Raw genomic sequence first — 72089 nt, forward strand, 5'->3', positions numbered from 1 at the left:
TTTCCTGTATTAATAATATTTCTTCAGGAAAGATTCCCAGAAGTTAATTAACATGTCAAAGGTTAAAACATTTTTCTATTGATGTGTAAGCCAAAAATATTTTCAAAAGGTTTTTGTCAATGTAAAATGCCATGAACGATGTCAGAGAGTTCTAGTTGTGCCATATCCTAGACAACAGAGAATATCATATTGTTCATTAAGTGTTAATTTAATGGATAAAAATTGGAAGCTCATTTTGATTTTCAAAGGGTTTTTACATTATAAAACCACATGTGATTAAAATATGCCATCACTTGATTAAATAGAAGATACTATCTTTTTTTTACTGAGTACTTTTGTTCTTCTTGGACTAAGTCTACACTGGTAAGGTTGTGGAGATCCGCATTTATGTAATTCTGCAGTTTAGAGGAGTAGTAGAAGAACCAGGTTCCACTGCTTTTATTTATTTACATTCTATTGTATATATAAAGTTTTGGAGCTTTGTTGTCGTCATTGTCATTGTTTTTAATCTGGTTGTAGTAGTCTGAACACTGGCCCCCCAACTATATTAGGTCCCAATATCTGGAACCTGTAAATATTAATACCTTATAGGGAAAAAGGGTGTTTGCAGATGTGATTAATCCAGATTATCCTAGATTATCTGGGTAAACTCTAAATCCAATCACAGCATCCTTATGAAGCAGAGGCAGATTTGACACATACATAAGAAGGGAAGATAATGTCATCAGGGTAATGTGAGGCAGAGATCAGAGTGATGTAGCCACAAGGCATATAATACCAGCTTCCTAAAGAGGCAAGGAAAGAATTTTCGCCCAAACCTCCACAGGGAGCACAGACTAGCCAACGCCTTGATTTTGGCTCAGTGAAAATGATTTGGGACTTCTGATTTCCAAAACTGTGAGAGAGTAAAATTGTGTTGTTTTAAGCCAGCAATTTTGTGATATGTGTTATATTAATAATAGCCACAAGAAACTAATACAGTAGTTGTAGTCAGTAATAAATTTGGGGGCACATTTAAGTTGATCTACCATTTCTTGTTTTAAAATTTGAATCCAGAAGATGTTACATTTGTTCCTTAATACAGTTTCTCACATTCACCTTTTGATAAAATATTGAGGGAAGTAGGTTAATATCCTTTGAATGTTTGTCCCCTCCAAAACTCATGCTGAAATGAAATTGCCATGGTAACAGTATTAAGAGGTGGGCCCCTTAAGTGATTATGCCATGAGGTCTCTACCCTTGAGGGTGGTATTGGTGCCACTATTAAAGACAAGTTTAGTCTTCTTTTGTCTTCTCTTGTCCTCCTGCCTCTGCCATAGGATGACAGTGCAAGAAGCCCTAACCAGAAGCTGCCCCCTCAATCTTGTACTTCCCAGCCTCCAGAATTGTAAGCCAATAAATTTCTGTTCATTATAAATTACCCAGTCTCAGGTACTTTTTTGTAGGAACAAAAATGAACTAAAACATAGATCTTGTCCTAATGCTCTGGGAAAAATCACTGAAGGCTTAGGATCTAAAATTATACATCAGTGAGGCAAGACAAACACAGAATTGCTCACCCTGCATTAATGGGGGAAAAAAGCGTATCCAATTTCCCAAAGCAATTTCAAAATGAAAAAAATATAACACTTCAGCATAAATGTGTTAATGTACTTCTAATCTGATGAGATTTTTAAATTCTATATCAAGCATTTAAAAATGTTTGTTTTCTAAACATATACATTTAACTAGTAAATATGCAATTTATGAAGCTTATGTACATTGTTTCATGTCACATTGTTCACATTTTATATAATCTATTAAATCCATTTGTAATAAAAAAGAAAATTTATATTTTTTCTACTTCTAGTAATTAGGATAATTTTTAATGAGGACAAAAGCTGCTATACACAGAAATGATAACCTCATAATTTTCACAAATTAAAAGAATGCATTTGTTTATATTCAAGTGTCTTCCCTTTGAGAAATTTATTTTGTTGAACGCTATAAAATACGTCTATAGCAAAGTTTGGCAAAAAGAATGTTACACAAAGTATGTGACAACCTGCGTTTCTAGCTTTCATTTGATGCTTGCTCTTTACATGCAAACACGCAGCCTAAATCTTTTGGAATCTCCATTTAAGATACATGAAAAGCAGATACCACTTTATCTACTTGCAGGACTAATATAAAGATGGAGTATGTAAGATCACTTTGAAAACTAGAATAGATTCTACAAAAATAAATATTATTTTGATAGAATACTAATATACCTGTATACTTGAATAATCATCTGTCAATTATTTATTATATAGGATGATGATCATATGACATTTTGACTGAAACAACACATTACAGCATATTTTAAAAATAGATCTTTTTTGTTTGCATGGTGGTAGTGATATTTTTGTGAGGAAATGTAACCTGCCATTCTCTAATAACTTTCTCAGAATTATGCTGACTGGAATAGTTTTCTAAAACTTTACCTTTTGACATATAAATACATTATACTGATATATTAGAGCATAAAGTTTAAATCTAGTAATAAAATATTATTTAAATGCATTATAAAATCTTTGTACATAATAAATGAAATTATGTTATATCAAATGCTTTTATTAATTCAATGAAGAAGTCATTTCTAGTTTTCTGGATCTGATGTGATAACAGACCCTTACCCAGCAATTACTACTGGGTATAAACACTTTCCCTTCTGCTGGGAATAATCTTTCCCTAGATAATATCATGGTGCACTCTTTCACCCCCTTCAGGTCTTGAAACCTTTGCCTCAAGCCGAGTTAAGACTTGCCTTCCCTCTTATCTAAATTAAATATTAACACTTTATTCCTGACACTGACATCATTTTTTATTGCTTTATTTTTTTTCTTGTTGCCAGCTAACATACTCTATATTTTGCTTCTTCATCTGATTGTGCTTTGTCTGTATTCTCCTAGTAGAATGCAATATCCACAAAGACAACTTTAAGAAATATTTGTGTTTTTTGCTATATCTCAGCACCCAGTACCTACAACCTACAATGCTGTTGGCACCCAACTATCTTGAATAAATGAATGAATTAATAAATTCATGAATAATTAATAAGTGAAGGAAGACAGTAGAAAGTTTCAAATTTAATATAAATTTCTTTGGCTAATAACGATCTCAAAGGTGAGTCAACTATACTTACTTAACTCGACGTAGGATGATATAAGGATAAGAATAATATAAAGATAAGAGTGATAAAAGAAATACTGATTCTCTTTTGGGATGCTTGGAATAACTTCTTCTCTTCACTTCCTTACATATGCAAGGTGATGCAGACAGCAGTTTTTTTCTAAAATAAAGAAAAAACCAGAGATGTAAATTGCAAGGAAAATAGAATTGATCAAATGTGATAAAATATACTAAAAGCAATTTTTTTGTTTTAAATAAAATACATTGATATTTTGTTAAAAATAAATGTACATATTGAAATCCTCATTAGATCTCTAACAAAAGAAATGTAAATAACCAAGTCTATTGCAAATAGAAGAGGATCTATGAAGATAACTTTCCAGAAATTTTTTATTTTTGTGTGTGCTTTATTATTGCAATTTTACCTTTATTTGTTTGTAAACTATGAACTCTATTTCTACCCCTTCAGTAGTTACCTGTAAATTGAATAATTCATTTTTAACTTATAAAAATCTACTGCATATTTTAGCCTCATCCTTGACACTCCAAGGAACTTTTATAACAGTAAAAAAAAAACTCATGTTACTGCCTTTCCAACTTATATAATATTGGTGTCATATATTTTAATACCATCTATTTAAGACCTCTTGAGATATTATTGTAGTAATATTTTATATATTCTAAATAGATATGGATTATTCTCTTTTGGGGCATTTGCCTTTGTTTTTGCTTACAATGTGTTGAGTAGTAAGCCTACAAAATGAATTAACAAGATAATTTGCCTTCTGCCTAACAATGTTTTTGTTTTGCTTTTTGTCTAAAAAGTATCTTTATTCAGCCCTCTTACCTAGTATATTTTGGTGGGTATAGAAATCTACATGACAGATAATTTTTCACCATATTGATTTGATACTATTCTTTGGCTTCTAATTTCCATCATTGATATAGAAAAGTCAACTGGATTTGAATTAAATCTGTATTCGTTTTTCTCTAGATGTTTTTAAGGTATTTCTCTCTATCTTCTTTATTTGTAATTTGACAATGATATTTCTGGTTGTGATTTTCTTTCTTCTTAGAATTCTTGGCCATCTTGGATGCATAAATTGATATCTTTCAAAAATCTTAAAATTCTCAAACTTAACTCTTGAAATAGTTTTTCTTTTTGCTCCATTTTCTCTTTCTTTAAGAGAAAAAAAAATAAAATATATTTAATTGACTTGATTGATTTAAATGATTTATTTGATTTCACCTCCGTGGATGGTTGATCACATAGGACCCTTCCATTATGGGGGGGTCAGCAACTTGTCTTCATTGAAATCAGAATTTTTCACTGAGTATTCTGTTTTCCTTAATTGTACTTCTATACTTTTTATTTTGCACTAGCTTCAGGCTGCATTCTACATAATTCTCACTGACCTGTTATTCAGTTCCCTGTTTCTTTTCTTAGTTATTTCTAATTGGGGGTGACATCAATCCATTGAGTTTATGACTACTGCATTTTACTTCTCATTACTAGAATTCCTATTTGGTTCCTTTTGAAACCTGCTCTACATGTTCCCTGAAAAATATTTTTTAAGATTTTTATTTTTTAACAGTAGAAATTACAGTTGTATTATAGTCTCTGTTTGAAACATTCAATATATATATATATATATGTGTGTGTATTTTTAAATTTTTTCATTATTTGTATTTGCGATGTCTCACTCATAATGTTTTGTTTCCACACAAGCCTGGTTACCTTTACCTTTTAGATGATTATTTATTTTAAAATATATTGTAGGAGTAAAATAAAGTTAACATAATTTACTTCTCCTTCAGGGAAGATAATCTTTTGTTTTTATTAGGGAACTGAAAATGCTACCTGTCTCTCTTTAATCCATACTCAAGGCTTAAGACTTCCTTCACCCCCTCAAGTGATGCAAAGGTGATAGTGAATTCAAGGCTGATTCACTTCAGGTATTTCTTTAAAGGTTTATCCCTCTGAGGCTGCAGTTTAATGTCCCAGTTTAATTTACTAAGTAAATTAAAATAATTACATTTTGTAAACGTATTATTGTATAAATAAGTTATACTATAAATTTATTTCTCTTATAAAGTTTTAACTTTCATAAAACTAGAGCTTTGTTTTTTACTTTCCAGTCAATGATGTTGCTAAAATTATATTTCAACTTCACAGCTTTTTCTTACTGATTGGCAAATGCCTTTAAAGTACAAACAATTTTGTGTGCTCTCATTTTCACCCATATTTGGCCTGGAAATTGCTCAATATCTTGCCAATTCTTCAAAGCTTTTAAACTGATATATAAATGATTTCACCCAGCTCTTTTAGTTTTGTTCAGCAGGAGTGTTGGCCTTGATCATTTGGCCCATCATTACCAGAAACTGAACTTGTTTTATAGAAAGACCACTTGATACCAACATATTCACATGCTCCAATATATGTTATAGATAAATCAATTGACAGATGTGGATGTATATACACATACACACACAGAATGAATGCATACATAAAAGGAACATAAATATAAATGAAAACTTTTATTTAAATCAATTTATATCTTCAATATTTACATGGTTTAAGAATGTGGAAGTGATTCAGCTCAAATTCTAACCCAGCAAGCAAGAAATCCAATATACCATTCAAGAAGTTATTGTATTGATTTATATCTGCTAAATATAATATCTTTAATATTTTTCTTTCACATTTTACCTAAAGTGAGTGGTAGATTTCTCTGCAAAATAAAGAAGTCAAATATTTTCACTAATTTCATGTATTTACTAGAAATATTTATTGAGTGTCTTAATAACACCTTCCTTGACATCAGACTTCTTAAGTGCTTCCTGCTTGTGCTTCCAAAGACCTTTATTTATGCATTTATTGACATTTTTCACATTATTTTAATTGTTTGCCTGTATGTCTCCTTTCAAAAGAAACACTTTCGACACATTAAATTTAGCCGAGCTTACTTGAACAAAGAACAATTTATGAATGAGGCAGTACACTGAACTAGGAAAGGTTCAGAGAGCTCTTCTCAGCAATGTGACCAGGCAAGGCAGTATTTATAGACAGAAGAAGGAATTGACCTACAGCCCAACTTGATTGGTTATACCTTGGTATTTGCCTTATTTGGACATGGAGTGATAAGTCATTTATATGGACATGGTCTGGTCAGTTGGCTGGCTGTGATTGGCAGGTGCTGGGGTGCTATGATTAGCTGAGACTCAGCTATGTGTTACAAGAATATATGCTGAGTTAGGTTGCAGTTTGTTTATATATTCACTACTTAGAGACACAGCTTTAAGCCAAATTTAATTTAATTTAACCTATCTAGAATGTAAGACCCTGTGTGTTGGAATGTCTTTTAATTCCTTACTAATAAACTAATTTTACCTCAAGAGAAGTAAGGCAATGCAAAGATACTCAGAGAACACTCTAGTAATGCTACTTATTCCAGTGTCCCAAAGCAGCTGGGGTTATAAAATGGTAAAATGGGCTGTGGGTCAGTCAGACATATCTTTGGAGAAGAGAAATCACACTAATAACTTAGTGTGTTGTTGTTATTAATGATGTGGTACATGCTCTGAATCAGCAACCAATGTGTGCTGCCATTTCTCCCACAAATTGAATATATGGGAGAGCAAACAAGTAGAAATGAGAGGAGAGTAGAGTTTCTCACTCTGACACCTAAAAGATAGGTATTTAATCAATAAGAATCTTGAATACCAAACAAGGTAGTTTGAAATGCATCCTGCAGGCAAAGACAAACTATCAGAAGTTAAGAATATTGTGAGTGACCTAGATTACTGGAGTGTGGGGTGGAGGGGACAGTATATGGAGATGAGTTAGAAAGCCAATGCAATGGTCAAATGCAAGCTGCTAGTGGCTTAGACTCAAACCATGGCATTGAAAGGGGTAAAGAGTGGATAACTTCATAAAGATTAAATCATCTAGGTTTATTACTGTTAAAAACACGTTGAAAGAAAGAAAAAAGTTAAAGATGATGCTAGATCTTTGTATATTTAGGCTATTAAGTATGAAATGTTCGATTTCCTTAAGTATTAATACTAATTTTGGTGCCTCTGACATTTCACTTTGACACCTCTTATTTTATTTCTATTGTGAAGGTTCATCCTCAGTCTTTCAAATGCCCATTTTGCCCTGTAATTATCTTTCAAATTGGTTTTTAGACCAACTTTTGTGAAATCATGTATAAGTCAAAAATTCATGTTATCTTCAAATATAAGTTTCGTCCTGGAACCAATGCAGCACAGCCAGCTCGAAATATCAATGAAATGTTTGGGAAGAATGTGGCTAACGAACACACAGTATACCAATGGTTTGAGAAATTTCATTCTGGTGATTTTAATCTTGAAAATGAACCACTTGAGTGACCTGTGACCAAGGTGGATAGTGATAAACTGAAAGCTGTAGTGGAAGCTAATCCATCTCAACCTAAGCATGAATTAGCAGCAAGTTTTGACATTACTATTCCAACAATATTGGACAATTTGAAACAAATGGACAAGATAAAGAAGCTGGATAGATGGGTTTGACATGAATTAAATGAGCATCAGAAGAGAAATTGTCTGGAAGCTTGCCTTTCTTTGCTGTCACAACATAAGGGCAAACCATTTCTACATCATATTGTTCGTTACGTATGATGAGAAATGGATTCTTTTTGACAACCCCAAGCCTTCCACACAATCGTTAGATAAAGATGAAGTGAGAAAACAGAGTCCAAAATTGAATATCCATCAAAAAAAGTTAGTGGCATCCATTTGGTGGTCCAGCGTTGGTATTATCTACTACAGCTTCATGAAACCTGGGCGATAGATTACCGCAGATGTCTATTGCAATCAATTGGACAAAATGATGAGGATGTTTGTGATTAAGCAGCTGAGATTGGTCAATAGAGAGATCAACCAATCCTGCAAGACAATGCTTGACCACATGTCTCACAAACAATGCTGCTCAAACTACAGTAGCTGGACTTGGAAACTCTTTGTCATTCACCATATTCACCAGACTTTGCACTAAGTGACTTCTACTTCTTCCAGACTTTGGACCACTTCTTGCAAGGAAAAATAATCAATTCTCAACAACTTGTGAAAAACTCCTTTCAAGATTTCATCACTACTTCTTCTCCAGACATCTTCGTTGCTGGCATAAACAAGTCTCTGTTAAGATGGCACAATTGTGTCAATAGTTTAGGCACATACTTTTATTAATTGTACTGCTTCTTGTTGGAGATATAATAAAATAAACTTCTGATTCAGAATCGGACATTTCAAATTTAATGACCTAAAACTACTATCTAGGTTCTAGATTTAAGAGTGTCAGGCTTGCTGATAACATTTTTAGTTAGTGTTTCTGCAAGATATGTAAATTTTCAGATGTTTGGCAAATGGTATTAAATATCATGAAGTAGCTGAAAGGGCAAACTGCAGTTACACGCAACATCACTGCGTCTTAGAAACAACTCAGTGTGGAGTGAAAAATATGAGACCCTCAAGACCACATCCAGTATGATATCATCATTAAAAATCTAAAGATATTGATATTTTATTTAGGAATACCTAAGTAGATTTCATTTTTTCAAGTGGCTTGGTAATGATAAATGCAATATCTAGGGTAATGGTTATTTTCCAGTGGGAAAGTAGGAGGGCTTTATTGGAGAAAAGCACAGCTTCAAACCATTGGGTAATACGTCTTAGGAGAGAGCATGGTTTTGTGGACATTTGTTTTATTATTATGACTAATAATAATTTATGTCTACCACATAAGTATTATATGTTTAAATATTACATGATAATACAAATTATCAAAATATTTCATCAGATTTAAAAGAATGTAGGATAGAGACAAAATAATTTGGAGGTTTTAGCATGAGAGATGATACACATGGAGAACATAAAGTTTTCTTTAGAGAGCACAAAGAAGGAGATGAAGATAATGCACACAATAGCCTAGAAATACCAACTGGTAATGGGTGAAGAGAGGAATCCATAGGTGAAGAAGTCAAGGAGAAAGCTGGAAAACAGAAAGTAAATTATATCCTGAAATGAAATGAAATGAAATGAAATACAAGGGTCATTGACCATGCAAAATGAATTAGAGACATCAAAGTTTGGAAATAAGACATTAGATTTATCAACTAATAGATATGTTTGGCATACTGGCTGCATTACAGTTGGAGGAATGTGGTAAATAATTGGAACAACTCATGTAGATATTGATAAAGAATTCCACATTTATGATCATATTAGTTTGCTAGGGCCTCCATGAGAGCAGAATACTACAGATTGGGTGATTTAAGCAACAGAAGTACATTTTTCACAGTTCTGGGAACCAGAAGTCGAGAAAAAGGTATTGGCAAGGGTGGTTTCTTCTGAAGGCCTCTCTCTTTGTTTTATGGATGGTTGCTTCTCAGAGGGGCTTCACTTCACTTGTTCTTTCCTCTGTGTGCTGCATCTTGAAGTTTCCCTGTGTGCACATACCCCTGGTATCGCTCTGTGTGTCCTATCTCCTCTTCTTAAGGACACAATCGGATTGGATTAGGGCCCATATCAGTAGCTTCATTTTAACTTAATTAGCTCTTTAAAGGTTTTATCTCCAAAAACAGTCACATTCTAAGGTACTAGAGATTAAGGCTTCAAAATAGATCTTTAGGGGCACACAATTCCATCCATAACAATGACCTACCTTATTTTGGGTATGCCCAGATATCCTAGAGAACTTGTACTCAGCTGATTATTCATTAGTTCCTTCTATCAATTAAAAATTTTCAACTCTTGAGCCCAATTCTTGTTCTGGACCATAATAAAGTATAACAGTTACCCATTTCCTACCACTATAAAATTAGATTAATAGAGAATGAATGAACTCTTAAGTGATTTGTGAGGAAGTAACCTGTATCTAACGCATTTCACAAGATAACCAACTTATCATGACACTTGAAGAGGGTACACAGTAATTGTCATACTTATTTTTCTTCTTTCCAGGACAGACTGGTGACTCCTCTCCTATGCCATGAACATTTTTTTCCCTTAAGTTAGAATGTTATCTTCTATGGATGTTTGTGTTGAGGGTGGGGTATGCAAATTAAGCATCCTTGACAGGTGCCTGGAGATATGCAGAGGATTCCTCAGTGGTTCAGTATGTTGAAGCAAAGGAGAAATTGTACATCATTATGTTGTAAGTTCAGAGCCTAAAAGCACATCATAACTGAGTCAAATTAATTTCCCATTGCCATGTAAAGCATGGTATAATGACAGTCAAATAAACTCTTAATGGGAAGACTGTGTTATATCAGTGTGGCTTGGATTATATAAAAATTTAATTTTAGGTTCAGAGGTTGGACAGGAAAATTAATGTAATTAGAAATTAATGTCATTCTGCTGGTAACATTCCCATAGAGGAAGTGATCTAGAAAGGCATGCTCAAAAGTCGGAGAATACACAATAATCAGTGTGTATTTGGATCTACAGGTTTTAGCCTGAGAAGCCTCTTTACCTAAATAGCTTTGACTTTCTGAAGGTCAGAGATTTGGGCTTACTTCATGTCCTGCATTCCATATGGTGTCATACACTAGTTGTTGAAATGAGAAATAAAAATGTCTGCAGAGCAGGTCTGGCCAAAAAGCGGAGGGAGGAGAGATATGCGAGGAGGTGGCGCATTAGCACGTGAACAGTCCCCAGGGAGAAAACCAGACACACAGAGTGGTATTTTTAGATGCATTACGTGTTAAAATTATGTTAATTTGTTGTGAAGCCACCCTCAAGGATTTTATTATTCAGAGAAGAATAATTTCTCCTCCTTTTTCAGTGGAAGTGTTGTTCTAATCCCGGAGCTAATGCTGAGCAGCTGACAAGGTGGAACTCATAGTCTAGTCCTCTATTCTTTTCAATAATTCTTCTCTGTTGTTTTTCTCTCTTTTTCTCTACTATTTTTCAGTGTGATCTTAGGCAGTTTACTTAATTTTCTTCAACTGGTCCCTCCACATCCTAATTTATTTTATGTGTGAAGTATGTGAAAACAATTATTAACTGAATAAATATATTTCATTCTTGTTTAAAAGTTTATATTCAAAAAGAGAAAAAAATACAGATTTAGAAGCATATTTAGAGAGTCTTCCAACAAAAAATGCTGAGCAGAAAAGAATTTTTGCCCAATTCCAAAAGAATGTTTTTGTTATGTTGTTTTGTTGGTTTTCTTGAGATCTTGCTGTGTGTCATACACTGTGGTGACATTTTCTACTATAACATGCAGAACAATCATGCAAGGAAAGTATTATTATTTTCATTTTATAAATGAGAGACCAAATTCTAGAAAGTTTAACTTGGCTAAGCTCACATGGTCAAAATTGCTATAACTGGTGGGGGAAAAAACACGTTCAGTAACCTGCTTCCTATTGCGTAGGTTAGATTTTACAGCTCTAATTACTTATTTGACATGTGCTAGAATTGTATTAAATCAAGTATTTGGGACCAGTTCAAACAATTTAAAGAACTAGATTCTACTTTTTTAGTCTTTTAAAATGATTGTGAATTGATAGAGATGAATTGATATAAACCCACCCACAGTTTGCACCTTTAACAATCCTATCCCTCAAAAATAAATCCCCTCTCTGCCTTTATACTCAATTTGCACGGCACAAAAAAAAAAAAAAAGAAGAAGAAAAGAAAACACAGTATTTTAGGATAAAATGTATTTGTTATACTGTGTGTATCTTACAAGAGTTTTACAGGCAATTAAAAAACACATAAATAAAGTGATAGTTTTGTGTTCCCAGTGCCTGACAAGGTGTTGTAGATTCACAGTAACATTTCTTGGATTGAATCAATGACAGAAAGTTAAAAGAAGATGATAAGGAGGAGGAGGGCAAATAATAAGTGGAGGAAGATAAACTTATCTACATAAGATAATTTCTAAGAACTGTAAATACTATGCAGAAAGCTGTTATGCTAAATGCAAAACAATGCTAATCACACCATCACCGCCACCACCATTTCTTGTTTTCAACTCAGCCAAGCAGCTTTCAAAGACAAGAACAGCTTTGCAGTTCCTAGGAATGAAGCGTGGAGCCAAACCTTCCTAGCACAATGGTCTAATTACACTGAGCATCTGACAAACAGCAGAGTATTCCTTGCAGTAACCAAGCAGTAGTCTATAAATCCAAAGGGGGAAAGGCAAGGATGCAGAGAGTGGGAGCAAAAAATGAAAATAGCCCTGATCTCTATGAAAGCCCCAGGGCTCTGTTGTTGTTGCTCCAGCATACCGTAGAATTCAGATTGCTCCTTCTTCTTGCCTTATATAGGCATGGCACAGTTTCAAAAATAGCCTGTGCTTTTTTAGACCTTTAAAGACATCATCAATCATTGTCTTCTATGGTAATGCTTCAATTACCCAAGAGGAAAAAAAAAAATACAGTAGCCATGGAAGTGACGTCCTGATGTGCTGAAAATCCCAACTAAAAAAGGGCAGTGTTTGCATATTAGCAATGTAAGCTGTGCAAGAACTGTGATGAACCATTAATAAGCCTCTCTCATGCTTTCTAAGTATTCAGGAAATGTGCCGCCTGACAGGCCAGATCTTTATAGGATTAGCTTAATGGTTTGTCACTTTCTGCATTGATTGCTGCCCTTCTGCCTTTTTTATGCTGAACAATATTGTACGAAGCATTCTGTGTGGCCGAACAAGCTCACTGTTCCTCCATGATAAGCACCCCCAATTTTAGGCACTTACAGTTCATCCATGTTAAATGACATCCGGCCAAAAGAAGCACTAGAGCCATCACCTCCTGTACAAAACACGTCCATTTCTTTCTTACTGCCAGGGTGGTTTCAAATTGGCCACTCCCAAGTGATCACCCAGAATAATGAATACCTAGGGGTGCTGTGCCCCCCACTCCACGCCATTCGTGTCTCTGGGAAACGAACACATGCCACGCCGGCCTAGAGAGGCACACAGGTACGGCGTGTTTGAATGCAGCTTGTGTCAGGCTCCCATACGGTAGCCGAGGAGTCCCCACGTGTGTCACCAAAAAGAAAAAGCCATGGGACAGACACAATTTTGATCACATTCAGGTGCTTGTGTGACCCACTTCTGCAACAAAGAAATGTATGAGTGTTTATCATGGAAATAAACAATTTTTCTCCAGTTCCCTATGTGAACAAAACATGTTCAGTGTCTATGGTAAAAAATTTTACAGCTTTGTCTATGGTAATTGTGATTTTTGAATAGATAGAGAATATGAAATATTAAGAGAACAGGCCCCACCTATTGATATTTGTATTGATACATTTGAGCATGCTGACTAAATATATACTGGTGCCATTATTTTCAATATGAAAGATTTCACACTGCAATAAGCCTGTAATTAGAGTTTTGAGATTATCATCTGTGACTGCTTTATGATAAGTACACCAATTCCCTTGAAACGTGTGAGGTGCCTCCTGCCTGTACCACTGATTTTATGAAGGTTCATAATCTGTGAATACCATCAACTTTAAACTTGCGTTATATGACAAGCAAACACCTAATACACACCACCACAAAATCACGTTTGATCCTTACTCCTAAACACACAGACACACATTATTTATAGCACTTCAGGGTTACTTTCAAAATTGTTTTAATTCATCTCAAGGGATTGATAATGGGATAAAGAGCTTTTTACTACTTAATCATATTAAGAACCTAGTTTGGGTCTGTAATGAGTACTGATGTTTAGTTTGAAAATATTGTCTTCAGTCCACTTTTTCTTTGGATTGCCTATGTTTTAAATAACACGTATTTTGAATATTATGAGATTTTTTTTCATGCTAATAACTTTTTGAATTAGTGACTGGCTGGAAACATATATAGAGATGATTTATTTTATTTTAGACTTCAATGATCTATCTTTTTTAAATTGTAAAATTAGAATAAGGAATAATTAACCCACACCGTATATGCATATATATCTTTAAGATTATTTGACTAGACAAAGTTGACTAAAGTTTAGTGTCTATCTCAACACTCATGCTATAAACAGGCACATTTCTCTACTAAAAACTAAAATGCTAAAAGTCTCCACTAGATACGAAAGTATGTTTTGAATAGTATTCAAAGAAGTTGATAACAGTTCAATTGGTGGCTACTACAAAGACCTTCTATTCTGAAAGTCAGATAGCATTTATGTAATATAAGGCACCCACAATGAATTTTAAGTAACAGATTGATGCAAATGTAGATATATATCTAAACACAGACACACAGATGAATATAAATATGTTGATGTATATATTTTTTTCTCAATAATCTCTCTTTAATGAATTTGGAATGGATAAACTGGGATCTGGTGGGGAAAAAAATCCCAAGATTCTACAAACACTATCAGATATTATAGACATAATGATCACTTATGATTCCATTGTCTATTAGAGAATTCATCCAGATGATTTTTGCTAAGTTCACCAAGTCCTCCATTGAGTCATCAGAAAAAAATACTTTAAGGGTAGATTCGTAAATGAACAGAGAAGGGAACAATTTCCTACTAGTGGCCTCACTCTAGGAAAAGAACACAGAGATTAACACCATTACGAAATTTGAAAAATGTAGCTAAACATTTGTCAAAACGGAACTGTCTATTTGAAAAGTGGCACTTTGTGACTCTCCTGGTATCATGTCTCCACACTCCACATCCAGCCTCCATCAGGACTGATCCGTCAGTGGAGAAGAGGAATTCAAGTGGAACATTAAGGTGAGAGTAAAAAAAGATGGGCATTGATACAAAAATTCTGGGGACAGACTAATATGGAAGATGATTCACCAAATACAAGCAGTCCATAGGATGCATAATTAGATCAGAAACTATGTGTAAGGGACCCAAAGTGATGAAGAACTGTGAATCAGTGATTCTGCTATTTGTTTCATGAGTCTCTGTCATACAAACTGGATCCTCATCAAAGCAAGAGACACTGTACTTTGTTACAGCATGGGATTACAACTCATCACCAACATTCAGTTGCTAAATAATGGAGCTTTCCTTGTAGACAGAAGTTGGCAAGAATGTGACTCAGAAGAAATGACCATGGCAGGGAGATGAGAAAAAGGGAATTAGAGTTACTGAAACCCCAGTAAAAATATGAGAGTACGTTTAGCAGCAGCCAAATCATGACTCAGGGATACGGAATAAATGTGATTTTTAGGCACGTGAAGCCTGGTGGATTTTTCAGTACTGAAATGTATTTTCCTTTGCCTTGACATCAAGATATTTTGAAATATGTACAATTTTAAAAGAAATGATTACAGCAGCAGACATTATGCTAATTAATAGGTGGACATACAAATTCACACACATGCACATACTTTCTCTTTGCTCAACTCCCACTGTTCCTCAATTTTGTTTTCCCCCTTCTTACTAACAGGTAGGATTTCTATGGTTAGAAAGTGATAAACATGTCTCAAATTTTCTGGTGTTAAAAATTAACAGATTTATGTAAGCATGTCCATTTCCTGCTGGTGTCTAGCTGAAAGGACAATTTAATGGTTTATTGGTTTAAATGGCAGGAACATGAACTTGACTAATCTTTTATTCCAGATCATTTTCTGGATAACAGTCATGAGTCAATTTTTAATTGTAAATATCTCTGCAAATCAGTTTGAAGCAGAAATAATTTCTTTAGAATTAGAGAAAGAAAAAAGCTACTTGCATTCTTATTCCAATTTTCTGCCTATACTGTTTTTGTATTTAGGCTTTTTCCCTCAGTGCCAGGCATCTAGGAACACTTAATAAATGTTTAGGGTGATATATATAGTACTGTGTCAACAGGCCCTTCAGAGGTCAAGAAAGTTATGATAATGGTTTTCCCAGGGTCAGTTTCTACACTAAATGTTCATCAGTTGTTAGATCATATTTTGTTTTGAAGGATTTATAGCTTAGTTTTTGGTAGATTGTTTTCTGAATTATCTTTAGATCATACAATTAGATTTGTTTTCTAGTTTCAAATATTATTGATCTATTGCACAAAACAAATTGTATTAATTCACATCTCTCCTCTTCAAAAATTAGATTTTCTTTTTATAAATTTTGCCATTAACAAATTAGCTGTTGAAGAACACTAAATATCAGCTTGACTCTCAGTTTAATAGTTTCTATTTTCAAAATGAAATGTGATAACTATCTACACCATATGGCCAAATATAATTTCCTCTTTTTTTTCATTTACATTTATAAGCACAAACAATGCAAGTGGATACCTTGTATATCACGACATCTAAAGATAACTTTTTTTAATAGTATTTATTGGATCCAGCAAAAACACACACTAAAACGTTGAGGCATTTTAAAAATATAGTAAAGCAAACTTTACTATATTTTATTTTTAATTTGATTTTATTAAATTTGTTGAGAAGTTAAATCCAAAAGAATAATTTACCTAAGATGAAATATATAGATATGAATTATACAGTGAAGAAAGGACATTGTAGACATTCTAGTTGATTTTACTGAAAGCTGGGAAGTTATTCTTTTATTATTTTAATGTCTCTGTGTTCTCTGTAAAGTACACAATATACAAACCATGTAAGTGCAATATATCCCACTTTCTACTAATATAGCTAAGAAATCGTGTTCAATCAAAGCTTATCTGTCTAACATTTTCAACAAATGTTCATTCTTGATATTTCATTTTCAAAAAAGTGCCCATCTAGTATAGCAGAACTCAACAATTCTTCTTAATTACTGAAAAAAGTACAAATTTTTCCTGGTATTATTTTAGTGTTAAAAATATTCACATGCCACTTTTTCTTTCTAAAGGAAATCCATACATAGCATGTGTGGTAATTATTCTTAAGCAGTATACTTGAGTAACCCACCAATCACATACTTTAACAAAGTTTGATTATATTGTTTATTCTATATTTATTATATTAAAATATTATATTACTATATTAAATATCATATTTACATAATATTTAGACCCTTGATGGAAAATACTGCTATCTGAAGCATGATGTGTTGGGTTTGAGCAAAATAAAATTATTACATTCTAATAAATTCTCACTCTTCAGTGGCTCCATTACATAAAATAACTTGATTAAAAGCTGTAATCCAGAACCATTTGTTCTTTTATTTTTGTTTTTTGTGAATTTGGAATACAAGAAAACAATCATATAAAGTTCTAGACTCAGCAACTTTTAAAATTCTGATTATGGTAAAATTATTTATTCACTATTTCAAATTATGGGATATATTTTGAGTCAAGACACATTCTCATTTTTTACACTGTCCTTTGGAATCTGTGGTATTTGGAATGCTAAGAAATACATACCAAAATTTTCTTCTTAACTGAGTGTATGAATTCACATCTATACTCAGTCAACTCTGAATAACACTATGTTTCTAATTTGACACTTGTTGCCATATGCTTTAATCAATTGAAAAGTTATCTAACTCAAAGACTTCTTACTACAGAATCTTAAAATTAACTCAGTCTACTTTTATGCTTTTCAGGTAGGCTAACACCAACAGTTCTAATAATAATTTTCCTATTGAAACATTAAAGTGATTGAGAATATAGAGGTACTTATGACTTTTAAGTCTTTAAGTACATCCACTGAACACAAAATAAAATCTATGCTGGTAAGAAGGATGGCTTATTTTTTTTCTAATTTATAATGAGAACCGAGGGAGTCAATTGAATAATCAATTTAAATAAGCTGTACAAGAAGGGAGCCATTTAAATCATTCAAAATAAAATTAGCTGGTATAAGAAAAATGTTTTAACAAAAATATCCTACACTTATTACTGTCTTCTGAGTTTGCCAAAAGAGTGTAAAATTTCAGTGTTTAGACTATTTTGTAGGGTCTTCTCAGGATATTGAGCAATATCTATAGGAGACGTTCATGATGTCACTCAGAGAAAAACTGATATTTAAATCCTCACAATGAAACAAGCAGAGAGAAGACAATTCTTAAAAGGAACTTTGGCTATAATGTTGGTTCTTAAAAGCAATTGTAACCATTTATTTATTGAACCAACATTTAGGAATTTTCTAAACAATTAGAAATTCAGAATTTTCAAGTTCATCTACTAGTGAACTTTAAAGATAATAATAGGCTGGGTGTGGTGGCTCACGCCTGTAATCCTAACACTCTGGAAGGCCAAAGCTGGTGGATCCTTCAAGATCAGGAGTTGAAAACCAGCCTGAGTAAGAGTGAGACCCCATCTCTACTAAAAATAGAAAGAAATTAATTGGCCAACTAAAAATATATAGAAAAAATTAGCAGGGCATGGTGGCGCATGCCTGTGATCCCAGCTACTCAGGAGGCTGAGGCAGGAGGATTGCTTGAGCCCAGGAGTTTGAGGTTGCTGTGAGCTAGTCTGACACCACGGCATACTAGCCAGGGCAACAGAGTGAGACTCTGTCTCAAAATAAATAAATAAAACAATAATAATAATAAATTGCAATACAAGTATTATCACAGTCTTAGTATGTATTCATGATATCTCAGAAGTTAGTTCACTAAGGTATTATTAGAATTCTTCTGGGAAGCCCCAAACCATGGAGTGGTTTTTGGTCTCCAATTCTGATTGCCTTGGGAGAGGAAGAAGAATGCATAAAATTTAGAACCCCCTGAGAACCCAACTCTGTCTGCATTCATCTTAGGTCACTAGGAGAATTCTATCAAGGACTTCTGGAATATCATGTTGTTCTAATTACTCATTGATTTGAATGTGCCTTTAATAAAATGTATTCTTGAATATTATTGAAAAATGGCGTTAGTGTATTGAAGATTCATTAATTTGAATATTATATGCATGCATGTGTTTTATAATATTCATAATTATTTGCCCAATGTTTTATAATTTGCACCATTAAAAATACATAATCTTAGTAAAATAATTTTTATCTTTACAATATTTTTTAAATGGAAATTTAAGCAAATCATTTCATATTATGGTTATACAGACGTTAATATCTGTCTACATGGATCTTTATAGGAACACAGACATACCATATATAAAGGTGTTATTATAACTGCCAGAAATGATATTTATTGGAAGTTATATACATGCCTATTTCTTCCATTTAGTCTATTTCAATTTCATGAAGTATATTATATACACACTCTGGACAAAGGCTTGGTTTACACTTCTTAGAATACATAGAATAACTTCTACTCAATTTATTATTTTATGAGAAGACAACTAAGACTCCAACATAATTGTAATAAAATATATATATATATAAAAGAAATGCTTAAAGCATGTCTAAAAAATCCTAAAATAATGTATGGAGGAAGGAAAATTATTTTCTATAAATTTCAGAAGATTTCACTAAAAAATGGTATTTGATGTGATCCTTGTTTAATTTTGAGCATGTTTTATTTAAGGATAGCTTACAAATTTTAAATACAGTAAAGTATACAAATATTAAGAGCACAGCTAGGTAACATATTCCATTTCTTTATGAACCAGGCAGATCAAAGTGTAGAATATCCATCACCTTCCTGTCTTTTCCAGCCAATGCCATCCACTCCTCTACCCCGGAGATAACCACTACTTTGACTTCTGCAACAGATCAGTTTTACCAATCCTTAAACTTGGCAAGAATGAATTTATACCAAACCCTACATGCACTTTTGCATCTGGCTTCTTTCACTTGACATAACATATTTGAGATTCTTCCACTTTACTGCATATATGAGTAATTCCTTCTTAAATTGCTGAATAGTTTTTTCTTATATTATCTAACTGGAGGTTATTTGACTTGTTTCCATTTTAGCACTATCATAGAAGAATCTTTCATTAACATTCTTGTACAAGTATGTTTGTGGACATAAGTAATCATTTCTCTTAGGTATATTCTTAGGAGAAGAATTATTGAGTAAGAGATTAGATATATGTAAATAGTTTTCCATAGTGGATTAATCATTCCACCCTCCTTTCCACAATGTGTGAGCATTCTGCCAGCTCCACATCTTGCCCCCACTTGACATTCTGCTGAACTTTTTAATTTTCACCTTTAAAATGCTTGAGTAATCATATTTCCCTGTGATTTTAATTTGTATTTTACAGATGACCAGTGATATTGAGTGTACTTACACATCTTTCAGATACATTCTTTGGTGAAACACTTGTTCAACTTTGAATCCTCTTTCAAAAATTAGATAGAAATGAGAGAGAGAGAGAGAGAAAGAGAGAGAAATGACAAAAGCGAAGTTAACAATATAACATTCACAAACTTTGTCAATCATAAAAACACACACAAAACAAGAATCTGTTAAAATGATAGCATTTTTCCCACATATTAAGTGATTGAGAAATGCATAAATATTACAATAAATTTGGCACTCTTTTCTTTAAAAAGGGTCAGAAGTTGGCTTGCAGAAGTGGGTGTCAAAAAGATAGCAGTTTGTGATCATCATGAATTGGTAGGAGGGTTATCTGAAATGTAATGGAAAACTGTAATACCAGATGGAGATGTGTGGCTCACAGCGCACACAGTGAACTGAGAGAGCTAGTGGGGTTTTTTTTTTGGAGGGGGGGAGGTTGTATTACCATACAGCAACATTCACTGGATGCTGTTTTTCTTTTCTTTTTTAAAATAGTATTTCTTGCACGAGAAATTACACATAAGCAAAGGCAAAATTTGTGTTATGCTCAAATTGCTCCCTAATATATCAAATGTGTTGGAACAAATCCATGTTTTCAGAACAAGTGTTAGAGCAGAACGGAATGCATATCCTTTTTAATATAATTTCCAAGATTCATGAGTAATAATGTAAAACCTTGGGTTAATTGAATTAACAAATGTAAAATCCTCGAGTACGAAAATGAAGGGTTGGCAAACATTTTCTGTAAAGGGCAAGGTAATAAATACTGCAATTGCTTAAATCTGCAGTAGTGATGCAAAAGTAGCCACAGGCAATGTGAAAGTAGATGAAAGAGGTTGTGTTAAGTAAAACTATAGGAACCTCCACCCCCTTAACCACTGGGTCTAGCTTTCCAAAACCTGCAGCAGATACCTAAAACCATGGATAGTACCAAACACTATATATACTATATTTTTTTGATCTAGTAATTTAGAGGGCTCTAAGTGACTAATGGGTGGGCAGTGTCCATAGCATGGATCTACTGGACAAAGGGATGATTCATGTTCTGGACAAGACAATAAAAACTTTCATCAGGCTACCCAGAAAGATGCTCAATTGAAAACGTATGAATTATTTATTTTTGGAATTTTCCATTTAATATTTTTGTGCTATGGTTGACCACATGTTACTGAAACCACTGAAAGGGAAACTGTCGATAAGGGGAGACTACTGTATTTACAAAAGCAGATGGCAGGAAAAGTTTATAAATATTTGCTGCTTACTTTTACATGCTATCAAGAGCTATGACTTTGGGGGTATTAATAAACTTCCATATGTCTATGAGTAAAAGAATTATTATTTCTAAAACAAAAACCCAGAAAGTAAAAAAAGGGAGTGATGTAGCTGCAGAAAGCTTAAAATGCTTATATAGGACAGTTTGCATTGTATCATCCAGTTTTCTCTGTGAAATAGTAGTTAAAAGTTATATTGATAAAATTTACAATTAATAGTGATTGAGACTATACTAAGAGCATTTGTGACAGAAAAAATACTACAGTTGTTTATATAAGGTAGTAGAATTTTTTTTCAAGGCCAAATGAAAAGTTTTAACCTAAAGTCTCAATTTATCCTGAATATGAACGAGTACAGTGAAAGACAAAACTTGAATGCTTTTAGAAAATTTGTAGAGAAATGTAATTTCATTTTCCTTCATTTACAATACTTGAGTCTGAAAAAGAACTATGAAATATCTTAAAATTTTGGAAAAAATTGGTCCAATTATGGGCTAATTCACAAGATAATTATGTTAAAAATTGCAGAAAGAAACTCATACAATATTTATTGTAAGAAACTATGTTCATCCAAATCTAGAATTTGTCTTTTGCTGTTAAAATAGTAAATTGGTCTTAGAAATCTTAACAAGGGCTAATGAAATGTGTTTTTTATAATTCTGTATAATATGCTAGTATCACAGAGAGTCCAAATTTCACCAGAATGTTTGTCTCCATTTTGTGGTGGCTTTATCAGGTGTTTGATTATTATAAAATATAACAATATTTTTTAAAGAATTAAAAATTAAGAACAAAGTCTTTACACTTATGTTAACAACTTTATATTTATTTTAAAATATTTTATTGTTTCTTTGACTGAATATGTAACCAAGTCATTAATTCCCAGGTATCTCTGAGCATATTTTAATCTAGCAATCAAATCTCCTGATTATTCTTTTGATTTTACCTTTTCAAGATCAGAACTGTAAATAATGTATAAATAAATAAAAACACATTCATGATTTTTTTTACTGCTACAATTAACTTTGACATTTCCCAGAAGGATGCAAGAAAATCAAATATTTTATATGTTACATTATAAAAATAAAAATGGTAGCTATAATTAGACTTGTTGGTATGCTCTATACTTTTTAGTTAGCTTAATACTATGAAGATCCATATGGGAAGAGTTGCTGATGGAAAAAAGATGCTGAACCTTTCAAAGATTAAATTTGTATAGGTAAAATATTTTTAATATAAATATTTAAGAGATAGTATATTTTATGGGAAAGACCTATAGACTTGTTGATGGCCTCAGTGCCCATAATATTCTTATATGCAGGGCAAATTTTTAGCAAAACTTATAGTATAATTAAGTACTCCAATAGAAAATTATATCTGCTTCCATTCTGATATCACTGGTTACTGTAATAAATTAACCACAGCCTTTCAGTCTCATTATCAAACAGGTTTCTACTTATCTCTGATGTTTGCCTGAAGGCTCTGCTGTAAGATATAGGCTGAAAAATCAGATAATCCCAGAATAAAATACAGAATGTGACAAAGAATCTAACTTTATTACATATATACAGGGACTATTTGAACTAACTTTATTACAAATATGAAGAGATTAGAGGGAAATTGAGCTGACCTACGTAACTTTGGAAATTACTGGTTATTATAATATTAAAGGACAAAAGGAACTGCAAATAAGAACTGTTGGTAAAGTTGTTTCTCATGAGGATATGAATTAATAATTATCGATCATTGTATATTTTCACTGAAATTGAATAAATAGATAAATTAATAATAGATGATTGAAACCAGATTTCTCACTGTAGGTGTGGAAGGCTACAGACAAGCAAAACAGAAGGATAAAATGACCCATGTGGTAATTGATTAGAATTGGAGACATTCTACTTTATCTCAATACTGATATATAAATATAGAAATATTTAAGTTCTGTATATGTACACAAGTAAGCATACACACATATGTTCTTGTTCTGTCAACTGAGAGTGTAGAGAAGCAACACCTAATAGCTGCGAACATACTTAGTGACCAAATCTTGGTTACTAATATTAATAACATTTCCAATGAAAGGAACTGGGATCTTGGATAAATGGCTGACTCTAAGACTACAGCAAGAAATACACAATATACAATATGGACATACAGCAACTTATACTGTTTAAAAGTAAGGAAGTGTTAAACACATAAACATACACATACAATAATAGGGCTATATCAAAGGGGAAAGGAGCTCCCAATAGCCAATACTGGAAAAATTTGGGCAAAAAACAATGTAGTATTAGATTATAACTCAAATAATGAATAAATAGCCATAAGTCCATACTAATATAAATAAATCATAGAATAAATAAATACATGTGGGTGAATCGACAAATCTGTCATGCAGAAAGATCACAAATAATTTATGCAGATGTTCTACCCTCAAGAAAGTTGTAGCAGAAAGTTATTACAGGCTGCATATAATGACTTCCTTCCCATGAATGCAGAATGGAAAAGGGGGAAAAGAGTAACTTTGCAGTGGAAAACCATGACAAACACTTACAGTTATTAAGTCACGTATATAGTATCTGTTCTTGATTTGATATGAGAGGATGGCAATTTTCCTTTGTGATCTTTCTCAGAAAAAGCAATAAACTTGGTTTATGCATAAGAAAAGCATGAGACAAATCACAATCAAGGGAAATTCTACAAAATATTGGAAAAAGATTCCTCATAAACTTCTTTGCTGAATGCTACAAAATGCTGATGGAAGAAATCAAAGGATGTTTTAAAACATGGAGATATCTGCTGTGTTCCTGGCTTGGAAGGCTCAACTTAATAAAAACCAAAAAATAGATAAATGGAACTACATTAAACTAAAAAGTTATTTCTAGATGTTTTATTTGGTATGTTTTTAAAATACATCTATCACTGTAGGAAATTTTCATTCATTTCCTGAATTGTTTTTCTGATTTCTTTGAGTTGGTTTTCCATTTTCTTTTGGATTTCATTGAATTTCTTACAACTCATATTTTAAATTTTGTGTCATTTCAGTACTTTCATTTTGATTGAGATCCAGTGATTGGGTGATCCGCCAATGATCCAGTGATTGGGATCTGGCTAGAGAACCGGTGTGCTCCTTTGGGGAGATCCTTTCACTCTGTTTTTCGTACTTCTGGAATTTTTACACTAAATTCCTCATCTGGAGCAGCCATTGCTTCTGGTTTGGGGATTTTCATTTATTAGGATGGAGCTGGTTTCCCCCCTCACAGTCTTAAGGGTGTGTCATATATTGGGAAAGGATCCCTGGCTTTGCGTGTGGGCACTTTGATGGTGGTCTGGGTTCTGGATGAATATCTTGGTTACAGATATTTCCGGTAGGTTCTGGAACTTTTCCCTCAGAATTGCATCTGAGCTATTTTTTTTTTTCCATCTAAAACTTTTCCTTCTTTCTGAAATGGTCTGGTGACTGATTTTTCTAGTCAGCCATATTTCCTCTCTTAAAACCAAGCAACTTATTTTATAAATTAAAAATAATACAGTTCTGTACATTTTTTTCTTCATTGTTTGTACTATTACTACTTTCAAGGATAGTTTTTCTTTTTAATACAGGATCAGACGTTTGAACATATCAATTTGGTAATGATGTAACTTTTATTCATGAATAAATAAACTCAGTTTTTAAAAGCCAGAAATGTAATTTTATAATAAAACATGATTTTTGTCTGGTTATTTTCCACTTTATTTTTAATCTACCTAAATTATGAACAAACTTTATAAAGCTTGCAGGTGTAGCAGCAGAGAGGTGTGATTTTATCTTGTTTGCAATTAAATTGTTGTAACAATTAAGAGGAAATGAACAATGAAGTTGAAATGAAACTCATTCTTAATTACCAAATCTTTTAGAATTTACATAAAATTACACTCATCTAAAGTCATTAGTTCAGTGATCACTTTTTATATTTTTGTTTAATTTCACCTGGGAGACGACTGGAAGTGCCAAATTAGTCTATGTTAATTCTACAATTGAGTTCAAAGAAGTAAGAACAGTAAATTATTCATAATGTGAAAAGGAATTTCGGCAAGGAAAAAAATTATAATTAAGTTTCTGAATCTCTAATACCTAGATAGTATATAAATATTACATGCAACTAGAAGGGCAACTCTTAATAAGACATCCCATGGCATCTCTTTGGGTACAGAATATCTTCAGCTTAAGCCATTCATTTAAGGGGGAAGGTATTCTCAAAAATATTTCTAACAGACTAATACCATCTCTTATATTTTTAAGCATCATTATCAGAAGAAATCTAGCATAAATCAGCTTTAAGTTAGTAGGTAAAATTGCTATGGCTCTAAGTATAACATGTTCTACAATAAATATTTTTAAATGTCTTTAAAGACTCCCAAAGGAGAAATTTTGAAATTCTTATATCTAGAGATCTATTTCACTATATTGTTTTTTGCACTTCTTAGCAAATAAAACATTTTTCTTTCATCCCTGCATCAATGTATTGATGATGAAAAAGATAATTGAATTAGATTTACATTTTAGATTATCTACTAAGTTCTGAAGTTGCACAGGTCTATGTCCTCAAGGAGCTCATGACCCAGTGGGGGAGGTAGAAATTTTAAAAAGTAATAATGAAACATGTAACCGAAGCTTAAATGGATAGATGGGCAAAGTCTTTTGGTAATGCAAAGCAAAATAAATTATCAAGGGTTTGGTGGTCAAGGTTATCTAAACATTGTGTAAATTTTTGAATGCTTAAGAAACCCAACTCACTGGTATAACTAAAATTGTGTGTGTGTGTATGAGAGAGAGAGAGAGAGAATGTACACTACCCAGCAAATACCCTTCTTGCTTAGTCACTTATGTTGGCTTGTTTACTAACTCTACTGTAAAAGATCTTCATTTTCCTTTCCAAAGGCTATATTTTTTCCCTACTCTCCCATGGTCAGTTTATAACCTTCTTCTACTTCAAGCTGTCTGCAGCAAAATCCTCTAAGGAAAGATGGTTGTCTAATGCTTTTTTTCAGTCTTTGAGGTATTGCCCAACTCTTAGCTCTCTGTGGGCCCTTAATCCAGAAGACAGTCTCGGCTCCAAAGTGGACGGTGTTCTTGTGTAAATTGAAAGTTGAAACACATTTTTATTCTTTTTTCCAAAAATATATAATGCCCTAATTGTTCTTCAGTTCACTTACGTTTTACTGCTGAATGAGCACAGGAGAGTAACTTAAGATCACAGTCTCATTTGTAACCAAAGAAAAGACCTCTCATCTCACAAGGTCATTTTTAAAGAAAGAACAAGATGATTGAATGGACCTTATTGTAAAATCTTATTATAGTCCAATAGGAAAAAGGTGAAGTGGTTTATTAGTAATCTTCTCACCTAAAGTTTAGGAAAAGCACTTTAGTATTAGTGTCAAATGCTTTTATATTAAATATAGCCATGCATATTTTATGGAATGTTGTATCAGCAGATTAGAGACTACAATATAAAAACACGACAAAGATACCCATTCTAAATTAATGTGAAAGAAAGAAATAAAATGAACTCTTTGGGTATGACAAGGCAGTCTGCAGGGTTTTCTGTGTGCCATCTTTAGAGGTCTTCACAAGGAAAATCATGACAAGTTTAACAGCATTGCAGTACAAAAAGAAAAAGCAAACTAATAAGGGCAATCACAAAAGAAAATCTAAATCATACTGCACTGACAACCCCTAAAGAAAGCCAAAGCCAGTGTTTAAAACTTATAAAACCTTAAGAAAGGCAAGAAGTAGTCTTAATAAACCATAGATGCTGCATATCTGGTAAAATTGAGTAAGTAGAAGCATATTTACTCCACTGTTCTCTGTGAAATGTACTGAAAATAATAAAAATAAGAGAATCTACATTTTAAAAAAATAAAACATGCAAACGATTTTCTTAAAAAAAGTAGAAATACAAAAAGCCCTCTTTTGGATAAAAAGTGTCAGTATTACAAAGATGTCAATAAACTCTAAATTATTAAATTAAATGCACTTATCATAAAACTTTAACAGATGTGTAGCTCCCTTTGTATATGATTCTTATATTTCACCTAGAAAAGTAAACAAGTAAGAAAAATTCAAAAAAAAATCTAAAAAGGGAGATTGAGGTAGGCATTACCCAACATAAAATAGAGCATAAAATTGCATTATTACAAATAATATAGCATAGACAAAAAATAACCAGATAAATACACTGAAATGTCTCTAAATTTTATGGGAATTTGGTGACTAATAAAGATGGCATTTCAGTCAATGAAGAAAATATGAATTATTTATTACAGTACTGGAAAACCTGAGTAGCCAGGAAACAATATGAATTTTCTTACAACAAATATTTGAACTGGATCATAGAATTAAATGTCTAGAGCAAAACAAGCCCAAATGAAAAGAAGTTAACAGATAAAGTTATTTCAAGAAAACAGAGGTAAATAGAAAAAACCCTTCAAACATAAAGGAAAACTCTTATCTATAAGTTCTTTGGTTTCTAAACATCAGAAACTTCTTTCTAACCAAAACAATATATTAACGGGGAATAACCAATTAAATTTAAAGAAAAGATAGTAGCCAAACCCCAAAGTCAAATGGCAACAGTGAGATAATCTGATGACTTTCAGGGCACTGCCCCTCACATGACTCGGCTTCAACAATTTCCAGGTTTCTTAATTTAAATTTTATCATTTCAGTCGAGAAAATTTAAATGACCCTATCTTGGTGAAGTTCTTTTGCATGAAAAGTCTACAATGGGGGTTCTGAGGCTCTCTACCCACTACTGTGTGTCCCATTTGGTGGTGTGATTTCTGTGGGCACATACAGTGAACCATGATTTGCCTTGAATTCTTGAACAAGTTTTAAATAATCAGCATAATGATTATAGTTTAAAAAGTTAAAAAATCAAAAGAGGATAACATTGTACAAATAGGATAATGATTAAATTTCAACTTTTAAGAGAGAACATTTATGAGTAAATTTTTAAGAAAGCCATGAATAGAAGAATATCAAAATCAACAAAGGTGAGCACTCAGGTACAGACTTTAACTCTACTGTGTGTGTAAAGTTTCTTTTCCTCTAGCATCCGTTTCCTTGCCTGAAGATGAGGGATAAAAATGGAACACAACTCTTGTGTTTTGTAGATTAGATAAATTAATCCAAGCAAAATACTTTAGAACCTACCATAGAGTCAGCACTCAATAAATAGTAGGTATACTTGTTTTGATAACTATTATTAACCCCCTATGAATGGAGACATAGGTATATAAAAGTTTAGAGGTAAAAAATATAAAACGTAAGTAAACCTATGGAAAAACTCTTTAACTTTATTCATATTTAAAGTGATACAATTTTCAATAATTAGGGAAGCCTCATTTTACACTGTTAGGTTGGTAAAAGTTAAATAATACCAGATATTGCTCAGAGTTTTTTCAGTTGACCGTAAATGGCTACAGACTTTTTGAAGGCAATTTAGTGATGACTCTAAAAACAAAATAAGAGGCATGCCGAATCTTTACTACTGGGTAGAGATCAGGAGCACACCCTAGCAGGCCCCTGTTCTGCCTGCTCTGTGGTCTATGAGCACGCCTAGACTGGCATTGCCCAAGTCTCCTGTTTGCAAGTAGCCATCTCCTAGGGCCAGAGACAAAAGGCAGTTAGGGTGTGTGCAATGGTCTCACCGTGTACGACACATCCATTTTGATACGTGCTCAAGTTTGCAAGATCAGACTCTATCGTCAAGTGGTACTGAAGCCTAGAGAGTAAGGCATACTATTTTGCTTCAGGTCTCAGCCTCATACTTCATTCTAGCTTCACAGAAAACCCTAAATTTGTGGGGTTTGGGCTATTTCCCATCATTCTTAAGACATTTATTTTGCTTTCCATTTGTCTTTGTGTTTCTAAACACATAGAAGAAACCAAAAGCTAATACCTCAAATTTCTAAATAAATCTATTTCTACACACTTATGTACTAATTGAGCCAAATAAATGCATGAACGTATAGGTACAGAATCTTTCTTCCAACATGGTTATCATTATAAAGAAAAATAAAACAATGTTTATTATTCCACGACTGGTTAAATAAATTATGATATATCCTTAAAATGGGATATTATGTATCTATTTAAAAAGAATAATGTAGGCTCATATGTACTGGTATCAAAAATGTTCATTACATATTATCAAAAAAACAGAAAGGTGAAAAGGTAGAAGACAGTAAGTGTAACATGGTCCTTTAAATAAAACACACACGCGCGCACACACACACACACACACACACACACACATACACACACTAATCTTGCAAGTTTGCTTCAAGGGTTGCAATTCAATTGCTGCCCTTAAAAGACCAGGAAAGGTCTGTGGGCCATAAATAAAAGAATTAGAAGTAATGGTTGTGAGTTATAGCATGGATTTCATACCTAAATGCATTCACCATTAGTTTTTAAAAATTTTAAACTATATATTGCCCAAATAAAACAAAGAGCAATTTGCCTCATACTTATAATGAGCAAATCCTGATATAGATAGTCACATTCATTTAATACCTCTAGAAGTCTACATAAAAAATTCTTAATAGAAATTAACATTTTGGGAGAAAGCTAAGATGGTGAAAGTTAACCTTAATTTTATACTTTATACTTTTCGTATAAGTTTATAATTTTTTACTGTGAGCATGTACTTCTTTATGCTAAGAAGGCTAACACAAGTAAATAGGTATAATAAGCCAATGAAATGCCTATGCTAATATTTCAAATATCTACAACATACAATTTTTAATTAAAATTCAATATATTCATATCTTGACACCCCTACCCCAGCAAGGTCTAACAACATATAGTTCCCCATATGTTCTTCTACTAAAAGTTTTATTTAAATATTATAATGCTCTAAATTACATATAAAATATCCATAATATAGTACATGACTTTATACATATTCTTTATACGTGATGTTATGTTACTTCACCTGAAATTTTCTTCCTTCTCTTCCCTTGATAACTGGTAAACGTATGTTCATTTTTCTCAAACTTGCACATGATACTTCCTTATATTATTCCTAGCTTTCTTCTCCCCTAGTAGTGGTGCTACATTCTTTTACCATGTGTTGGTCACATTAGTTATTATTTGTTGGGCTGTGTATTCTCTCTTCCCTACAGTTTGAAAATTCTTTGAAAGTAGAATAATACTTCATTTTTCTTAATATCACCAATGCCATGCAGAACACCAGAAACTGAATGGGTTCACCATAAATTTTTTTCAACTTCACTGAGATGAAACATTTTATTTTGTAGTCAGTCTATGAATCATCCCTAGAGTCTTGAAGAATAGCAATAACTACTATTTATTGAGGGCTTACAATGATATTTCTTAAGCACTTGATGTATATAATCTCATTGAAGACCTACAGAAGCAATAGAAATATTATTATTGTAATTATTAAGTTCATTTTCCAGATTAGGAACTTGAAGCCCTGAGTCATTAATTTCTTTGGCCAAACTCTATGATCTAGCACTTGGTTACATTACCATCAATTAGGATTTGAACCTAAAACAAAGCAAATCATGAATTACTCTAAGACTAAAGACAGTATAAACTGAAAGTAATGCTTTAAATTCTATTTCTTCAGGTTTAAAAGTTAAGTAGAAACAAAAACCTGATTAGTGTAAATGAATGGCTTATAAAGCTATATATAAAATATCTCAGCATCATTACATATTATATATTATATTAAATAATTATTGGAACTTCTGTATTAGAAAACATAGTTTGCCCAAAAACAGAATACTGAAAGAGAAACAAAACAGATTACTGATTTTAATATTTTTAAGTATAAAGGGATATAACTTCAAAAGGAGTAAAGAAATTTCAAATTATATTTTCCAAGAGGGGCATGACAGAAGGCCCATAATAGAAAACCTAACATGTTTTATAAATATTACTTATTAATATAAACCCTTTAAAGGATTATACAAAAATCAAATGCCCTAAAGCAAGAAGAATCAGCAAGTGATTTGTATCATAATATCATAGTATCAGAATATCAGAAAAATAGGAAAAGACTTAAAAAGTTTTATTATGGCACTCATATTTTAGTAACAGAAATATGTATTTTAAATAAAATGAGAATTTTCAAATTAAAAAAAAATATTTATCTGTGGCTATAAACTTGTATATAAAAAGTAGGAAAAAAATGAAGGAATTGGAATCTCCACCCCAGTATTACTAAATTTAAAAATTCTATGAAATATAATTATTTTACATTCTCAAAAAGAATATAAAATGTTTTCCAGAATAGGAATCCATATACTTGAACTGGAGTCAGGAAATTCTCCTCCTTGCTTTAAAGAAAAGCTACTACTTTATCATCTTCTCTGCCTATACAGATCCCAATTGGATCATTATTGTCAATCGTGATGTAGAGGTATAGACAAAAAACTCATTGCGATTAATCACTAATTGTAAATATGAAGACATACAAGAAAATTCAGAATGTCACTAAGACTCGTTCCTCAGTATATTTATGTAAGGAGAAAGCACCCCCTGAGAAAGCCAGCACGCTATACTAAATGACCTGCTTGGGGCCTTCAGGCTCATGGTCTCTAAGCTGTTTAGTGGCCTGTGTCAAAAAAATTACTTGTTTCAGTCCAATTTCTCTCAATTCAATAACCCCTAAGCCTCTCAAAACAAAGCAAAGTTAAAATGATTTTCAATTGCTTTGGACTAGGATGTGTCAGGCAGTCACCAACATTTCATGGACATCAATAGAAGAAAGCACTCACCCTTAAACCTTTCTCCTTTTCTCATTAATCAAAATTCCAATGAGCTGATTTCTTTTTTAGTCTAGTCTAGAAGAGATTTATGAGAAATGGGATTTTTCTGACTCATGACGTTGAGCTAAATACTCTGGATATATATTCCAGAGAAAAACAACACAACCGATCATCCCACTTAACTCTAAATAATACGTCTTTGATTACGAATAATATTCCGAAAGTCCAGCAATCAAGAAGGTTGGGAGAAATGAGAGCTTGGCTTTCTGCTCTGGACTCTATTTTTTCGTGAATGGCTTTTCTGCCTGTGGTTTATTTAGTTATACATTCTAATATAAGTTCATTGTGTCAGAAAGGTAAAATCACAAGAATTAACGATGGAGGATTTCACCTACTCAGCCGCCTGTCGTCACCTGTCAACTCTCTAACCATTCATCACCTCGCCTGTCACACTTGACATAAGCTTCTGAAGGGATGGGCGAAGGGGAGGCAGGAGAGGCTGGATAAATGTCTTCATGATCATCTTTAGCAATGTCAGGAGCTCAGCACTCTCAGTATTTCAGACTTGCCTGTGACAGCTTTTCCACCAGCGCTGAAGCTGCATTCCAAATTGGTATTTGTGGCGGCTTGGATTCTGGGCTAGAGCAACGCCTTAGGCAAGCCAAATTCTGCAGTTTGATACCAGTAAACAATATGATCTCTCTTTGTGTTTATGTGGATGTGCTGGAGTGGAATGAGAGGAGGATAACTTCAAATGACAGTTGCCACAGGTGATTAATTTCTTTTTTTTTTTTTTTTGTCTTTTACAGATTTACTCTGCCTACTCTAATTTAAATTGGTGTTCCTAATGATCCTTTCATTTTGCACAAAAGCTGAAGAGATGCTCTCACTCATGAAACAAATAAACAGGCAGGATGCCATGCACAAGGATGGTGCTCCTGACTCGCTGTTAAAAAAAAAAAAAAAAAAAAAAAAGTACTGTTAGGTGTTTCCTCTATTAATATCCATCTGACCAGCCCATTTGTGACCAGGAAATGCAAGTATGAGGTCAGGCAGCTGATAGAGAAAGGGGTGAGAAGTGTCCAAGGTCAGGGATGGAGAGAGGCAGCGTGGAGGTTTCAGGGAAAGAGCCCACGGAGAGCACAGACAGCAGAAAACATGTTCCAGCTCAACGTTGCTAATTGCAATCAGAGAAAAGTAAATTAATCTCACTGAGGCTCTGTGAACAAAGGGGATAATGAATGAATCTACTGCAAAGGGATACCGTAAGGATATGGCAATGCATATGAAAGTATTTTAAAAGTTACAAAGCATTATACAAGCATTAGTTAAATATTATTTATCATTATCTCATATCAAAGGGAAGCCAATGGTCTGATAATTGAGTCTTTAAATTTGGCCTTGGGAATCAGAGAGAATACAAAATCTCATGTTTTATTAACTTCACTCTGTTTTTTATGGTCTAATCTTAGTCATCTTTTAGGTTTCCATTTTGGGATATATGTAAACATGAAAGCAGTGGGATTAGTATATATCAAAATATTTAAGCAATGCATATTTAGAGAAGTTGGCAGCACAGAAATGAGCAACTTATAAGAGTAATTTTAGCTACCCGATGGGAAAATTACAATATAGAAATAAAGTGATACAATGCTAAATAAAGCTTTTCAAGTATAATGACCACTCCAATCACAGTTCATTTTTATGGGCCATGGATTAAGAAGTTATTGTTTTGAAAACGACCAAAAAACCTTATATTTTTATTTTATTGCAGAAATATATCTAGAATTTATGACTCCAATGGAAAAATATCAGGATTTTTCACTTTCTCTTTACTCAGTCAATAGTCAGGGGCTGTACCGTGATTACCTGACATACATTCAAACAAATGTGAGCTCTCACATTGATCTATCACTCTCTGGGGATCAGAGCTCTCAGAAGCTCTGTTTCTGAATAACAAGGTGAGAGTGAGCTGATACAAACTTCCTTTGAAAGAAAATGTCAGATTTGGAATAGAAAAACAACAGAAATATCACAGCCTTCCTTAAAAGATACACAGGGCTGCATTTCCTAAAGTACGTCCTCTATAGATACACACCTTTAGGAAATCTGATGAGCATGTATATCCAAAATATTTACAGCTGCTGACTACCCAATCAATTCTCAGAGGGGAAGAATGGAAATACAGATAACCCTAAATTGTATCCAAAACATATTTATAATTTGAAACTCAAAAGTTGAACAAGGGCACGTTTATTATACCTAGACAGTAACCTGTCTGCCCTCTGAAGAAATGCATGGCATTTATTCAATTGATGGAAAGCCACAGGTTAAAACGATCTATAGGAAATAAAACACAGATCGATTATCTTTTATTCTTCAACACATTATCCTTTTCATACCCCGTAACCTCTTAGCTAGACCAGCATTTTGGCTTATGAACTCCCTGCCTCCAGCCTCAACTTTATCCAGGTTATCATCATACATTCAATAGTCAGATTTACATTTTCAAAGCACACTTCTGGTCATGAAGCTCTTTCTCAGAACGTTTAATGGCTTCCCATTGCCACCACACACACACCCCTGTGGGCACACACACGCACACACACACCCTCCATGAGGCACGTTCTAACATGGGAGTAATGTTTTCATCCTTATTTCCCATTAACCCCTCATATATAAGTCTATATTTCCATCATACAAAACCACCTATTTTCTTCCTAGTATTATTTAGGTTTTTATTGTCTCCTCACTCTGTTTTATTTGCCCAGAATGTCCTTACCTACTTTCATCTCTGCCTGGTAGAAATTTTACATATCCTTCAAGTTCCATGTCAAAGATCGCACATACAGTTTTCTGTCTGAATAATATTTCTCAGTATCCTAAATTTCCCTTAAAATATCTAAGAAGACTCAAAGGATTTGATAATCCTCAACAGTGGCTCTCAATACTAGAAGCCAAACTGCAACTATTAATAGAATCTGGGACGGATTTTCACTAGTTACAAGATATACAAACCTGAAGTGTCATTCTTAATTTGCCAAGGAATGCTGGCTCATCTGCTGTCATTTGAGGAATCCCACCCTGCACAGCCCACAGAAAGCAAAAGTTTGGGCCACCTCTTTGCCATCCCCTATTGTTAAGACTCAGATTCTTAACTTTGTGGATTTTTCACTGTATTATATATCAATTCTTAAATAGCCAAATCTATTGATATTTAATGGCCACATACTTTCATTATATTTCATTTTCTTAAATGTATTACCATCCCCAGAAACTTGGAGGGAGATATCAGGAAGTAGGAGGTATAGGTGATTAAGCAAAGATTCTGGAGCAGTATAATTCTGGCGGCCTGGGGCTCATGGGAATTTTTAGAGAAACAAGATGCTGGATCAATGTATCCGTGGATGAATCATATTATGTCTACTCTTGGTCAATGTTGTAGGCAAGAGATGATTGGGAATAAGACAACATATATATATATATATATATTAGGTTATTAAGGCACATATTTTGATAAATTGTACTGCTTCTTGTTTGAGATATAATAAACTACACTTTTGATTCAAAATCGGACATTTCATATATATGTATATCTGTGTGTGTATATATATATACATACACACAACACACACACACTTCAATTGAACATAAATGTTTTAAATGTTTCTGAAAACAGTGGAAATTGTGCCATTTATATGAACCTGTCTCTCAGCTGTAGATCTGAGGGAAAAAAGTATTGCAAATACCCAAGTGCAGGTGTCTGTAGTTGTTTCTTTTAACTTCTTTTAACTGCATGATAAAAATGGTTTAGCTTTATTTTTGAGAATCAAGGGCATTGTGTGATATGCATTTTGTGCAACTAATTTTTGCTTATTATGTAGGTTTGTAATATCCATTATAATACAAAATTGATGCTTATGTTTGATATTGCGAGATTTACTACATTTCTGCTGAAATTATCTGACAACCCTCCCCAAATGAGTTGAATGGTGAAGAGGAGGCTAAGAACATACCACATCTTTTAGATCTTTGTTTCCATCAATTCTAGATGGCATTTTCCTGCATTCAGGATAGGTAGAAAGGAAAATAACTTTCATGGGACCTGTGAAAAATACTGAATATTCAGTGAAATGATATTATAAACTTTTGGGACATGATCAAATCAGAGCTCGAGCGAAATAACTGACAATTATATAAACATTAGTCTCCAAAAACCATTTCCTTAGAACACATTAGAAATAAGATATTGCCCTAAAATGTACATGTAGTTATGAATGACTAAGGTAATTCCTCTCCCATTCAAAAGACACTTTGGAGAAAGATATTCTGAAATAAATAATACAATGAAGTCTGATAGCATTCCCAGAAAATTAATAGATTATCTAGTAAAGAGAGATCTTAATGAATATTAGCAAACGTAACATATTAGTATAATAGTTAAAGGGCCTCATAAAAAAGGTAAGTCATCCACAAAAGGTAAATCACAAAAGCTTTTAAAGGGAGAAAAATAAACTGCAAAAGTATGTTCAAAAAAGCAATCAGTGGGTATGAATACCCAGACTTCAATAAAATAATTGATAAAATTATGTACCAAAATAGGTTCAAAATTTTAAAAACATAGGCTCTGGAGAACTATTTTATCATGTATATAAAACTAGCTTACAGACAAGAAGAAAGGTTAGGAATAAGTAGGCACTTTTCTAAACAAGGGAGTATAAACACCAATGTTCCTTAGGGAGCAGTACCAGCAAATGTTTTATTTAACATTGTTATAAATGATTTAGAGAAAAAGTATATAAGGAATCTCAAAGTTTGTGGGAGACTTTTCTGTGTAATGTAAAGTCTTGCTGGAAGTAAGCAACCTCAGGAACATTTAGTTATTTGGCTTATAAATGGCAAATTAATTTTAATTTGGGGCAGTATATTCAGAAAAAAATCTAAGTTATATGTACAGTATGTGAATCTTGGAAATACCAGTTTCACATAGGTTATGAACCTTGGAATTATTACAAATCATATCCTTCAAAACAAAAGGAAAGAGTGAGCCGTCTATACTAAAAATAGAAAAATTAGCTGTTCTGTAGTCCTAGCTAGTTGGAGACTGAGACAGGAAGATCGCTTGAGCCCAGGAGTTTGAGGTTACAATGAGCTATGATGATGCTACTGCACACTAGCCCACAGTGCAGAGTCAAACTCTGTCTCAAAGATGATGATAGATAGATAGATAGATAGATAGATAGATAGATAGATAGATAGATAGATAGATGATAGATAGATAGGTGATAGATAGATAGATAGATAGATAGATAGATAGATAGATAGATAGATAGATAGATAGATCCTGTGCTGGGAAATGTGAGGAAGATGGGTGTTAATGAGGTTAAGAGCAAATCACACAGATCTGGCTTTGCCCTCTTAACTTCTAGTCTTAAGTGGGAACTTTGAGCAAGTTTCTCCTTTGGGAACCTCGGTGGCCTCCTGTAGAAAGTGGGAATGATAAGACCTACCTGATTAAGGTAGATAATGCCTATCTGCTAGAGACTGAGTTTTCAGAGAAAACACTCAGTGACAGTTTTTTTTTTTCACTTATTGGGTAGTATTAATACAAATGTTAATTCTCTGTCTTGTTCATATTAGACTCCCCTCCACACATCCCAGAGCTGTCTGCAGTGACCCACACAGTACAGTCAACATTTTGTTGAGTTAACTATAATCAAGTCAGCCAATGTTTGCTGCATACTCAGAACTATTTTGAGTTAATGAATTAAAAATCTAGAGTTATTAAAAATTATTTAGAACTATGACGATATCTTCTCAAGATAACAAAAAATGGAAATGATCAAGAGACGTTTTGTTTTGTTTTTATTTTTGTTTTATAAATTGAACTGGGTTGGGATGAATAAAGATGTATACAAATATCAATGTGAATGGGGGCTGTGGAGGTTATTCCTTAATTTCAGATATGTAGATTTCTTAGTGGCTTTGGCACAGTTTATCATTCTACATCAGAAACATTGTTTTTCTGATTTCAGAGACACAAAACTCTCCTGGATTTTTACCTAACTTTATGGACCATCTCTTAAAGTCTTCATTGTCATTTCCCCCTCTACTTTGCTGTCTTGGGAAATTGTTAGTTTCTACTACCTGGGAAAAGGTCATTTTTCTTCTCAACCTATACACTCTCCTTAGGTTTCCTTCCACTGCAGTAACTTTAAATACCATGAATATTCAGACAACTCACATTCTGTTTCCAGACTTCCCTGTGGTGCTTTGAAACATGCATTTAGCTGTTTACCTGATATTATCACTTAGATGTCTCATAAACATCACAAATATAGAATGTCTGCAACCAAACCATCAATGCCTCCCACCCCAAACATGTTTCTTTTCTGCTCTTCCCCATCTGAGCAATAGACTTACCTCACATCCAACGCTCATGGCAGACGTCTGGGAAGCCTTCTTGGAACAAATCTCTTATTACTCACCTTTAATCCATCCCCACTTGAGTGAATTTCTGTTAATACTAAAAATGTTCCCTTCTTTCCATCTTATTTCAAGTACCTTGGGCTTTTAAAAAAAGTCATCTAACTGATCTTTCTGGTTCTATTTCTGTACCACTCTAATTCTCTGCCCAAACAGAAGCAAAATTGACATTTTTAAAAGATATAATCAGTAAGTGTAGCTCCCCATCTTAGCAATCCAGCGTTCTTAAAAGAAATTCATATACTAAGCATAACCTGCTTAGTTATAGTACAGCTTGATCTGAACTATGGTAGACATTTTTCTTTTCATTCATTGTCTTTTTCATGGAAAGAATATTGGGTTTTTTCAACTTCTGGACAGCATCAGATCCTTTTAGGTTCAAGGCCATGCTATTATCTCTACCTGCTGCCCCATTCTCCTCCCTATCCCCTGCCCAGTCCCCCCACACAATCACCCATCATTTCTGCTCACCCTTCTCCTCTCAGATTCAATTCTTTTGTTTTGTTTTGTACTGAGAAACCATTTCTATAACACTCCAGCTTGATTTACACCTCTCTATTGCATATTTGATGGCAATTTTTTTTCTTGTCTTTCATATCACTTGTCACAATTATATAGTTTCATATATAATTGCATGGAATATGACTCATGGCTCCATCCCCATCAAAATGAAGCTCAAAATTCTGTAAAATAAGAACTCAGTTTTACTGTTGATTTTATGTTACATAGCACAGTATCTAATGAGTGCCTAAGATATTTTAAAATTTGTATATTTATAAATTCTATTCAACATGTGGCCCTGATAAAATGGGCATAGGTTAAGTAAAAAAAAAAAAAAATCAGAGAGTAGTGCAAAGGGAGGCCTTTACTTCATAGACTTATGCCAAATAAATACAATCACTGCTTCATACATGTAAATTTAAGAAAAGTAAACTCCATTACTATTTTATACAAAAGGTAATAATTTCATACAATTCCTGACTTCCAAGAGATTGTAAAGGCTATGATATAGATGGGTACAACAGATCAGCTATATGTACAGATGACAAGATAGAGGTTACTGAGGAAACTTAGAATGTTCTGAGAATCACCTGGGATTTGATTTGATGTAGGTATTTTCATCAAATTTTACCTACAAAGTTACACATTTTAACTTTTACCTGAAAAAATTCAATTTGGCTTGATTTTAACCAATTGATTCTTAAAGACATCATCGCTTACAACCTAGGTTATTCTCCAATTATAGAATCTCAGTTTCATCTTACCCCATTTTTAGTAATAAGTTTTCAAATTACTGTGAAAAATGAGTTCCCATAGCACCTTGAAATTTTCTGTCATAGCAATTAACAAAAAGCACATACTTTTTTAAAATGTTCAATCTTTCCTATTGAATATAAGAGCTGTGAGTCAAAAATCAAATATTTCTTATTCATTATTTTGTCCCTAATGTCTATGTAAAAACAGTACTTGAAACACAGTAGATATTTCTTAATTTAGCAAATATAATCAAGTAAGGAGAGACGGTTCTAGACTCTTAGGAGACACAATTTAATATAAATATTGCCGTAGCACAACTCTAGTAAAATATCTCAAGCATATCAAATATAAAGACACATGTAATTTTTACTGAATAATAATCATTGAAGTTATATAAGCACAGTAGGATCAGGCATAAATACTACTATGGGATTTATCAAATGGAAAGGAGAAAGTGAGACAACTTCATTCCGTTCCCTATCTTCCTCTTAATGACCAATTAAATTTTGGACCAATTTATATATTGTGATTTCAGCTTGATTTACAAAATCACAGAGAGATGTTATGGTTTTAGAATACTGTTCAGAGAGTTCTTTGAGACTGAAGAAATTCTAGCCTTAAGTCAGGAAGTTGGATCATTTTCTGGGTCAAATCTAAGACCCAAACTTTTAGCTCAGTCCACAAATGGTTCATGTATCCTTACAGTTAATCTAAGTTTGGAATGACTTAGGGCCAATATGAAACAAATAAAGGAGCTGAAATATAAATACTGCCATAGGTAGTACACACACTTGTGAACAGAAGAAATGCAGAAACCTAAGTCTAAAGATCCAGACCGCAGACTTAGAGATGAAATCTGATTATTCTCAATCAGAGTCTACTTGTTCTCTTCTTTTTTTATTGTCAGAGTATTTTATTACTTTGCTATATCTTTTTAACTCTATACTTCTGTAGTTTTATTAACTTTATTTCCCTAATTTTTATACATTTTAAAACAGAATGTCAGTATATCTTACATCTTCTATAACTTTTTTTTAATTGACTTTTTTCAGCATATCACAAGATAGGATACATATATGACCTAAATACTACTGGTGTGAGACACATGACTTCTCAAGTGGTCATTGACTCTTCCTGTATCCTGAAGGAATTGAAAATGCTGTAAGTAAATTTGCCTTCCATTTTGGCAGAAGGGAACCTCCTAGAGTATTCTCATACAAAAATTTAAGTTAGTTTCTTCAGAGTCAGCAAAACAAAACAAAATAAAACCCACCACCCCAAACCTGTAACAATAATATAATCAGAAGCAAATTAACTTTCAAAAGAAATCATTTAGAATTAACACACTGTGCATTGTATTATTTGGTTAAAGATCTACTTTGTTGTATTGGCTGTCACTCAACCTAATTACCAGCATGTGGAAAGTAACTTAATTGCCAAATCTGTCAAAATGAGCTCAGCATATAACAATATAAAGCCTAACACTAAAGTTATTAAACATGAATATGAGTATCAATCTCAACAAAGAAATACTATAGACTGATGACCCACCCTTATTGTAAAACTCAGGAGTGTTATGAATTAACATTTTGGGAAACTTCATTAATATGAATTCCCTGCTTTTTCTATCTACAAAACTCTACAGTTTCAGTGCAGATGCATTCACACACAAACACACATAAATCTATATGTGGGGTGTGTGTGTCTTCACATATAGTATGTGACTTTTTTGACATAGCATATTAGCCATTTTGTCAAGCCTCCTTCTAAAAATGAAAGGATTGATGTCTTTAGGGATGTTTGTACAGCCAAAAATGCATTATTAGGATGTCATGATGTTTTTTTTAGTTGCACTTCAACAAAGGATTATTGTATTGAACTCTACTTTAAAAGCTGAAATCATGAAGCACAATATTATTCATTATAAATGAGATAGGAACTATGGTAGTATTTGTTATGGATGAGAAATGACCAAGTAACAAAACATAAATAACACTCATTAAGGATATGCTAACATTGAAAATACATACTGATAAATTGTTCCCTTGCGAGAATCTGAATGCAAATATTTCTCTTATTTTAATGATTTAATACATTAACTGCCATGTGAGTTGTATTTAACTCACTCTAGTTTTGAGCCCAGGACCTCCTGAAGCATATGTAACTAACATGTCTCTTTACCTTGGGAGCCTCGTGATGCATAGGCAACTCACGCTGCCACCCTGTGGCATACATATTACATGATGGGGTCCCCCTGGGCAACACCCTGCACTTGGTTTGTGAAAATCTTGTTGATGTTCTTATTGTTACAATTAATGTTGACAATTTAATTGCATATTACTCACACACAGAAAACAATAAAATATAACAAATTTTTCATTAAATTAGAAGGGATCATTTTGTTTTCAGTTTTTTTCTGTTGGTAATAAAACACCATGGCCCCAAGGAAAAATTGGGTTTTTTTCTCGTGTTGCAGTCAATGTACTAAACTCTAGCAAATCTTTGTTTCCTAGAGGTATATTTATGTTCTTGACCAAGTTACTTTTAATTTTTTTCTCGCTCTGTTGCCCAGGCTAGAGTGCCATGGCGTCAGACTGGCTCACAGCAACCTCAAACTCTTGAGCTCAAGCAAACCTCCCTCCTAAGCCTCCCAAAACGCTAAGATTATAGGCGTGAGCCACCATGCCTGGCCTACTTTTAATTCTTGAGAGCTATAATTTATTTGCCGTATTAAATGAGTATATGTGAAAGAATTCATAGTTTTAAAACTGTAAAGTGCTACAAAAGAGAAAGTTATATTATTATTTTATTTTTACTTTTCCAGGGAGGTAATTCTGGATTGCTCACCTGATTCCTCTATCATACAGATTCCAGAATTTTTCCATGAAAAGATTTTATATTTTATGGAATTCAGAATTATCATCAGTTTAATATTGCCAGATAGTTGATAGAGGTAATAATAATTGATAAGCCAAGTTTTATACATGCTTATAGAAATTCACTGAGGCACTGCCATTAGCTTGTAATTATGATGTCTTTTCAAAAATAATTGAAATTCATACATAGAAAAATGTGGTTAGAAATTAAAATATATTTTTCTTTGTGAATAAATAAACATTAAGGTATTATAACAGCCATTTGGACTGAAGAATTTTGAGTAGAGTAAATTGACAGGAAAATTTGAAGTTACAAACATGATGATAGACCTTATCCATAAGAGTTATCTTTTCATGTGCCATATGTATTTTGAAGGCAACTATACTTCCTTCTACTTTTCTATAAAATAAAAAAATGATGTCCTCTCAACCATACACAATTGTAGAAATTTTTTACCCATCAGAGATCTATGAGAGTATTCATTTATCCAAAAAGATTTTAGCATTTGGTGTTATTAGTATTATTGTTAGTCTTTGACAGTCAGATCCATGAGAACAGACTATATGGTATAAATTGAAATTTTTGATTACATGCAAATTTAATGAATGTTGTACATATTTTTTTTTTTTTTTTTTTTTGAGACAGAGTCTCACTTTGTTGTCCAGGCTAGAGTGAGTGCCGTGGCGTCAGCCTAGCTCACAGCAACCTCAAACTCCTGGGCTCAAGCGATCCTCCTGCCTCAGCCTCCCAAGTAGCTGGGACTACAGGCATGCGCCACCATGCCCGGCTAATTTTTTATATATATATCAGTTGGCCAATTAATTTTTCTATTTATAGTAGAGACGGGGTCTCGCTCTTGCTCAGGCTGGTTTTGAACTCCTGACCTTGAGCAATCCGCCCGCCTCGGCCTCCCAAGAGCTAGGATTACAGGCGTGAGCCACAGCGCCCGGCCTCATATTTTTAATTAATGTTTTATTTTAGAATACATTTACATTCACAGAAAAGTTTCAAAGGTAGTACAGAGTTCCCTTATACCCCACACCTAGTTTTTCCTGTTGTTCATATCTTATATACTATGGTACATTTGTCACAACTAATGAACATATATATATGTATATACAAATTAATCAATATTAACTTATATAGCTAATAATATATGTGACTAAAAGTATAAATATATGACTAATGAACCAATATTGATACACATAACCAATATAAATATTTACCATTACTCTATACTATTGTATTAACTGTTAGTATAATTACCATTATTAACTAAACTCCACACTTTATTCTAGCTTTGTTCATTTTTTTCTAACGTCCTTTTATTTTTCCAAGATCTCATTATAACACACATGCAGTTATAATGTCTCCTTAGGCTCCTCTGAGGTGTATAATTTCTCCAACTTTTCTTGTTTTTGATGATGTGACGGCTTGAAAAATATTGGTCAGGTATTTTGTAAAATTTTTCCCACATGGTATCTCTTTGATTTTCTTTAGTAATTAAGCCAGGGTTATGGATGGATGTCTAAAGATGTGAGGTGATATTCTCAAAACAATATATCAATGGTATGTGTAATTGAGTTATCGCTGATGCTATTAACATTGATGTTCATACCTGGCTAAGATGGAGTTTATCAGATTCTACAATATTTACTTGCTTACCTTGATTTCTTCTCTCTTTTCCATGCTGTATTCTTTGGGGAAATATCATATTGAATGTCCCAACATAAAGAAATGATAAATGATTGAGATGATGGACATGCTAATTACCCTTTTCTCATCGCTATACATTATATGTATTGAAACATTTTTACTATGTACTTCATAAATATACACAGTTATTATGAGTCAATTTTAAAACATTAAAAAATAAGAATATTCCATACTTAAGGGATGAGAGTTATAATCCATCTCCTTGAGGGGGTGTATCAGTATAAATTATCTGAAATCCTTTTCTGAGAAAAGTTTGTATTTCCTTCTACAGGTATAAATGTATTAAATCATTTATATCAGTATAGACTCATGGATACATATTTTATATTTTGAATTACAATCCAATACTACATTGTTTACTTTTTTTAATCAAATTGTTCAAATGTTGGTTTTGGGGAGCTCATTCAGTTGGCTCCTGTGTCCCTTTGATATAACTGAATTGTTTTGATTTTTGAGAATTTTCTTACTGTCTAGCATCAGAAGAATCACCACCCTAGACCCATCTTGTATATATTCTTCCCCAGGCCTAGAAGAAGCTATTTATCCAAGTCCTTGGAAAATGCTATTAGAAACAATGTTGAGGTGTTGAGTACATTTCTTGCTACTGTTGTTAATTATTGCTGCTCCATGTGGTGAGAGCTAGGGAACTTACCACAATAAACAATGTATTCACATTTATAATTGTTTCTGTATCCATCCCTTTTAACTTTTTTAAGCTAAACATGAGTTCATACTGATAACTGCAACCCTAATCCAATATCACATGGTTTATTTTAACCCTGGCTTGATCACCTATAAGCTTTATTTACAACAGTGAGAAACCTGGCTGCCAACATTCACACTTTCCTTTTTCATTGCTCTTTATTTGAGCAATTCCAGTGTACATGCACAGCAATTTCAGAATAGTTAACTCATAACCCTATGAAAAACAAGTTTACCACATAAAGTGCCTATATAAAGTTCCTTTTGTCATCAGACTTCCTGTTTCTGGTTATTTTTAAAATAACTGAGCTCAGCCTCTCTCTTTTAGAACACCTTCAGTGAGTTTGTGCTATACATTTGTAAGACAGTTAGAAATTCTTGCTACAGTATGAAATCCATCCAGAAATCACCTATCCATCTAGTGGCACTTTTATTTATGTATTTATTTTTTTGAGCCAGTCTTGCTCTGTCCCCCAGGTTAGGGGCACAGTGGCTTGATCATAGCTCACTGTAGCCACAAATTCCTGGGCTCATGAGATTCTCCCACTTCAGTTTCCCAAGCAGCTTGGACTACAGGTATGTGCCACTAGAATTTTTACCTTTTCCATAACTCTTATAAATGGATCATACAGATATGTAGCCCTTTGTGTTTGACTTCTTTCACTTAGCATAATGTTCTTGAGATTTATTCTCCTTTTGTTTCACCATCTATACTCAATCCATCAATAAATCCAATTGGCTCTAACCCCCCAAAAATATTTATTATCTGTCTTGCTTCTCTTATAATTCACTTCTAGCAGCCTGGCCCTCCCAGAAAACTGTATATACTTATGTCAACTTTGGCTCTGTCCAGCCAAACATCTATTATCATTCCTTCAGCATAGGCTCTAATTGGCCACGCAACAGCCAAGTTATCTTTTTATTTATAGGTATATAAGATTATACCAATCTCCCTGCTTAAAACCCTTCAGCAACTTTCTAGTTTACTTGGAACAAGGTTGAAATAACTGATCATATGGTTTCTATTGACTTCTCCATACATACATCACACTATCGTCCTTTAAATTCCAGCTACATTTTCAATCCACACTTTTTCCTCTCCAACACCAAGGTCTTTTCAGTATTCTCCTTCAATATTTCTCTTTCTTCTTGCTATTTGAATGGCTGATTTATTCTCATCCTCAAAATTGTCCCTTTTGCAGATAGTCTGTTACCCCAAGTAAAACTTCACTAGCTTGCCCTTTTGTTTCACCACTACATCATGATAATTCTTTTGATGTACTTATTACAATCTATAAGAAATTTGTTCACTTATTGATATGTTTGTGTTTTAGAATCTCAAAGTGCAATGTAAATTTTATCAGAGCATTTTGGATCCCCAGTTGCATGTAGATTGATTCATAATAGATGCTTGTGACAGCTAATACACCCTGGTATCCTTTGCTTCAAGTAGCCCACTCCCATATTGAATAGGGCTAACCTGGGTTACCCTATTAGTAGGTTACCCTACTATCCTAAGAGGGAAGTAGACAATATTTTGGACCATAAAATAAGTCTCAATAAATTTGAAAGGATTCAGATTATACAAAGTATGATGTCTGGCTACAATAAAATTAAATTAGAAATCAATACCAGAAAGATCTCTGGGATGTTTGCAAATATTGGGAAACTACATAACACATTTTTAAATAATCCAAGGATCAAAGAGGTAATCAAAAGAGAACTTAGAAAGCAATTTGAACTGAGTGTAAATGAAAACAAAATGTATCAAAAGCAGTAATAAGACAGGTAATTTATATCACTAAAAGCTATATGGGAATATAAGAAAGATACTTACCTTATGCTTTAAGTTCAACATGAATCTTAAGAAACTCAAAGAAGAAGTAAAACCAAAAGTAAGAAGTGGAGAGAAACTAAGAAAAACAGAAATCAATGATATGGAGAACAGATAAACAATGGAGAAAACAAATGAAACCAAAGATGGTTCCTTGAGGAGATAATTATAATTTATAATGTTCCAGTCAGAAGGATCAGGAAAAAGTAGAGAGAAAACTCTATTGTAAGAATGAGAGAAGTATTTAACAGCATCACTACAGATTTTGCAAATATTAAAAAGCTAAAAGAGGACTATTGGGAACAATTTTATGTCAATAACTATAACAATACGAATTAAATGGGCAAATTTCTTAATAGAAACAAACCACCAAAGCACTCTCAATAAGAAGTAGATATTCTGAATGGTTAAGATTTATAAAGTAATTTAATTTGTATCTTAAAATGCCCCCAAAAGAAAAACCCAGGATCAAATAGTTTTATTGGCAAATTCAATCAAACATTAAAAGAAGAAATAATATCAATTCTAAACAAACTTTTCTGGAAATTTAAAGAGAAAACAGATAATCATATTACAAGAAAATGATAGACAAATATTCCTCATGAGCATAGATGTAAAAATTCTAAACTAAATTCTAGCAAATAAAATTCAAAAATACTAAAAACAATACATCGTGATCAAGTGGAGAAAAGCAAAGTTGGTATAACACTCAAAAAGCAATAAAAAATCCCCCACATTAACAAATTATTATAAAAAATAAAAGACATGATAATCTCCAAAAATGCAAAAAAAAGCATGTTACAAAATCCAAGATTAGTTAATATTAAAACTCTCAAGAAATTAGAGACAGAATAGAAATCTTTCATCCTGATAAAGTGCATTCATGAGAAACGATGTGAATGACTAAATGCGTTTACCCTAAGATCAGGAACAGAAAAGCACATCTGATTTCATCTCTTGTTTTAAACATTGTACTCAACTTTGTAGCCAGTTCAGTAAGGCAGAATAAAGAAATAAAATTCATCCAGCTTTTAACGAAATGGAGAAATTATCTTTATATGCTGATGACATTTCTATATGTAGAAAATACAATGAAACCTACCCAAAGCTACTAGAAGTATGAAGAAGTTTAGCAAGTTAGTAGTATAAAACTCAGTATACATAACTAAATTTGAATTCTATTTAGTGGCAAAAACCAATTGTAAAATGAAATTTAAAAAATAATACTATTAACACTTAAATAGTATAAAATATTAAATATGTAGGGATAAATCTGACAAAAGATGTGCAAGACTTAAATACTACTAAAAGCCTCAAATCATTGCTGTTAGAATAACAGAAATGTAACAAAGGCTTAACTGAGCATTGGCTGGAAGTCTCAATATTTTTAAGATTTCAGTTTTCTCAAAATTGATTTATATATATGATGTATAAAAGGCAATGTTAATTAAAATCCACAGAGTAAGGATTAAACTGTTAGCTATTGATACAACATAGGGAATCTCAAAATAATTAAATGGAGAGTTAGAGGTCAGACAAAAAAATCATACATACTCTATGATTCCTTTTATATAAAATTCTGGAAAATACAAGCTCATTGATAAAAAGAGAGTCAGTAATAACCTTGGGATGTGAGTGGGTGGAAAGGAATTGATGGGAGTGATTACAAAGTGGGAGAAGAAAACTTCTAGAAATAATGGATATACCCACTCTCTTGTTTGTGGTGATAGTTTCATGGGTGTATACATATGTCAAGACTTTTCTAAGTGTACATTTGTTTGGTATACTCTATGTTAATTATGAGTTGTTTTAAAAGATTGAGAGTAAATGTTCTTTTTTACTATTTTCCTCAAACAAAATGTTCCCCAAAATAGCCATGGTTAACGGTTTGAGTCATATTTTTTTCATACATTTTAATGAATTCATACACATATATTTGTGTGTGTATATATAATGTTTTACATAAATTACATAATATCTCATATTACTTCACAACTTTCAGAAGAAATGATCAAGTGGATATGAGTTTCCATAGCTGGCAATACTTAGAAATCTTTGTATTATAAAACTTACCAAATCACGCAAAATGTATGTAAACAGACCCACACTGAGATCATTCCCCCTAAATTTCAGAACAACAAACATACACAAAAAAGCCTAAAACCTTGTAAGGGATTTTGGGTGAGCAGGAAGAAAGGTTACTTATCAAGGAATGAAAATCAGATGGCTGTCAAGCTGCATTAGTAGTACTGGATGCTCGAAGACAAAGAAGCAACAACTTTGAAGCCATGTGGGGTAAGTACATTGAACATAAATAACAAATGCATCCAAAGTTTTCAAGTGCATCCTCTCTCTTAGCACCTATCAAGTATTTGGTAACCCTACTGAGAGCACTCTTCGTAGTTGGTAAGAGAGAAATAAGTTTGCTGGTAAGGGCAGATATATCATGAAACCATTGAAATTTAATCAGAGCCCCTCATTTGCTTGTAAGTTTCATGCCCTGCAAACCTGGATCCACGCCTGATTGCAGCAGGTCAAGCAGTAGGGATCAAATTATGAAAAATATAACATTGAGACCCTTTTTCAAGAAGAGGAAAAAAGGGGTAGAGATTATGATAGCAATAGGGAGCCATAGAGCCAAGAAGTGGGTTGCAGTAAATATGTTTATGGGAAATGTGGTAATAGGGAGAAGAAAGAGTAAAATCAATGGGAAGTGGGAATAATTTATGGAGCCAAGTATAGGAGAAGACAGACAAGGATTTGGTTAAAAACTCAGACTGGGAAATCTATCTTGGACAAACATATAGATTTTTTCCCCCTCATCTTAATATCATCACTCTGGAGGAAACATAGGAAAGACTGCTGATGTTCTCAAGATAGTAGGGTTGAGGCTGGTCATGTCTGATGGCTTCGTTTTGTCTTATGAAATGGGAAGAATGGCATCTTCTAATACACAGGCATTTTTCTAAAGGCAGATGCCCCTGGTGTGTAATTTATTTGTAATATCTTCAGGAATGCACACTTACGTTGCAGAATCAACATGGCATATTTATTGTGATCAGTCCTGAAAACAAAAGTTCTCTAGACAGCCTATTTTGATGTCTATTGATTTTACAGATAAATGGATTGAGTTGTTTTTAACATGTCTGTCGATCTGTTCCTCATTACGTACAATCGCAGGAGAAGCAGCTGCCCAAGAGTCAAACTATTCCAATTCCTCCCACTGTGTTTCTCTGGGGCTTAGCCTCTTCCCCCACATGGTGGACGTGTTGGACTAAACCTCTCTTATTTCTAAAATTTACTTATCTTGTTTTGAGTTTATTTATCATCTCAACAGAAAAATTGGAGTGTGAGCAAAGAAGAAATAATTATAAACTGAAGTAATCATAACATCTTCAGGAAGATAAAAATGATTTAAGCTGAATTTTAAAGTATGAATAAAATCTACATAATAAAATCTAATATGATTTGTATTGATTGATAAGTTAAAATGTTTTTAATATACATAATACTTTATTTTTCCTGTCATAGCTATATAATATACTGCAATTGTTATTTCCATTACAAAGAAAAAAGATTCTGAGGCCAAGATAGAAAATAGAGGTCTAATTATTGCATATCTGCTATATTCTAGGTATTGCAATAGATGGTGGCAATTTCAATGTAAATAAGGTATGGCTCATATTCTAGAGGAGCACACTAATTAATTAAATGTGATGGAGTGATTAGGAAATAAAGGCAGTATAAATAGAGTATCTTGAAAGCCAATCAGAAACTTCTAGATAACTTTCTTCTGTTGCCCAGATTATTTCAACACAAATCAAGATAAGGAAAACATATCTAATGTGTTTTGCATGTTACATTATTATTCTGCTTCATTATTTCATTAGGAAAAAAATATTTATAATATCAAAAAGATGATAATTTTAAAAAACTGAGTGGATTCATTTATACTCCTAGCCAATTGATATTATACATATTTAATTGACTAGGAAACTGTAATATATCTGAAGTTATTAAATATACTTTACGAACAGTCAATAAAAACAGCCCCACATACTAATATGAAAAAAACAGAATGAAAATCATTCATCCCATTATGAGGAAAAATAGCACAATAGAAATAGGAGGGTGACTTATTTCTTAAATAATTAAATGAAATTTCCTGTAACAAAGAAGTCATTTTGTAAATTAAATGACCATCTTGTAAGTAACTCATATTCTCATTCATATTATTTCTCTGTAGTCTAATTCTGCATTTTAAGCATATATAATGTGTTGACTTTCATTAATTATAAATACTTATTAACGCATCTATTTGTTCATACCTTATACATGAAGGTTAGAAATTGAATTAATTCTTTATACAGCATAATATACATGAAATAATTATTTTAAAATAATTTAAATTCTGAATGATGAAAATACAATATATTGAAATATTTTTAAATGCATACATGTAAACCCTGGATCATATTGCTTTAAGGAAAATGTGTTCAGTAGCAAAACAGATATGCTGGTAACGATTCCTGGATAAAATTTGCCTTATTCCCAGACCCAAAAGAGTTTTATCATAGCTTACTTCTGTATACAGGAAGATCATCATTCCCATCCAAGTAGGCAGCGAGTACATCTTTTGAGTGATATCATTAACATCAGTCTCCTAACCATCTCAGTCCAAATAACAAGTGCGCATGAAAGATAACTTTCTTTAACATTTTATAACCTAACTTAATTTGTTTCATTTTTTTTGTTTTTTTTTTTTTCAGACAGAGTTTCACTTTGTTGCCTGAGCTAGAGTGCTGTGGCATCAGCCAAGCTCACAGCAACCTCAAACTCATGGGCTCAAGTGATCCTCCTGCCTCAGCCTCCTGAGTAGCTGGGACTACAGGCACACGCCACCATGCCCGGCTAATTTTTTTTTTTATATATTTTTTAGTTGGCCAATTAATTTCCTATTTATAGTAGAGACAAGGTCTCGCTCTCTTGGTCAGGCCGGTTTCGAACTCCTGACCTTGAGCGATCCACCAGCCTCAACCTCCCAGAGTGCTAGGATTATAGGCGTGAGCCACCACCCCCTGCCAAACTTAAATTATTTTATGAATTTTATTCATAGGGTGTTGGATACCTTTCATCAATTAAGGGGTTTCCTATCTTTACTGAAAATACAAGATACAAGGAGTGAGAAGGGAGGTACAAGGTCCAAGGTCCTCTTCTGTCCACATTGTTACCATCTGTAGTATGCATTCTACCATCTGATGTTGGGTGGTCAGTCCATGAAATATTCTTATTTTTTTTTTGGCCAAAAAAGCTTTCCAATGTGTTAAGGCTCTACTGTTCTCAGGTGTTTGTAACCATGTGCTGCTTCTCAAAGTGTTGAGCAATGAGAAACACAGTTTAGATCCTTAAATCAGGACTCTCATTAGTCCAATCCAAAGGGGAGTACATGTATATATACATAATGAGTGAGATGTGCACCATCTGGGGGATGGTCATGCTGGAAACTCAGACTTGTGGGGGGAGCAGGGGAAGGGCATTTATTAAAACCTTAAAATCTGTACCCCCATAATATGCCGAAATAAAAAAAAATAAAAAAAAACAAAGGGGAGTACATGCTTTAATATCTGTTACATCCTCATTCTCCAGTCCCTCCCACCTGAGTAAGCAAAGCAAAAGCAATCAATTAGGAGAAGAAATGGGAGTGAACGTTGGCAGAATGTTTTAAACTGCTATTATTCCTAGAAACTCAATCAATTATTGTTGTGGTTGAATTAAACATAGACAGTCTGAGCTATGACCTTGTAATTGAATATTTTAAATATTTCAAATGATGTCTGTTTTCCACCCTCATTTGGAGCCATGGTAGGTCTAAGCAGGCTGAAGTAGCATGTCTATGCTTACAAAGCACTTAGGAGACTATGAAGACAGGGGCTAAGCTCTTTGCACCCTATAAGTCTGGAAGTACCTGAGACAAAAGGGAGTGGAGATACCTTATCTAGAACCTAAACCCATTAGTATTAAAGCATTTCTGTTCCTCCTTAAATAGCTCAGAGCAAAGGAATTCATTGCACTTTCCACTACTCTTAGCCTTGCTCTCCTCAGGGTATCCAATGAACAAATAAAGCATCACACATCTAAGGGAGCTCATAACAGTGTTCTCTGGATATCAGAGAGGAAATCAAAACTGCAATGACAAGTTAGCTAGAAAAGTAATAAAAATGAGAACCAGTTTCGAACTGGGTATCCAGCCAAATGGGCTTAAGTCCTGAGCAAGGAAGACTTCTCAAAGACTTGGTTTGCAAATTGGAGCATTTCTTAAGGCTGCAGCTATAGCTGCTTGGAAATAGCCTGCCACAATAGAACTCCAGCGCCTCCCCTACATGAAAAGAACAGACAAGCAGAAAGAAAAGTCTAAGAGTGGCCAGGAAGGGGCATGATTGAGAATCAAATTTCCTACTAGGACCCCTCTCCAAGAGCAATGTGGCTGACAGGGGTGGTTAGGAAAGAACTATGAAGGAATGGTTAGGAAAGAACTATTAAGGAATCTAAACTATGAAGGAATGTGGGTCTGGGGAGGACAGACACAAACCACTCCAGTCCAGGGCCTTTCATTCACTCTCAAATATCCATCTAAATAGGCTCCTCTCTCTTTTTACAACTGAAACATATCCAGAGAAATATCTTACAATTTCCAGCACTGCCCTGACTTATACCTGTCTTATACCCCAGACTTAATACCTGTCTGAGGTGCTGGAGGGAGGTGTGACTACTATATGAACTGGGGAACTTGTACCCCACTTACTCTTTTGCTTGGGATTTCCAGTCTGCACCAAATGATGCTGGTGTTCACCCACATCTCAGCATATCAGTTACCCAATGTTAATGTGTGTTCTCAATCAGACTGGGTATTCCCATAATTCGGGAAATTTTTATAACATATATGACTGCCACACCAATGACATGAGTCAGGAGATGCTCAGTTATCTATGTGAAGTTTGAGATATGTTCTGATCGGATGTGTTCTCATAGGATGTCCCTACTCTCACCCTTAAGTACCCCTCCATCAGAAGAACCATACAAATCAGCATAATGACATAAATTACTCCTTGCTCCACTAGTTACCATTAGTTACCAGCTATGTATCCTCTGGAATGTTACTTGTGCTTTAAACCTCTATTAAACATATATACACAAACACATACACATTTTAATATATACACACACAAATTTAATAATAATTATAGTATGTGTGTGTACATATAGATACAAATCGTAACAATTACCTAAGAGTATTGTTGTAGTGTTTTAATTTGTATGATCTGAAGCGATTAGTCCACTAACTGAACATAATAAATGCTGAATAAATTCTGATGATTGTTATTTTTGGTTAGTTATTAGGATTAATTGAAAAAGTTCTATCATAGTTTGTGTAATCCCAACCAAGCTTTCACAAAACCTCCAATTATATCCACACTTTGCACCAGTTCATCATGTAAATTGATTAGTTCAGCGGGGTAACTAACTGCATTGATTTTAATGTGGAAAAAATTAGGTCCCCGGAATCCAGATAAGACAGTGGGTCCCTGGTCACCTGGAATGGAGGAATTTGAGCACAGAAAGGGGAGAGGAGACAATGTCAAAGCAGAATTTTTCACTTTATAATTTATCCTAGAACTAGGCCTTAGAAGAGCTTGTGGCTTGCACCAATTAACAGCATTATCAGGCTCTAACCCTTTTCCTCTAATTCATACTTTGAGCTCTCCTAAATAAATGGAATTTTGTGACAAGATGAGTCCACAGGAAGAGGTGACTCAGAAAACCGGGTAAGTTTGCCTTTCTCTTTGCTATGTTTCCTGTTTTCCTTACAATTGATGTATTTTTGGCAGAGAGTCTTCTTATAAACCGTCTGGGCAGTTGTTTCATGATACTGCATTAAGTTGCTAAAAAGAGAGAATTCTGAGTTAGTGAATGACTAAGCAGTGTTTTTGTCCTGAATAATGATAGACCTACTAGACAGTTGTAACTGGATTTTCCATTTCTTTCCTGACAAGAATGTAGGGCTGTGGGGTTGGAAGTCCTTTAAATAGACAGATGTATAAACCATAAATGCTTTAGTCTTGCTTATTTTCTTCCCAGTGCTAATCTCTAGGCAATGGTACCATCTTTGGTCAGCTAGTTGTTTTTGTAGAAAATTTTAGATATAGGATTTTTTAACATGAAAGTTTGTCTCCTTTCATTTTACCTTTTTTTTTTGTCCGTATAAGTTAAAGATTTTAGGTATGAACAATAAAGGATAAGCCTAACTTGCTGTTTTGAAACTTTTCTTTATTTAAGATGAAGAGCTTTCTCAAAAGAGAAATACACTGTGTCTTAGCTTGAAACAAAATATTATTACTGACAAGAAAGAGACTTCAAAATGGGTTTACATCACATAGCAAGATGAATTTTAGGACAATAGAAAAATCTCTTTGCTTCTCTCATGTAAAATAAGTGTTTATATTTATTGATCTGAAATCTAAAGTGCCTATTGCCATCTTACCAAAGTACAAGGAAAATACATTTCCAGTAAGTCTAAGAGCTTAATAAAAATACGTGATTGTTACAGTGTAAAATTACTTCACTGTGTATTACCACTTGGTCTATGTGAATATCCCTGCTAATTTGCATTTGCAAATTCACATTTGCTAATTAAAGGAAATAGATAAATGAAATAGATCTTTTCATAATATTCTTGATTATTTTTTTAACTGCATAAAATGTTTTAAGGACATTTCATCAAGTTATGTATGCATCAGGAAAGTATTTTAAGAATTTGTCATAGGGGACTGAATAACAACTCAAAGATAAATGGAGTCATACCACATAGACTTAAATCAAATTAGTGATTTTTGGATTGGTGTGGGCTGGGTGGAATTTGAAATATGAACCTTAAAATCTATAATTATTTACCTTTCTTTTCAACCTTTATTTTATTAGTTTCCAAAATGGCAGAATGGTATTTCAAATACCTCTCTGAACCACAATAAAACAGTCATTAAGCATTCTTCACCAATGGTTATGTCTTCAATTGTGGCAGCATTTTATGTCTTATGGATACTAATTAAAAATGATATTTTTTACAGTAGTATGTTTTGTGTAGTGTATATTCCTGAGACTTTATCAAAAATTTTCCACTATCTCTATAAAATCCCCAAATTGGAAAATAAAGAATAGGCTAAAATGTCTTATATAATTTGGTCTTATTGAGTTCCAGGTAAAGGGATTAATTTTAAATGTTGTAGAGCTTGTTTTATTGGAAAAAAATTTGATTCAAATGAACTGAATCATTTTTCCCAGAAGTTTAAACACAAAATAAGACAAAAAATAAACAAACAAAAACCCTCTACTTTCTGATTCACATGTAGTAAGAGCTTGACCGGGTTTCAAGTCCCAGCTATGATAAACTAAGTATGTTAACTTTGGAAAGTAATTTAAGCTTTTCATGAGCTTCCATTTTCTCATCTATAAAATGCATGTGATGAGTTTATCTACATAAATTAATTAATTGTGAGCTTTAATTGTGAAATCAAACATGTGTCCGAGACTATGGTTTCATCAAAGTAATTTCCCTTTCCTCAGAGTGAGAAATAGACCCACATAAATATAGTCATCTGATCTTTGACAAAGGAGCAAATGCAATACAATGGATAAAAGATGATCTTTTCAAAAAATGGTACTGGGACAATTGAACACTCACATGCAATAAATGAATCTAGACACAGACTTTAAACACTTTACAAAAATTATCTCAAAGTAGATCATAGACCTAAATATAAAATGCATAACTATAAAACTCATGGAAGCATTATAAGAGAAAACCTAGGTGACGTTGGGCATGGTTATGACATTTTAGACACTGCAACAAAATTATAATCCATGAAAGAAATAATTGATAAGCTGGATTTTATTAAAATTAAAAACATCTGCTCTGCAAAAGGCAAAGTTAAGAGAACGAGACAACAAACCACAGACTAAGGAAAACTATCTGCAAAAGATACATGTGGTAAAGGATTGTTATCCAAAATATATAAAATACCCTTAAAACTCAATGATAAAGAAATAAACAATCTGATTCAAAAATGGGCAAAAGAACCAACATCTCATCAAAGAAGACATACAGATGGCAAGTAGGCATACGAAAAAAATTTTTAACACCATATGTCATTAGGGAATTAGAAATTAAAAAAAAAAAAAGATATACTATACAACTATTAGAATAGCCAAAAGCCAAAATACTGACAAAACTTTACCTCTGAGTGCACACGTGGGTTGCTTTTCCCAGCTACCATTGCAGTGATGCAGCCAACAGAGTGATCGTGCCCACCTATTACTGGCCTTTTAAATTCTGTTGCATGATCCACTAATCTCTCTCTTTCTCCATTTGTTTAAGGGAAAGGACTTAAAGGACCCAGAGGATGGCAGAGCCCTCAGACGAAGTTTGCCTGGCTTCTTGAATGACCCTATGGTGGATTGTATGCTGAATGGTAACATTCATATTATAATTTGCATAAAAAAGATATAAATTTTTATTTGAAAGCCAGTGAGCTTTGGAGGTTTGTTTGGCACTGTCAACAACTGGTAGCATTGCTAACCCTCACAGGGTTGTACAGAATACAAGCTCCCAACTATACTGTGGGCTCCATGAAAGCAGTGATCTCTTCCCATCTGTGTTTTTTACCACCCTGTGAATGAGCACAGTGCCTACCACACAGTAAAGTATTCAAAATATAAATGAAAATATGAAAAAACACTTGCAAAGTGGCCTGGATATGTGCATTATAAATCCCAGCTATTTTCTTTATGATTTTATTTCATTGCAAAAGCGATGTTTACAATTAAAGAATTTCTTTTCTTTCAGTATTCACTATTTTTCTTATTTGGGCCCTTATTCTTCTTGGGGACAATTTCAACTTATTATAACTTGCAGACCTTCTGGTCTCTGGCTTTCACACATAGCAAAATTGCATCTAGTCTTTCATGGAACATGACTATTTTAATAAAGTATGACTATATTCTAAGACTATTAATTTTAATGTTAAATTTTCAAATAAATTGTTATGCAAACCAGTCATCATTTATAAAGTTCTTAGAACTATGCCTGGCACATAAGAAATGCTATATAAAAGTCTATCTGAAACAACAACAACAAAACTATATCATCTTCATACTTATGTTTTGCCTTTCTCCTTCCAGTCTGAAACAAATGATCTTTTCATATGGTTTTACTTTCTATATCAGAAAGCTTAAACTTATATTTGATGATATTTGTGTGCTCTTTTTTTTGTTTAACTTTTGGCACAATGACACTTCTCTTTGCTTTCAAGCCTTATCACGAATATAAAAATTGCTCTCTCAAATTGCAATACCACATCATTCACAAAGTTTTATATTTAGGGATGTACTTAAAGCCATTACAAACTAACTGGTTTGTAAAAGGTGATTTTTAGCATTTCTTCCCAACTCAGTGTTCAAACCTCATATTGCTAGCAGAAAGTCAGTCACAGAAGGATTATCATGGAAAATGGCCGATTCTATAAATCATGGCTTCTCAAGTTTTCCCTCTTGAGAGCGTTCTCTTTCTCAGGCACTGGTTCTCTCATGCTATCGCTGTCTCTCCGCTTCTTGCAGAGCCATTTGTTAAATATTTACCAACACATAGTGTGTAAATCCTTTAAAAAAGGTTATTCGATAAGAAAATTAAGATAGATACATATCAAGGTATTAGTCAATATGTAACAATTTAATGCCAAAGAAAGAAAGTGGTTCCCTGGTATCCTCTCATCTGTAAATTTACATGGTACTTGACAAACAGCAGCCACAAAGTACTTACTGAATAAATGATACAATTTGAAAACAACAGATACTTTAGTTAGAATAGTTGCTCCCTTTTATGAAGCACTTACTGGATACCAAACACTATTTCAATTGATTTACACAATTCTCAGAAAAATGGCATGCATTAAACATTACTATCTTTGTTTTAAATACATAAAAATTGAGTAACAAAACCCTTACTTTGAAAATTATGAACCAAATTTGTAATTGATATTGTTGGGTAAAGAATTTATAATTCAGCATACTTTAGGTAAAATTCAGATATCTGACTTTCCTTGAAAAGTAGGCTCTAGCCCACTTCCTAATATGCAAATCACCTGAAGCTTTGATGATGATTTACAGGATCATGCCTATTTTGATGTATCAAGTCTTTAGCTTACCACTTTTCTTCACCATCACTATAATTTTATACCTGGTTAATTGATCTCACCTTTATAAGCTTTCTGGTCTCCAGAAATGGTTGAGATTGTCATTCCTGAAGCAATACTTGAACCCAGTTTCAAAGCTTGTGCTCTTAACCAATTTAATATAATGGTGAAAAATAAAAGAAATTTTAATTTCTCTTCATTGCCATTATTGTTTAAAAAATAAAGGTATTTTTACATATGATTGCATATAATATGATACATACACATATATTTGGCTTTGTCTATGTATGTTCACTTATATTGGCACACATATACAAAGTTCAAAATTTTATAATTAGCACAAAATGTGTTCAATAATGCTCTCAAATAGATTCAGAAGGTATTGGTTTGATCTAATATATTTCCCTTTTTAGCACCTCCTTTTTAATTGAGCTTCTATTAAAATTCAGATTTCCAATCTATTCCCTAAGTCCAGGCTTCTTATGTATGATGTTGCTATTATATTTCCTGAATGAACTTACTGGCTCTGGCATGGACCATACCAAATCCATACATCTGTTATACTCATGTGTATAAGAGAGCGAATACTATTATAATGACGTTGATGTTACTTGTTTGAAGTCAGTGTTAGAAAGAGGGACAACTCCTTTCCCGTTCCCAGCAAATACTGAAGGAAAGGTAGGTAGCACGACGCAATCCATATGAAGATCCTGAGCAAGAGTTTCCACTGGGTGGGGGTGGCGGTCCTCAAACAAGAGAGGACTTACATAATAGGCATGACATCTCTGAGCTGCAATGCCTAAGAGTAGCTTCTGACTCTTACACAATTTTCCGTGCCTATCACTCACAAGAAAATATTATGGGCTGGATATTTTGGAGGAGAAAAACCTCATCCTTTCTTCTACCCATAATGATTTTCCAAGCACACTCATCAACTTCATCTTTATTATGGGAGGAAAAGAGGATCAGAAAATCTGCTCTATATGCAGGCACAGAGAAATTTTCTGTATATGTAAGTGTTGGCTTAAAATAACTAGAAGGGAAGGAATCGAAAGGTTTTTCTTACTTGAAGGCATTTGCATCATAATAAAATATAGCAACTAGACGTTATCAGTGCCAGACATCACTAAACTGTTGTGATCTCACTACCAAGATCAGTCAGTTTTGTGACCTGGGGACCTACTATTTAGACTAACAACAGCCACAACAACAGCCAGGCAGGGGGAAGGAAGAAAAGCAGAAGTTTGTGGTCATGCATAAAAAGCACAAATTGCTCAAGTTTGCTGTGACTGGAGAGACAAAAGGGACTCATTCTCAGAGACTCTGACTCATGGACATTAGAGCTATGTCCTGAGGCTAGGTCAAGAGAAAGTTTTTTGGGAAAAAGGCATTTGAAAATATGTGCAGTGCAATACCTTTTCCTTTTAATTCCCTAGTGTTCCCTATGTGTTTGAAAGCTTGCCTTGGATTCCGTGTGAGTGTTATTTAGAAGCATGAGTCATCGGGGCTCTGAAACGGTTAACACGCAAGCAGCTAACTTACCCAACAGTGAGGAAGGCACCAGGGAGAATCTGGTTTCCAGAAAATAATGACTCATTCTAATATTCTTTTATAAATATATTAGCAAATAACATGTTATAATAAATGATGTCATCTCCATTCCCTCTCATGCACCCACACACTAACGCATTAGCTAGTGATAAAATAGTAAGAATACTATTTTTATCCATTTATTGTCTTAACATTCATCAGATCATCTATATGTCATAAATGCCCAGCACACATAAGTGTCTATTTGCTTAGGAGGCTCCATTAATGTTGATTACTAGAAATACACAGGAGGTCACAAAACTCAGCAATATTAGCTCCTAGCAGAAGAGAAACAGTGATTGAAGGACATTTTCTGTTTTGCTTAAAAGTAATATGATACACTCTACTCCCACCTGCTTCTCCATTCTCTCAATTATACGCTCCGCTTACGCCCACCCACAGGGACTCCCCGCTTAGTAACTATTCTAAAGTGAATATCTTGACTGCCCTTTTTCCTATGAAATGTCATTTTATAACATCTAAGCTAACTAAATTGATCCTGATATGTTATTAGCTGTTTAAAGCTGATTAGTTGTTTAAATATTGAAAGCCACTGAAAAGTAAAACTATAAATAGTAAGGTAATATTAATTATTAATAAAGACCAGTCCTAATAAAGTTGAAGTTTGAATCAGATTATTTTTTTGATGGCAGGCTTACAAATGGAGTATCAACAATTATTAAAAATCTAATAAAATGCACACATTATTGAGTAACTACTATTGTGTGTTCTGCTTTTGAAAGGGCTGATGTGACAATTGCCTTGCTCTTAGCATTTCACTGCTATTAATGGTGGATTCGTATGACGTAGATGATCTGTTATTTTCTCATTCCCAACATTAACAGCATATAGAATATAATGGAATATAGAATGACAGAAATAAAAGTTAAGATGCTAAGCAAATGTTTCCATGAGGTCAAGAATAAAATAAAATTGAAAATATCACGCAATGTTGTTTTTTTCAGTCACAAGGGAGAAGTACTGAATTTAATTGCAGAAACAAACAAAATAATGTAATGTAATAGATGCCACTTTTTGCATTTGTTATTAGGAAGCATAAGGAAAAGTGGAATTTTAATTACAGTCAGCTTGCTGTAGACTCACTGCATATACTGTCTCAACCTCATTCAGAGAGGTTCATTCACTACATTCGGCTTTTTGCTTTTTTTAATAATTTTTTTCTCTTTCATGGCATTATAATCTTTATGTCAACTAAAACATGTTTTTAAAGTGGTTAGGATGCAAATAAAATGAGTGTATTCATTTATTGATGCTCAACATGAGCATCAATAAATGCATATTATATATTGAATTTTTGATAATAAAAATAGTAAATATTAATTGAGCATACATTATATACCAGGCACTATTCTATAAAACTTACGCACATTAACTCACTCAGTCTTCACAAAAATCCTGCATGTCAGATTCTGTTTTTGCTCTTGTTTTACAGTTGAGGTAAGAGAGAGATCGGCCCAGCTATGAAGTATTGAGACTAGGATTTCCTTGCAGCGTGCTTCTATAGCTGGCCTTTGTAACTCTCTGCTATACTGTCTCCTGGTAGCAAAAAGAGTTTATAAGTTGATTATATTTTCATATGCACAACACAATAGAAGTTTTTTTTTTCTTTTTATTTATGTATATAGCTGTATTAAAAAGCAGTCCAGTCAATTGACTGAATTAAATAAAAAAACAAATCTTTTTCTTGAACCTGAGAGTTTTAATTTGGTAAGTGCTTTTAACAGTTCTATATAAAATTGGATTTTGTTTTTAAATGAGTTAACAGAAAGATAAATAACCTAAGAATGAAGCATTATGACATGGAGGAAAATTAACACACAATTTCTTTTTATAAATGTCTTAAGTACTGCATAACTTTTGGTCATATTGGGCACTTAGTTTTTTTATTATTCAAATATGAACCAAAAAATGATTAAATTACTGGCTAAAACAAAATTACAAATGCCACTCATAAGTGCTTGGATCAGCCACAGAACTATGGACCCCTCCACTTCTGAGAACAGGAAATTAACATGTCCCCTAACACTTCCCCAGGTGGTCTTTGGAATTGTCATAATCTGGAGTCAGAGAGACCTTATTGCATTATCAGTGAGTAAAATCACAACCACTAAACTGAGTGGAATCAGGACGATAGGATTAAGGAGAATAATTTAAGGATATACAAACTCAATACCTATGTACAGTGTTATATGGAAAATGTCAACTAAGAACCAATGAAACAGGGCATTGAAAAACAAGGTGTTGGCCAGGGAATCAACAGAGAAAAGAACTTAGAAAGAGGGGTGTAGATAAAGGGAGAAATTGTAAACATTACATTTCTTATTATAATAATTCATTGTGGAGAGCAAAAATAAAATATTGCTTAATCCCATTGATACACTCAGCCTTAGCAATGAGGTCAAAAGGATTTTGAATTTGGTTTTGATTCTGATTCTGATTTTGCAGCTCTCATTTGAACATTTAGATGAGTGAGTCATGCATATTATCTCGCACATGCATATTATCTCGCACAAACTTACATCAGTCTGTTTTTTTTTTTTCTCTCCATGTTTAAGGCAAACATATTAGTATCTGAAGAGACCATGCAGAACAATGTGACAATTAAAAGATTCTTGTTATGGGTTATTAATAATTCCCTTTTAACTCTAGCTAAAGGCATAAACACAATATTAATGACAAGAAAACTATAATGTGATATGATGTATCACTAATATGATGGAAAATTATATTATAAAATTTTATATATCATTAATAGGATTTAATATAATGGGATTTTCATGCATGATCAAGCATTGTCCATAATGCCGCTGGATAAGAAGCAGTTCTATATTTCATGCTTATAAATAACACTGTAGATACATTACACATGATCCCTGCATATGAACATTTATAGCCTAAAAAGCAATGTTTGCTACTTCATATTACAATAATCAGAAAGTATTAAAGGTACAGGATATTTAGTGTTTTTATACTTTTTCATTAGGAGTTTTATTGATAAAGCTGTGCTTCAGTTTAAAAATTTGAAGTAAAAACGTTTGTACTCTTATTCCATATTTACCTGTGTCTAATTTATGAATACATTTGTATGTGTTTTATAATTGGAGCTTTTTAAAATTTTAGATATTTAAAACTCAATTAATACATTTAAAATATGATAATAAACAGTATTGACTTTAAAGGTAAACTTAAAGTTTTTAATTATGTTAATAAAAATAGTTTTAAAAATCAGTAGACATTTCATTTTAAGAGAAATTAATACATGAATTTATTTCTGAGGTGAATTGACACATTTTTTTAGTGTGAATTGATAGCATTGCTTCTTTCAAAGATTACTCTTTATTTCCCTGAAGTCCAATGATGGCTCTTAGATTTTTCCTTAGTGAAACTATAGAATTTTCCAAGTTACACTTTTGTCATATGTGCAATCTTTAAGTGTCTTCTTCAAAGAGAGCAATATATATAATTTAAAAAATCCATTCATTGTTAAGATAAGTAAAGATGCCTGCTTTTCTGCACTAGCTATCCTGTTGGAGTTCCGGCTACCGTAAAACCTCATAGGGATCTTCGCCAACCCTTTAATTTACAAAAGGTGAAGGCGATGCAAATCTGGGTTTTATGGATCTGGAGGGCCCTCTGACAATGTTCTTGCAACCATCCTGAGTAAATTGTCAAACCCACTGAACTTTCATGGGAGCACCAATAAATTTCTTCCAGGACTCTTTGAGTTCCCCTCTGATTCTCGAATCCTGTAAGGATTGCTTAGCTTAACCAGTTGAGACCTGACATGATTGTTACGTGGAAAAATAGCATGAATGTTATGGCAGGTGCAAGGCATCATACTGATTTCTGTAATTAGCATAGATGTTGAATTAACTGAAGAATCAGTGGAATATGTCATCTGGACTGCTCTGAATTTGTACTTTATCTCTTACATGGGCTCTTCTCTACCAGTGGTACTCCATTGTTTAGTGTTGAAGAAGTCATTGTGTTTCTTACCAGTTCCATATCCTTAATGGGAAATGTAAGTATGGAATGGTATAGATGGGAATGAAAGTGAAATGTACTAACATGGGATTCTATTTGGTAAGGGCATGCAGAGGCCGCCAGTATTTGAAACACAGAAGTTCCTTTCATCAACCTTTGCTCCAGCCTTTTCCCGGTCATATACAGTCAGATATCTGCAGACTACTTGGATTTATGATCCTTAAGAAAGAAGACATAGTCAGTGATTGTAATTACACATCTGTTTTTCATTGAAATATAGGGATCTCTACTCCAGACCCACTCCTCCTGCATTTGAAGAGCACAGGGTAAACCTGTAAAACTTTGTATTTCTATGCACCTTACCTCTAACCCAGAGAGAGATAACATGTTACATGGCAATAGTTGTATAGATAAAGATAATTACAGATAGATATCAGGGATCAATTTGACAGCCACTTCCACTATCAAAATTCAAATTTGGGAATTTCACTAAAATGCAAAAGGTATTCCAAGTTGGTCATAAAGTTGGTTTATTATCAAAAATTTTACTTTGTTATAACATTAGCACCAAGCAATGATAATATGAATATTAGTAAGATAATGATGATCATAAATATTAACATTTAGTGAGCAATTAATATAAGGCAGGTACCATGTTAAGCACTTTACATGCCTTATCACGTCTCAAGCTCTTTATAACCTATTTCAAATCTATTTCAGAGATGAGAACTTCCTGTCTTAGAGATACTTATGGATAAAGATCAAGGTGGAATTTGAAGTCAGGGGATCTTATTCTAAATCCTAACTCTTACCAATTATACAATACTGATTCTCAGTTATTTTCTTATACCCATAATACAATTGATCCTGTTATATACATTAAACTTTTTTCTTCTTTCCTTTCTTTTCCTTTTTTTTAATTCTGTTTTTGTTTTTGACAAGACAGAATGGGAACTCTTTAGTGGCTTGGCATGGCATGATATGTTAGCCCTTCAATACAAAAGGACTGTTTACAGTCACAAAATGTGTGGCCTTTCCAGAATGTCTTCCAAGACAAGGGAGTAATTGACAAAGTTCCTGTAAATCTTCCATTCACTGTAACTCATGACCATTTCTCTTCTTTGATGTCTATCACTTCCTTATATCAAGAATATCAGAACTCAGAACCTGGCTTATTTCCATCTCTAATTTCACAAACATTCATTGGAAATTTTTTCTTAAGATCTATTACTTTTTAAATGTTTTTGAGTTTATATTCACTGCCAAGGCAAAAGAGGAATCATTTTACTATTTCTATATTTGAAGATTTAAAAAAATATATTTAAAGAGAAGTATACTTTATTTCTCCAAAGCCTTTGGTCTTATAAATCAATTCTTGGTTAGTTTAGTGCACAACAAACCTCATTTATATTACCTTTATCAGGCTTGAAATATCAACAATTTTTATGAGAAAAGAGATAAGATTTGAGAGAAAAGCATTATAGAATTCTCTGTAGGAATTTTCCAGATGGCAAGACATATCACATGTAAATTCTTCTTTAATATGTATTGCTTCATGCTGTTTCCTAAGAAAATAAAGTAATGCTTTTGTTAACCTGGGGAAAAAAAAAAGAGTTTTACCCTTTATGTCTGTCTAAGTCTTGGCTACACTGGATAGTGACAGAAGCCAGAAAGCTGTGGTCCTTGGCTAAACCGGCCTACAATCCGTGATTCTTACATTCCCTCCCTTCAAATTCCTAGTAACTAATACTCTCTCACTCTCCTTCCCTATATCTTTCCTAGAATTTTATTAATAACTTAGCTTTATTCCTTTTCCTATTTCTTTAGTTTTAAATTTTTTCTTGAGAAAGCATCACTTCTCTCTATCAAAAGAACATTCAAATATCAGCAAATATGTTGTGAATGATTATTCCATATAAGTAGGTGCCCATGTTTGTTTTCTGATAAGTCACACACAAACATATATTGCAAATATCAATCGACTTGAAATGGAATGAAAAAAATGCAAGTCGGGATGCCATAAAGGTAGTTCCAAGACTTGCTGGTTCATTAGGGATCCTGAAGAAATGGAATTTGAACCTGACTTTACAACTGGTAAAAATGAATGGCTTAGCTTTTATTTCTTTTGAAAAAATTGAGATGACATTATCACGTAATCTACTATTGTATAACGATGATTTAATGTGATATCATCAGCAAAAGTATATTGAAACTCTTTAACTTGAAACTCTTGACTTTATTGAAGTCTCTTATTGAAATATTGAAACTCTTTAAGCTTAACATAATTGTGACATTTTGTTTTTCCTTCCCTTTTCAGGTAAAGAAAATAATTTTTTATAAAGAGGTGGTTTTCATGTTACAAATTGAAGATTATTTTCTACTCATTTTCTCTGTTTATTATGAAAATTACAAAAATATACACAAGTTGAGAAAAGAGTATACTGAAACTCCATGTAGTCATTATTTCATCATTTAATATTTACAATTATTAACTCATGGTCAATTTTCTGCATCTATACCTCCTCAAGCAAGATTATTATAAAGCAAACCCCAGACATCAGAGTTATCTCTGTGAAATATGTAGATATTTCAGTATATAATTCTAAGAAATTATTTTTGTAAAAATAACATTTAACCAATATCTCATTTAAAATAGTAATTACTTTAATGTCACCAACTATCTGATTAATGTTCCAATTTTCTCTATTTTATCATAACTTCTTTAACTGTTTATTTGATCAGGATGCAAATAAGATCCATACAGAACAACAGGTTGATATATATCTTAGTCTCATTTAATCATTAAGTTCTCATTTCATCTCCATTTTTTATTTCAAGATTTTTGCTCTTGGCTGGGCGTGGTGGCTCATGCCTATGATTGTAGCACTCTGGGAGACTGAGGCCGGAGGATTGCTTGAGCTCAGGAGTTCAAGACCAGCTTGAGCAAGAGCGAGACCCCATCTCTACTGAAAATAGGAAAATTAGCCAGGCGTGGTGGTGCGCACCTGTAGTGCCAGCTACTCAGGAGGTGGAGGTAGGAGGATCACTTGAGCCCAGGAGTTTGAGGTTACTGTGAACTAGACTGGTGCCATGGCACTCTACCCAGGGCAACAGAGCAAAACTCTGTCTCAAAAGAAAAAAAAAAAAAAAAAGAAAATATTTTTTCTCTTATTAATGAAAAAACAGCTTATTTGATCTATTTCTATACCTTTAATTTTATCTATTTTAGAGTTATATAAAGTATTTTACAGAAGTTTTATTGATTTTGCAAATACTAGGCTAATAAAGAATAATTCTTGGAAAGAGCTTATTATACTGCCTGTCGTGTGGTAACCACTGCATGATCCTTAATTGCTATACATCCCTTATGACCATTAAAAGTAAATTCTGAAACTTTAATTCTAAACCAAAGGCATATTCATACCTAATTGGCCATTCCTGTCTGGAGTAGTGGCAGTCATGACAGTTATAGTGGCACAATTTGCATTTTGAATTGTGTCCCTCAAAAAGATATGTTGAAGTCCCAACTTCTGGCACCTGTTAAGGCAACCTTATTTGGCAATAGTGTCTTTGCAGATATAATCAAGTTATGATGAAGTCATAATTGATTAGGATGAACCTGAATCTGTAAGTATTGTTTAAGCCACCCCGTTTGTGATACTTTTTATCAGCAGCCTTAATAAATTAATCCACTCTCCATTAAGCAACTCATCCTGAGTTATGGGAACAATGCCTAATATTAAGGAAATAAAGGAAAGTTCAATTTTAGAAGGCAGCACATGTGCTGTTTTAAAAAGGAGTAGGAGAATGATGTTAGGAAGAAATGGACAAGAATGAGAGAACAGGTGCCAAGAGAAGGTTTTGTATGGACGCTTTGCTTAAAATCAGAGGGTATGGAATAACAGACTTCGGGGGCAGGAAAAAAAAGACTTCTTTTCATTGCTACTGCTACATCAAGGCATTAACTCAACTCCTGAAATGCAATGGGATTCCGAAATTTCTGCCCATAAATAGAGTTGAAAATTGCATGGGGACATTTTCTATTGGTGTAGGAAAAATAAAATAATACAGATTTTGGTGAAGTTTAAAAAAAAAAAACCCTTTATTTTTATTGTATGTTGAATGAATTGAGAATTGCAGTGGCCTAAAAAAGTGAAATATTTTTATATATATTTTTATGAAAAAGAAGGCTGAACATAACAGACCAGAACTGATATGAGACATGGGCATCTACAGTTATCAGAGACCCAGGCTATTCTTGACTTTTGTTCATCATTCTAACCTACGGTTATAACTTCATATCAGGTGGTGGACCATAACAGCTTACGCAGTGCTTCCCAACCTTTTTAGCACCAGGGACCAGTTTCACGCAACACAATTTTTCCATGGACTGGAGTGGGGCTGGCGAGGGGAGGGGGGTAGTTTCAGGATGATTCAAATGCATTAATTACATTTACTGTGTAGTCAAATCTCTCTGCTAATGATAATCTGTATTTGCACCTGCTACCCAGCACTAGCATCACCGCCTCAGCTCCACCTCAGACTGTCAGGCATTAGATTCTCATAAGGAGCGTGCAACCTAGAATCCTCGCATATGCAGTTTACAGTAGGGTTCGTGCTCCTGTGAGAGTCTAATGCCACTGTTGATCTGACATGAGGCAGACCATATGCCATGATGCGAGTGATGAGGAGTGGCTGTAAATACAGATGAAGCTTTGCTTGCTGGCCCAGCACTCACCTCATGCTGTGTGCCCTGGTGCCCAACATGCCACGAAAGGGGTCCACAGCCCAGGGGTTGGGGGCCCCAGGGCCAAAGCATCTGCCATTACATTACAGGCCCAAGCCTAAAGGACCTGTATCTAAAGTAGATAGGTCAAAAATAAGTACTTTCTACTTGAGGTAACAAATTTCAGCTGTCTCCCCAAAGGCTTGCCTTTTCAAATACATTTCCTTGGGCAAAATTTAGTGACATGGTTACACCTAACTAAGCACCCATAAAGTCTGGAGGAAAAACATTCAGAAAATTTTGACTGATGTAGCATCATACTGAACAAATTTATTTCAGAAAGTGAATGTTTGCAACAAAATCAAATTACTCAACATGGTGCTTACAATCCAGTAATCAAAAGAATGTGTGAGGTTCTCCCATTACCAGCTGGGTGAATTTGACTTACTCAATTATTTTTTTTCAAGTGTTACTTGAACTATCCATACTCCCCCAACTGCTTTTTTGTATTAGCTTGAACTCGATTTGTTTAGCATTTTTACAAATGTCCCCCTTCCTTTTCTTCCAATCCCCAATTTTTTTTCTCTCTCTCTCTCTTTCTCTGTATAGGGGACTCTTTGAAGACTCATTGTTCCTGGTTCAGGATATGAATTAGCTTAATTCATAGTAGGAATTAGGTAAATATTTGCTTAGTTGATGAATTAATCATTTTATAGGAAATCTAAATATATTCACATTCAAGCATATATATTTTTACTTACAAAAATTTTGATATCATAGACACAAAAATAACTCTTTATGGTGACATACATAAAGAGTTAAATGATTTAAATACATAAAGATTTGATGTAATTAGTATCAAATTTCCCCAAATTAAACTTTCTTTGCTCATTTGACTATAAAATGAAAACGAACTTATTTATCCTCTCTCAGAACAGTGCATTATAAACCATACCTACCTAGTCTTTGAAGGATTATATCCAATGTCCTATCAATAAAAATGCTTCACAATTAAGTATAGGTTTCCTTCATCAAAGTTTAAAGTAATTATAAAAATGAATGCAACATATGAAAGGGAACGGCACTTTATAAAACGTGCATATTAAATAAAAATGGAGAAAGAGAATATCTTCCCACTTCTCATGAACTTATCTCAAATCCTTGAACCAATCAATCAATAAAACACAAATATGCATCAAGCTATTATGCTCTTTTCTTGATTGATTTAGAAAGTGTAGGTAGTTCTAATTGTAATCAGATCCCCAAATAATGAATCTTTACTCTAGAAGTACCAGGTAACATTATAGTAGAAACAAGTTTTATTAGTAAACTGTTTGGTTTATTAACTTGTAAAATATTAACTAACATTAACTGACATATTGAATAATAGAAATGAATGCTTATGTGAACTTAAAGATACTTGTGGTATGTGGATTGGATAATATATTTTCAAAGCACTACTCAAATTTACATAAGTAGAATGTAAGTTAGAAATTCATCCAAGCCTAAATTTGTATGTGCCTTGATCTTGGACTTTCCAGCCCCCAGAACTATGAAAAATACATTTCTGTTCATAAGCCACCAGTCTATATTTGATTTTATCAGCCCAAACAAACCAAGGCAGAGATGGTGCACAAAGGATTTTTGCTAAACAGCTCTATGTCCAAACATTAGATTGGAGGATTTCTGGTTACTTTATGTTACGTATAAAGGGTAACCTAAGCCTGCTTCTATGGCATTGCTTTATCTGACTAATCTGACCCCTTAGACAAAGTATTGTCAGAACACATGCAATTACAAAGAATTGGATTTCATCAAGATTAAAGAACAAGTTTATATGCTCTTGCAGGTTTTCTTGTAAAGGACAGCATGTGTGGTATAATTAAGTCTGAGATTTGCTTTCATTGATAGTGAGATGAGTCTTAGTGGGTATAGCTGTCACCCCACTTTAGTGGATTCTATAACCCACCAAAAATCAACCAAAAGAAACTCCTACGTGTTTTGACATGCAGTTCCAGGAAAATTGGATGTTATTCAGACATGTCACAAATCTGCAAACACTTAATGGACATAATTTTTATTTGTTTTTAGTTAGTAATACAAACCAATTTTCTAGTGAAATGATATGTACATGATTTTCACTAAAATCTAATCTTCTCATTTGAAAAATATATAGGTTAATATTTCTTTTCAACATGATGAACAGAACCACAAATTAGCCTTCATTCTCAGCTAGTATAATTCATGGCTGAAGAATAAATTTGGATAGAATTACTCAACCTTACTGAAAGTTGCTGTGGAATAAACACATGTGTATACATACGCTAGCAGATGTGAAAT

The sequence above is a fragment of the Microcebus murinus genome, chromosome 5 (assembly GCF_040939455.1).
Source record: "Microcebus murinus isolate Inina chromosome 5, M.murinus_Inina_mat1.0, whole genome shotgun sequence".
NCBI lineage: Eukaryota > Metazoa > Chordata > Mammalia > Primates > Cheirogaleidae > Microcebus > Microcebus murinus.